Here is a 61,407-nt window from a genome sequence, read left to right on the forward strand (position 1 = left end):
TGCTAAATTAACATGGGTTAGATAGGCAGGGTGTGGTCCCCTTAAAGCAATTGGAATGGGGCGTGCCCAGAAAAACTTAGGCTCTGCATTGTCTTTCAATGTAACATGCACTACTAAGTTATTAGCTTTTTCCATTCCTTCTGAAAACAGTTCATGAAATTCTTTAAGCAAGCTATAATCCGTCTGTAAACTCAAGCGCATTTGGTGGCGGTAGTGGCACCCAAAATCAGTTGCCTGTTACCTGTTTAGCAGAGTAGATCGGCGTGCAGTGATGTACGCCCTTTATGTTCGTGGGATGTTAGTACCCAGTGTCAGTCAGTTAATTTTGTGTACTCACTGATGTACACATCAAAAAAAGTTTTCCATTACCCCAGTTCCCAGAACTCATGAAGATAGACGTTGACTGTGGATACCGTATCACAGATACAGTCCCTTTGTTCAGAGATATCACTAAACCCGCCCAGAGGCGTAAACAACCGTGCATGAGCAGCGCCTTTTAGACGGAGGGGATTCGAGAGCCGATCAGTTCCAGTCATTCCACCAGGAAGGAGGTACACGGCTCATGTTGTCTGTAGTTCAAACATGCCTAGACGGTCTATGCCGATGTTCGATTGCGTCCGCATTTTTACTTTGTGCGAGGAAGGGCTTTCAACAAGGGAAGTGTTCAGGCGTCTCGGAGTGAACCAAAGCGATGTTGTTCAGACATGGAGGGGTGATACAAAGAGACAGGAACTGTCGATGACATGCCTCGCTCAGGCTGCCCAAGGGCTATTCCTGCAATGGATGACCGCTCGTAGGAACCCTGACAGCAACGCCACCCTGTTGAATAATGCTTTTCGTGCAGCCACAGGACGTCGTGTTACGACTTAAACTGTGTGCAAAAGGCTGCATGATGCACAACTCCACTCCCGACGTCCATGGCGTGGTCCATCTTTGCAACCACGATACCATGCAGTGCGGTACAATGGGCCTAACAATATGTCGAATGGACCGCTCAGGATTGGCATCACGTTCTCTTCACCGATGAGTATCACATATGCCTTCAATCAGACAATCATCAGAGACGTGTTTTGTGGCAGCCTGGTCAGTTAACGCCTTATACACACTGTCCAGCCTGTGCAGCAAGGTGAAGGTTCCCTGCCGTTTTGGGGTGGCATTATGTGGGTCCGATGTACGCCGCTGGTGGTCATGGAAGGCGCCAGAACGGCTGTACGATATGTGAATGCCATCCTCCGACCGATAGTGCAACCATATTGGCAGCATATTGGCGATGCATTCGTCTTCATTGACGACAATTCGCGCCTCTATCGTGCACATCTTGCGACTGACTTCCTTCAGGATAACGACATTGCTTGACTAGAGTGGCCAGCACGTTCTCCAGACATGAACACTATCGAACATGCCTGGGATATATTGAAAAGGGCTGTTTATGGATGATGTGACGCACCAACCACTCTGAGGGATCTACGCCGAATCGTCGTTGAGGAGTAGGACAATCTGGACCAACAGTGCCTCGATGAACTTGTGGATAGTATGCCACGACGAATACAGGAATGCATCAATGCAAGAAGACGTGCTGCTGGGTATTAGAGGTAGCGGCGTGTACAGCAATCTGGACCACCACCTCTGACGGTCTCGCTGTATGGATGTACTACATGCAATGTTTGATATTCATGAGCAATAAAAAGGACGGAAATAATGTTTATGTTGATCTCTGTTCCAACTTTCTGTACAGGTTCCGGAACCTGTACAGAATAGAGATCAACATAAACATCATTTCCGTTTTTGATGTGTGTATCTTCTGATGAATAATCGCCCTGCACAGCAAGAATATGAGCAGAATACGAAGAACAGGAGGTATTTGCAGAGTAACAAGCGTTTGATCGTCTCTAATGTTATTAAGCGTGTGTTTAGGAGGCAACGCAAAAAGAACTGTTGACTAATGTTTCCAGTCCCAATGAAAGAGCTGCAGTTTATTCAAACTTCTGCTGTGCCACAACAGGATGCATAAGGAAGGAAGGAGAAAATAAGCATCATGGCTTACAAGAATCGCCACATAGGAAAACTAATAATTTTGGGAGGAAACCCATCGTTACAGACAGTTTCACAAAATGGAACATTCGACGAACGATGGAGGATTTTTACATAAGCCAAAAAATAGTGCTGACATTATGGAAATTACTTACTGCTGTGAAACAAAAAATACATTTTCCTTGGCAGAAAGAAGTTTTAAACAAGACACTGCGTGAAATGGGTTTTACGTGGGAGAGATCTATAAGTAAAAGAAAAATTCTGGTAGAGAGAACGGATATAATTGACTGACGATGTAAGTACCTGATCCAAGTGAGGTAATTAAGGGAGTTAGGCAGAAAATCTTTAATATTGATAAAACTTGGGTGGACAACAACATTACCTGCAGAAAATGTTGGCAGGGCCCTGATATTGATGGTGTTATGGACAATGTTAGCGGAAGCAATAGGATTATAGTGGTCAATACTGGTTCAAAAGATGGGTTCTTACCCAACACACAGGAAACTACCATGCGCAAATGAACCTGTGTTATTGTTATGGACAACGCTTCATATCACAAGGAGCATAACAAAGCTCCAACTAGGTCCTCATGTAAAAGGGAAATGATTGAATGGTTATTAAAAATTAAGGTGAAAGCTAATTTGTCAATGAGAAAAACAAAATTATTTGATTTAATTAAACAACATAAGCTGGAAGACAAAGTATTTGAAATTAATAAAATATTTGAAGCTCATGGACACACTGTGCTGCGACTTCCACCATACAACTGTGACTTAAATCCAATTGAAGTAGCGTGGGAAAAACTCAAATATTTCGTCAGAGGAAGAAATATTCTTGGAGATATTTGCACGACGAAGTTACTGTAGTTGGTGAAAGAAGGTATGTAGCCATTTTCTGAGCTACCATCTTTTATTCCAAACTAAATTTTGCAGTAACCGGAAAAAAGCATTTACAAACACTTGTCCCAATTGTTACAGGTTTTGAAACGATTACTCAAGATGACTAGAGAGCATACTGCCTCCATGTAGAGAAACTTGAAAGACAATACTGGGTTAAGGATGGGAGTATTGAATACAGACTAGACGCCATAGTTATTAATTTAGAAAATGACGACGATGACGATAATACTGTTGATGATGACTCCTAAAATATGATGTATGTAAACAGGTAATGCATAATTTCTTAAAAAATAATTTGTGTGTCCTTTCAACCCCGACTCTGCTCATACACGATAAAGTTTTTTCGGAAGAAATGTACTACATGGTAGTAAAAGTGTTAAACAGTTTTCCAAGATAAATGCAGTCAAATGTGGTCCAAAGCAATAAATACCTTTATCACAAGTTGTACAAAATCAATATTAATTTAAGAACTTCATGGTAAAATTAGTTAACTTATCGCTACTAGAATGTGATTCAATAACATAAAACCTTTGATGCTTATGGAACAGTAACATTTGAATGTATTCTATCACTAAATCTCTATCTCGATTACTATTCACCCAATTCTAAGACATTTCGCATAAAACATATGCCCAATAGGTGTTCTAAACATTGCTGAAATTTCCTTCGAAACATGTACACCAATTCTGGACTTCTATATAAAAAGCTTGATGTATGAGGTGTGTTCACAAATAAATTTTTAATTTTTTGGTAAGGACTTTATTTGTTAATTTACAGCAATGTTTTCCTCTTTAAAATATTCCCAATTACATACTATACACATATGCCAGTGCTTTTTCCAATTCCGAAAACAGTTTAGGAACTGTTTCCTCAAGATAGTTTATAGGTCTCTTAACTGTGCATTTTCAATCTCATTCATGCTTGTAAAACCGTTATCCTTTAAGGTCTGCTTTGAAATGTTTACACCACTTTATGCTCTAGGTTTACTCATAATAGACTCACTAAAGGTAATATTTATCGTTTCTAAAAATTTGATACACTATATTCAATTCTTATAACAAAATTAAATACAGATTCTCTAATCTATCTTTATAAAAAGCAAATAACACTAGTCAGCAAATTTAAACTTTTTTTGTGTGTGGTTTGTAAATGTGTGGATTTACTTAATTTTGGGGTGCTGAATACACTGGTAAAATCAGTTTTTCTCTATGATGTCACATTTCGTAGATACACAGCAGAATAAAAAATGGTAATAGCGAAAATTGACACAATTAAGTCAAACAAAAATACACATTTAGAACGTTTGAAATCAATACTAATTTGTATGTGTATATAAGCATGATTCCAATAAAAGGTCCAAATTAGTTCAGAAGATATTTTCACTTTTAATCGTCTTTAGTTTTTAAAAAACGCGACCGAGCCTTGGTACCAGCGTTCCATGATAAGAATGTCTTGGTGAAAGCGTTCACCATGCTCATCGCTTACAGCTCCCAAATTTTCCAGGAAGAAATCAAGGTGAGAATGTAAAAAGTGAATTTTAAGCGGCATTCTACACTCCATGTTCTTTTGGTTGTCCAACAGATCATTCACAATGGTAACATAGTTTTTGTCTTTTCTGTTACCCAAAAAGCCCTTCACAATTGCTTTAAAAGAAGACCAAGCAGCTTATTGAAAATCGCTGAGTTTGGTATCAAAGGTTGGATCTTTCAGCAATTTTCCTATTTGTGGTGCAGCAAATATTCCCTCTTTCAGCTTTGCCCAATTAATTTGGGAAACTTTTCTTTTAAGTGATTGAAAGTCTCACCTTCTTTATCCAGAGCTTTTAGAAAGTTCTTGATAAGGCCCAACTTGATATGAAGGGGAGGCAAAATGATTTTAGTGGGCTCAACCAATGGGGTATTGTTCACATTTATGTTTTCAGGAACTTATGACTTCCTTATAGGCCATTCTTTGACTGTATACTGGTTCTTGGTACCACGGATTTTCCAAAGGCACAAAAAGCAGCAGTATTTCGTGAATCAAGCCTGTAAACCTGTAAGGGGTGCAACAACTTTTAAATCACAGCAAAGCTGCCATTCATGATCCTTATATTTGATTGCCTCTAGCAGCAAAGTCAGGGTTTCGTAAGTTTCTTCCATGACTACTGCGTAAGCCAAAGGTACCGATGGAAATGCATTGCCATTACGCAGTAGTACTGCTTTCAAACTGGTTTTACTGGAGTCAATAAATAGCCGCTACTCCTGTGGATTATGTTGTACACCTAGCTGCATTATCAGACCATTGACATCTAGATACACACACTGAATTCTGCATATCGAAATATTGAGCGAAGGAAGCACCTCTTGATCTGAAACAGGAGATTTTTGTCCCTGGAACTAGAACGTTCCGTTGTTGCAGTCTCAACAGACCCCAAGAGTTCAGCTTTCTGCTTTGAAAGTTTTAAATCGCGAACCAAATTGTTCAGTTCCTTTTGATTAAAGAGGTGAGGTGAAGTGTCAAGATATTGGGGGCAGTACTCTTCTATATATTCAATACCTTCTGATTCACTTGACATGGTGTCTGGTAGCGTGGCTTTCAAGTTACAGACAGGAACAGGGAACCCCTCATCATGAGACTCAGGCAAATGCATTGAAGATACATTTGGATACTTTATTTTATGGCTAGTTTTGCTTGAATGTCCCGAAAAATTTGTAGGACAGAAGTAACAGTCTGAATAATGGTCTTTAGGCTCACACCACATCATCGGAACAGCGAATGAGATGGCTCGGCGTTTTCCTTTCAGCCACTCGGTTAAGGTTGTAGTACAGGTTGTGCAGGCATTATGAAGTGCAAAATTCTTATCTTGATCACCAACAGGACAATCAAAATACAATTTATATGCCTTGTTAACCAAACCAGTGATTGGTTTTCTTTGGGCTTTTGGAGTGAATTTCCCACACACATAACAAAAGTTGTCAGGATGGTTTGGACAGCAACGAGATTTACTAGCTGCAATTTTTCTTAGTGTAAATTTTAAACACAAAACTTTTGCGCTATCTTTCACAGGAAATCTCACTGACTATCTCTTTCACACCGCTGGAGTACCACACCAACCATTTACTGACGATTTGTAGATTTTCTAGCTCTCCTCTGCAAATCAAAAACAAACAATTTAACATCAAAACAGAAGAACAGCAAAAAAGCAAAATACTGAATACGATAAATAAAACCCTTTAAAAATTCAAATTTGGTACGTGCTAGAACATTTTGAAAGGTATATTCGGATTCTACACACCAAAATACATACTAGTTGATGCATCACATCCCAGATGCAAAATGGCTGTTGACTAGTGTAATCGTTGGTGCTACTGAAACACATGTAACCTTTTTGACAGCTGACAACAGAGTAAATACCCAGTATGCATAACGTTGTTGAAATACTTTTCAGGCATGTTTACGAAGACAGTGGCAAAAACGTAGTGCAAATCGGACTGATACAAAACACGAAATTAGAAATGTCTGGTTACTTTTTAAACAATCTTCGTGTCGCAAGAATTAGGTTTCAATGCAGCCCTTCAAAGAAAACTTCTACCTTTTAGTAGAAACACAGAGTAAGAACAAGCCTTGAATTCCACAAACTGATTGCAGTATATGTGGTTTGCCTTACAAATAGTAGTAGAGGAACACATATTCACATGAACGGGCATTCGGCTCTATGTTTGTAGTAGAATTCTGACTTCCGTTCTTTTGTTAATATTATTTACTCTATAATGCTGTGTTTCGGAAGACGCTACCGTCTTTTGTTCTCCTTATGGTCTTAACGCACTTGTCTAAAAATAAACGCGGCCGGGATACGTACACGGTGTCGAAACAGATTTAAAGCGCGCGCCGCGGCAGGGCCGGGACTACGTTGTGAAACAGCCTGTAGTAGCGCCTTGTGACGTAGGTAGAAGGGGACTCGCTCGCTCGCTCTTCAGTTTATCGACAGACTATAGCTACATTGTCTTTTGGGTCAAAAGATGCTAAGGCCAAACGAATCAAAGGGATCTAAACCGAATATGTTCTCACTGTCTCGTGATTTCATCACAGTAATGTTCACTGTCCTAGAGTGAGATTTGTAAGTGACAGGCATATTAAACTTTCCAAGCACTGAAATTACCTTTTCGCTATGAGCAGTGAAGTGAGGCGCTTGCTAGATTTAGAAAGGCATGGTGAGCCTAACTGTTCGTACGTGGCATGATTAAGTAAGGTTGCTGAGGCACCTGTGCCTAACTGGAAGTTCACACGACGGGCAGCAATTCGTAACGAGACAAATAGTTGGTTAGAACATCGTTGCATAGCACTAGGACGAGAAGGAGGCACAACCTAAAGCTTACTTTTGTCAGAACCTGTTCTAAGTTTTGAAAACACAGCGTTGACTGCATGTGCAAGAGCCTGGTTTTTTTTTTTCTGGGAGCAGGCAAAATTAGCGTATTTGTGACGTGGCAAACAAACTGTTAGGATATGGCCTTTTTTTCAACACGTGTAATGCGTTGTGTTACGTGATGGTCAATAATGTCTCCTATGGCGAGCAAAACATGTAGGTCAAGAAATCACTAAATTCATAGGTCTATTTACGTGTCTACATGGCTGTCCGCGCGACTGTATACTCGCTTGTTGTTGTGGCTGCTTGGGGCGGTCGCGTGCAAGATGCGACTCGACAGGACAAATCGGTTCCTGGTCAAACTTATCGGCCGCTATGGAATTCGGATCACATTATTCTAAGATTTACAATACATGGGGAAGTGATGGATCAAAGTACTTTAGTATCTATTCTCATATTCTGCTGCCTGGGACACTGAATGTTGTTGCATCCCATATCATGAAATCAATGTAATAGTTGCCACAACTATACATAAATTTACCCTTCCTAGTCATGCCCATTAGTTCTGTGTACCACTGATGGTACGTCTGTTCCAGCTTCTTCTGCAAACGAAAGAACTGATATCTAGCTGCAGCTACTTGTACGAGCTGGTCATAGTACTGAGTTAATGCTCCAATTACTTGATCATAGTTGAGATCGTCGGGAGACGCGGTTGCGAATAGTTTTTGTATTATCCTGAACACTGGGGACCCCGCAATCGGAAGAGAGTATTGTAGGTTAACAGTACCTTGAACACGACGAACTTGACAATGTGCTTGGAAATGAGTCAGGTATTCGAGCCATTCCTCTTCTGTGCCGGAACGGTGGTGTGCTGGTCGACGGCACTTGGGCTGGTTGGATAGTCTGTTGCGCGGCCGACACAACTTGTGCAGCCAGTAGCTATACCGTCGGCAGTAGGACAGCAATTTTTTTGCTCTGAAATTGAAAAACTTGTGTTAGATCCCTCACATAGACTATCTGCAGCTGAGGCGCAGGGGTGGAGGGGGCAGTGTAGCCATGGCTTACACAAATACCTTACATCAAGAAGCAAGCAAAGCTTCTGAAAAGAGAAATTTGATTAGGTCTGTTGCTCCCCTCCTGAAATACATTATTTGAGTATATCAGCATTAGGAAGTAACGACGATTTTCTTGTGACAAGTGTAACGACAAGAATTGCACTTGTGGAATAAATTTATGGTATCCCTTAGAGGAAGCTATGAACTTACTACTAGAAAATAGTCCTGTACATTTTCTGTAATAATTTCACTGTGCCAAATCGTAAACAGAACCACAACTGAGAGTGTTCACCTGTGAGAGGGACATCAACTTTGAAAACCGATAGGTGAGCTATTAGGATTCTGGCCTCATCTGCCTGACATTGTACATGCAAATCTCATGTGATCTGTTAGGCTTCTACAACCAGCTACACCCTCATGCCACAATTAAGTAAAGGTATTGCAATAAGCCAACATCAGTGTCTTTATAAAACAAAAAAGAAATAGAGAGGTACCAAGAATAGCAGCCCTTTCACCATGATAAATAGCAGAGACGAGAAAGAAAAACGAGCAACTGCAGGGGTAGCTTTAATAACTGATCGGAAATAGAAAAATGAAACAGACTATCACACACATATCAATGAGAGGATAATAATAGCTTATTTTAACACTGATAGGAGATCTCTGTCGGTGATAAGTGTTCATGCTACAGACAAGTGTAGAAATGATGGAATATCCTCTATGAAACTATACCACAAGTCACCAATCAGCACAATAAACAAGACATATTTAGAGACCTGAATGCAAGAGGTGGCAAAACAACAATGCAACAGGTAGTGGGACATACAAAGAAAAATGCATCAACAAAAATGGCCAAAAGCTTAGAGACATCCCCACGTTTAATTACTTGAATATATTCAGCACCTTCTTTTTCAAGAAATAAATTAATAAATACATTATGTACGACAGTGCAAGAGGGGCTAGATCCCAATTGACTGTGCAAATGCTAACCCCGGAATAGTACCACAACTGATTGACACACATACTTTTAGAGGATATGATGCTGACTCAACTGTATGGCAAACTCTGAACTCCAATTGTGGACAAGATAGAGAACATCGAAACAGTGAAATTGTCCTAAACATGTAGAAAAATGTGAGGCAGCCATCTGAAAATGGAATGTATTATACACTGAAGAGCCAAAGCTACTTATACACCTGCCCAATATCGCGTAGGGCCCCCACAGGCACGCAGAAGTGCCACAACACTATGTGGCTTGTACTCAGCTCATGTCTGAAGTAATGCTGGAAGGAACTAACACCATGAATCCTGTCCATAAATCCTTACGAGTATGAGGGGGTGGGATCTCTTCTGTACAGCACATCGCAAGGCACCCCAGATATGCTCAATAATGTTCATGTCTGTGAAGTTTCGTAGCCAGCGGAAGTGTTTAAACTCAGAATAGCGTTCCTTGAGCCACTCTGCGGCAATTCTGGACATGTACAGTGTCGCATTAGCCTGCTGGAATTGACAAGTCCGTCGGAATGCACAATGGACATGAATGGAAACAGGTGATCAGACAGGATGTTTACATATGTGTCACCTGAGTCGTATCTAGACATAACAAGGGTCTCATATCACTCCAACTGCATACACCTCACACCATTACAGAGTCTCCATCAGCTTGAACAGTCCCCTGCTGACATGCAAGGGGATCCTGAGCGACTCTGCATTGTTGCCAGATGTATCCAAGTGGTGACGAATACTTGGCAACAGCGCATGATGTCATCCAAGATGGGAGCCATTACATCATTCTAGATGGCTGATTTTGGTGGGAAGTTTGAATTTTGGTGGGAGGATAGATCAATTGGGCTACCTCCACTAACGTAACCCCCTCCTCCCAGAAAATGGCAGGAATTTCAAATTCCATCAGGATAATGCAACACATCTCTACTAACCTAAGAAAATGGCGGGAAAATAGATCACTTGTGGTACCTCCACTAACATAAGTCACCCGACCACCAACTCTTCATATGGATTGGTGGAGAGAGGACTCGACCTGTTGTAAGAGGGCTGCTTCTGTGTTGGCAGCGCTGTGTAGCGCTTTGCATTGGATCTCTGACTGTGCTTTCTTTGTAAGAGACTCTGTGGCTGGTTAGACTTGTTGTTGGAAGTTAATTGCCAGTAGTGTTGGGCAGTTGTAAGTTAGTCACCAGCAGTGATGCTAGTACTGTTGGGCAGTTGGAGGTGAACGGCCAGCAGTGATGGATGTTAGATGTGAGAAGTTAGTATTGATGGTGGGTAGAGTCTGAAATGTTGGTATAGGCTAATGATCTGTACATGTTCGACTTGGAAATTGAAAATTATTCATGTTTATATATCTGTCACATTATTAAGATAAAAAATACATCATTTGGTTTGCAAAAAAATCTTTCCTTTCCTAACCTTGTACCTATTAGTGCTTAGTGGCTTTAGTAGTTAGAATCTTTTATTTAGCTAACAGTACTGAAGCTCGTTGTATAGCAGTAGTTCACGTAATGAAGATTTTTGTGAGGTAAGTGCTTAATAAAATGTATAGGTTATTGTTAAGATTTCTTCTTAGTCAGGGCCTTTTGAATTAATTATTTGAAGTCAGGTTGTAATTTTTTTTGAGCAGTCAGATTGCGTTGTGCTAGAATATTGTGGGTCAGTGTTGACATGATAAGAAAAAGTAAAGAGAAAGTAGGGTCGCTTGCATTCAATTTTGCTCAGCAGTTTAAGTAAAATATTTAATAAAGAAGTTTCATCTTAATAACAAAGTTTCACTGTGCTGGACATAAGTATTTAATATTTTGCATGCTCTATTTATTTAAACAATTTGATTCAGTACAGCCATCCAGTGTTTTCTCCATGAGGTCCGGACTCCAACTGACCTACTATGCAGTACCACCACCAGAGGCTGCTGTCATCTGTTCCATGACGTAATCCCAGATGGCCGCTGTGAGGTCAGCTGATGATGCGAGTACCATTACCCAGATGGCAGAAAACAGTGTGTTCACCATGAGGTCTGGGCCTAGTACACAGTACTGCCACCAGGGGGCGCTGTCGTCCATTCTATTACGTAATCCAAGACGGAGGCCATGACGTCAGCTGATGACACAAGTACCGTTATCCAAGATGGTGGCAAACAGTGAGTTCGCCATGAGGTCCGGGTCTAGTACACAATATCACCACCAGAGCACACTGTCGTCCATTCTGTGACGTAATCCAAAATGGCCACAGTGACATCAGCTGATGATGTGAGTACTGTCACCCAAGATGGTGAGATACAGTGTTTTCACCACGAGGTCCGGGCCTAGTACACAGTACCACTGCCAGAAAGTACTGTCATCTACACTCCTGGAAATGGAAAAAAGAACACATTGACACCGGTGTGTCAGACCCACCATACTTGCTCCGGACACTGCGAGAGGGCTGTACAAGCAATGATCACAGTCACGGCACAGCGGACACACCAGGAACCGCGGTGCTGGCCGTCGAATGGCGCTAGCTGCGCAGCATTTGTGCACCGCCGCCGTCAGTGTCAGCCAGTTTGCCGTGGCATACGGAGCTCCATCGCAGACTTTAACACTGGTAGCATGCTGCGACAGCGTGGACGTGAACCGTATGTGCAGTTGACGGACTTTGAGCGAGGGCGTATAGTGGGCATGCGGGAGGCCGGGTGGACGTACCGCCGAATTGCTCAACACGTGGGGCGTGAGGTCTCCACAGTAAATCGATGTTGTCGCCAGTGGTCGGCGGAAGGTGCGCGTGCCCGTCGACCTGGGACCGGACCGCAGCAACGCACGGATGCACGCCAAGACCGTAGGATCCTACGCAGTGCCGTAGGGGACCACACCGCCACTTCCCAGCAAATTAGGGACACTGTTGCTCCTGGGGTATCGGCGAGGACCATTCGCAACCGTCTCCATGAAGCTGGGCTACGGTCCCGCACACCGTTAGGCCGTCTTCCGCTCACGCCCCAACATCGTGCAGCCCGCCTCCAGTGGTGTCGCGACAGGCGTGAATGGAGGGACGAATGGAGACGTGTCGTCTTCAGCGATGAGAGTCGCTTCTGCCTTGGTGCCAATGATGGTCGTATGCGTGTTTGGCGCCGTGCAGGTGAGCGCCACAATCAGGACTGCATACGACCGAGGCACACAGGGCCAACACACGGCATCATGGTGTGGGGAGCGATCTCCTACACTGGCCGTACACCACTGGTGATCGTCGAGGGGACACTGAATAGTGCACGGTACATCCAAACCGTCATCGAACCCATCGTTCTACCATTCTTAGACCGGCAAGGGAACTTGCTGTTCCAACAGGACAATGCACGTCCGCATGTATCCCGTGCCACCCAACGTGCTCTAGAAGGTGTAAGTCAACTACCCTGGCCAGTAAGATCTCCGGATCTGTCCCCCATTGAGCATGTTTGGGACTGGATGAAGCGTCGTCTCACGCGGTCTGCACGTCCAGCACGAACGCTGGTCCAACTGAGGCGCCAGGCGGAAATGGCATGGCAAGCCGTTCCACAGGACTACATCCAGCATCTCTACGATCGTCTCCATGGGAGAATAGCAGCCTGCATTGCTGCGAAAGGTGGATATACACTGTACTAGTGCCGAGATTGTGCATGCTCTGTTGCCTGTGTCTATGTGCCTGTGGTTCTGTCAGTGTGATCATGTGATGTATCTGACCCCAGGAATGTGTCAATAAAGTTTCCCCTTCCTGGGACAATGAATTCACGGTGTTCTTATTTCAATTTCCAGGAGTGTAGTATTCGATCGTGAGGTCACGAAGTGTACACTGTACTGCAATCTAAAGTCGGATTGTCTCCTCATGACGATAAAAGAGTCATTTGTGAGGATGGGGTGGAAACCCTCCCATACTCACACTATTTACTTGAAGCAAAAGTAGAGGTTGGGGACTCTGATTGAGAGATAGAGAGAGAATGAGTATGTGTAAGGAGTGGGGGGTTTATGTATCAAATAGTATGGCCCTTTTATCATAGTGTAATTATTGGTTGTGTGTGTGATGTGTGGTGTAAATGTGTGTGCATGTGTGTGAGTGTAAAAATATGTAGGAAGTGTGTGCATATGTGTGTGAGTATATTTATATATATATATATATATATATATATATATATATATATATATCACCATGTTCTAAAAATAAATTATTGCGATCTGAAACATCTTATTGGCTTCTTCTTCTTGTACTTAGAGTATAAAGCCGACACTGTTTCTTTTTCTGAAGCATTAGAATCTGGTTCATTCTTCACGTCCTGTAGAATCTTTACCTTAACACTATCCGCTGTAATGGATATTACCGAACTTTCCAAACCCATAATCATTGGCGAATATTTCTCAGGTAGTCCAGCTAACGATAAAGTTCCAATCCATTCATCCGCAATTTCAGAACCAATATTCCTCAGACAATTGGAGGCTGAAATTATTTTATTCACATATTCATCGACGCTTTTACACTTATTCAATCTTCTGGTTGTCAGCTCATGAAGTAATCCTACTTTTCTGGTTAAACCACCATCTTCAAATGCGTTTTTCAGTTTGTCCCATACCTCCTTTGCTAACGTAGCCTTTTCTATGTGAACATAATTCACTGGATCAATCAAAAGAATTAGTTTTGATTTCGCCTTCCGATCCTTAGTAGCAAAACTTGATTCAGTAGGTGCCAATTTACCGTTTACGACGTCCCGTAAGTCATCCAGGTGCAAATATGCCTCAACAGCAAATTTCCTGGTCGCGTAATTTTCGCGCCCTACAAGCCGCTCTATTTGCGGTATCTGTGTTGTACTCATTTTACAGTTATTTTCTTCTTTGTATAGCGTACACCATCCAAGTTTATACGAACTTCCGCGCACCTTTTGCGCAAATACACGTCACCTTAAAGCTTATTATTTCTTTAATCCAGTACCTGGGCCTATAACCTGTTGTAGTTTATGCAGGTTAACGCAGATAAATGACAGGTAACACGACTTAAGGGACAAAATAAACTTATGCTTTATTCGCACAACACATATTAATACATTTGACTACCAAATTATATTACGTTGCCCCAACAACAAACACGGAAAATGTATATTCCATAGAGTCTAATGCAATCTGCACATCATATCTTGTGCGACACTATGCACGCTGGAAAATGTTTGTTCACATATCCCCAACACTGACACGTTATTAAATGTTTTCTGTGCTTTTCTTAGTTTCCCATGTAATCTATTATATTTGCAAACTATTCTGTTTAATCCAAATATGTGGTGATGTGGTGATCTCGATCGAACCTGATAGTATAGCTAAAATTGCCGATAAAGAAACAGTATACATATACTCTATCTTTCTTAAATGGGTGTGATTTCTGAGAGTAACTTTGGGTAGGGACTTCAGAGCAGAAGTTAAATTACTGTGCCTGAAATGATTAGTAATTATAAATATTATGCTGTTTTTTACAATTATTTGGCTGTTTTTGCAAGTTTTTTCAGGGTAGGTTTAGCCAGGAATGTAAGTGCATTGCTAATATGCTCAAGACTGAAATAAGTTGTAATGCTATTGATAATTTTAGTTTTTTCGAATAATTTGCTTCCTTTTTCAAATGTGGCATCATCTAGGTCTTGTATTTATGAAATCGATTCTTCTGTTACAAGTCATGTTTTTAGTGGTCGGTTGCACTTGCAGTGGATGTGTATTTTTTTGTGATGTGTTTAGAAGTAATGATTTAATTGTGTGGGACTGAGTCCTTGGTTACTATTTTCCTTTGCCGTTACTGACTTGTTAATTACCGTTTGTATAGCGATTTCAATTTTTATATGTATTTTTGTTCTGTTTATTGTGGAGGAGCTTGTGTTTTCTAAGGTTAATTCATTGTTTTCTGGGGGTGTATGTGGTGTCCCTGTTTTAGTTTGAGTTATACACATCAAGGGACGAATACAATTGCAATTGTCTAATTTTTTCGATATACTTTAGAGGCATTTGTTTGTGCATTTTTTCCTTTGTGTGTTTATTTTGCAGTGAGGTACCTTTTATTGCTGTCATCCATCAAGATATATAGGTTTAGCATACATTATCGCCTATTTTGTATTTTCGTTTGCTTTTTTTGTAAGAAGTTGTGTGCATTATTTGACTTTTTCGTTATGTGTCTGTTATTCCTGTCTCCATTTGAGCTATATAACTCAAGAGAATTATTCGATTCCAATTTCGAATTTTATGTATATTTTCGCTTCATTTATTCCGGATGATTTCGCGCAATCTATTTTTCGAGGTCTTGGTAGTACTTGATTGATCTTATCTTTATTAACCTTTTTTAAGTTTGTCTGGACCCAAAATACCATTAATTTCATTTTATTTGCTGATTGAAACACTTTGCGTGTTTTTTTTATGGGTAACACCAAACACTTTCTACAAATGTTCTGTCATTTTGTCATCACAAAAAATATCGACTATCGATTTGGGAGGCACCATATTCATTTTGTCATATTCAGATGTTTCGTTTTACAATTTGCATTGTACCATTTCCAACCAATGGCACATTGAAAATTGTATTATTATTGAATATCACTTAATAACGCATCAGTGATATAATCCTTCAACACATACTATAATAATCAAGGCAGGAGACCAAAATATAGTGTCCAAGTGCTATTGCAATGGATAGTATGGTGGCTTATGGAGGTGAGATGGTATAGGTTTATTTCCCACTTAAATTTTAATATTTTTTACGTCTTAGCGTTGTTAACACATTTTGATACTTTCACATGAATGTAATATAAGTATGTTTTGCAATATTCCATGTTATTTATATTTCTGACTGATTGAAGAATGAAGGATGAAATAAATATTTGGCAATTTTGAGTGATTGGTTAGGCAGGAATATAAGAGGGCAGCTTAAATTACTCTGTCTGAAACAAGGAACAATAAAATTCAGAATCTTCTTTGTCGCAAATATTTCATTGTTCATTTCCGAATATGTGGAGGATTCTGAGTGCATTGTTAGGCAGGAACCTAAGAGAACAGCTTTATTAGCTGCAACTAAAATGAATAGCAATAAAATTCCTATTCTTCCTTTTCAAAAATATTTAGCTCTTTATTTCTGAATTGAATTATTATTTTGAAAATAGTTGAATGTAGTGAAATTAGAGAAAGGAGAACCAGCCACAGAACAGGATAACATCACTACTGAATCAAATGGAAAGGCTATAAATGATGAGTCACAAGTGGCAAATATATTTAATAATCATTTGTTCAGCATAGTAGAAATTACAGGAACAAACAGTTCAAGAGAAATATCACAGCAGTATGTTGAAAAAGTAGCTCTAATAGAACTCAGTGAAATAAATATATCACCAATTTCTCCTTTTGATATTAAGAAAATTATACATTTTCTCAAACACAAAAGCTCATCTGGTTTTGATGATGTTTTCAATAGAATGCTAAAAATTTGTTCCCATACGATACTCCCTGTCTTATCAGAAATATTTAATACATTACTAAAACAAGGAATTTTTCCAGAGAGACTCCATTGTCAAACCCCTCCATAAGATAGATGACTGGAGATATGTCAATAACTACCAACCAGTTTCACTGCTGACATCATTTTCCCAAATTTTTGAGGAGGTGATGTATTCTAGAGTAGTATCTCACCTGAGCAACAATAACATCCTCAGCAAATTATAGTTTTAATTTCAGAAGAGTTTCTTTACTGAGAATGCCTTTTACATGTTCACCAACCAAATTCTGCAAGCATTAAATAATAAAAACAGTGCCGGTAGCTATTTGCTGTGATCTGTCTAAGGGATTTGATGGTGTGAATCACAATACTGTCATAGATAAACTGAAGTTTTGTGGAATTGGTGGTATGCCCAAGAAGTGGATTATGTCACACCTAAGCAAAAGAATGTGGAAAGTTGTACTTAGTAATCCAATCAATGTAGTATAGGGGCAGTATTCTGACTGGGGAGAAATCACATATGAGGTTCCCGAAGGCTCAGTCTTAGGTTCACTCTTGTTCCTTGTATATGTAAACGGTCTTTCATCTAATATACAACAAGCACAGCTAGTTATTTTTGTAGATGACACTATTATTGTAATCAGCGCAAGTATATACACAGAAACAGAAGAAATGGTTTTTTGCGAAAGGTCTCACTGTCTGTTTTAAAAAGACACAACATATTCAGTTCTGCATATCTGGGGGTTCTACAGCAATGATAATCATACCACATGTTGAGGTAATAATAAATAGGATGGAAACTTCAAAATCTTTAACTGTTCATATTTAAGACAATTTAAATTGGAAAACACAAATTTTAGAAGTCTTAAAACATCTTAATACAGCCACAGTTGCTATTAGAACCGTTTCAAATCTTGGGAACAGTCAAATCAGTAAGTTGACATGTTTTGTGTATTTGTAGATGAAATTCATATTGTAATCAACGCAAGTATACACACAGAAGAAATGTTAAACAATGTTCTTAAAAGTATCGTTGATTGGCATTTTGTGAACGGTCTCACCCTCAATTTTAAAAAGTCACAACATATTCAATTCTGCATATGTGGAGGTTCTACAGTAATGATAATCGTAACACAAGGTGAGGAAATAATAAACAGTGTATAAACTTCAAATTACTTAAATGTTCATATGGACGAGAATTTAAACTGGAAAGGACACATTTTGGAACTCCTAAAACAACTTAATTCAACAATGTCATATGGAATAATGTTTTGAAATAACTCATCGTCAGGAAGGAAAGTCTTCATTTCTCAAAAAATTGCTGTAGGATTAAAATCTGATGCACATAAATGATCATCTTGTAGACATCTGCTTAAAGGGTGTGTAAAATGTCTGACAGAAACTGAAGGTGAATTTTAAAACAAACTAACAATCCCTTCTGTTTTGTAGAGGAATTTCTACTACTGTGATGTGTAAAAGGTGGTGGAGAGGAAATAATAACTCACATCTGAAGATATCAACAAAAAAATTAAACATTCAGGATGTACTAATACTTAAAAATTTAATTGTAATGTGTACGTGAAATTACTCGCTCCACACCATTACGAATTAGCGTGCAAATGGTCAATGGAACGTGAAACTAAATTAATAACTAACTCGCTATTTCCAAGGATATGGTTTGGCAGGACAGCTTAAATTGCTGTAAATGAAATGAGGAACAGTAACATTCAAATTCTTCCTTGTCCCAAAATCAATACCATTTCCTCCAGCTGTCGATACTGCATGTGACTTGCAGAAAGTCTTGTGAGGTAAATACTATCCGTTTTTAGGTTTAGTCATTAACTTAATCTTCTGTCTTGTTGTCGCTGTCTTAAAGAGTGTAATCAGCCTGTTATTAAAATCATTTATGATTTCCTTACCAACTAAGGCAAACGATCGCTTTTTGCGTATTATGACGTCATTGGTCAAGCAGACAGCTGGAATCGGACGTTAATTTATTCTCGACAAAGCTGTCCCACAAGGTGAGGCTGTATGCTCTTCTGCTGAAAGCACATAACGTACTGGCCGGTCCTAACCGCTGCCAAACACCGTGGGAGAAAAACCATGTCACAAATACAGTTCTCCTCTAATTCGTCAATGTGAGACTGTAAAATTCAGCCTTAATTACAGTCAATAAAGAATACAAGCTCCCTTCCATTCCACTTGTGGCATCCACTCATTTGATGAATCTTAAGTACACTCATTTTAAGTAAATATACTGCAGTAGTGAAGGCGGTATTAAGTGTTAAAATTTGCGACGTGCCTGTAGGTTACGCACAACAATAAGGCTACTTGCAACAGTGGCTTAAACATTGGAAAACTTACAATATGATGCGGTTTACAGCCCAGAAAAAATTTATGGAAATTGATTGTGGTCACCAAGCCTATTAACTTAAATAACTATGTTCGCTTTTCGTATTTGATCAGATTCATCCCCGGATTTAGCAACCGAAGTGCCGTGCCATCAGCACATTTTGCTTTCTTGTAAGTTATTAGGCTCATTACAATTTGACACTTGCTTCCTTTTTGCACTGCTTTATTTACCGAAGTATCGCTAAACTTCGAGCCTAAGCGTACATAGGATGTATTGTTCCGTGAATTAATTTTTATTTTGATTGGTAGCGTCACCAAAATTTTCTTTACTTACGTACAGGAGTGATCTTTCGCGCCACCCTCCAAAGACTGCACTAGCGCAAAGTAAACCAGTGATAAACATCATGGAATTAGACACCGAGAGCACGACAACTTCAATTGATGACAAAACAGAAGATTTCTGCGAAAATCCTACCCGCGATACTTTGGCTGAAGGATTGATGTGTTTATTGAAGCCAACGATTGATCAACTGGATGAAAGAGTTCGCGCAACTCGGTACTGTAATAGAGATGATGGTTAACTTATAAGTGTCATAATAGCCTATCCGAAACGAACCACTTGTTTCTTTTGCCAACAGAATAAGCCAAGTTGAGTTGAAACAACAGATTGAAGGCCTCGCGGAGGAATTAAGGAAAATTTCAGATTCCCAGCAGTGCCCCTTGGATTTGGACGCCTATGTGAAAAAACTTATGACAGCGAAACAAAAAGTAACTGTCGTTAGTAACATCCTGCAGACGGCACAAGTAAGAGAAGATCGGTTTATGAACCAATCATATGTCACAATAGCATCACAGGCGTTGCTTTACTGTAGGGTACTAGTTAGTATTTTGTGAAATATGAGAGTGAACGCTCAGTACAACAACAAATTACAGAGGAATGGATGAAAAAGAATTTAAATTAAGGTATTATTTTTTAGCAAACCAATTTTAAATGATTTCATATAATACAGAAACATTTTACACATCAACTGAAAGCCTAAACCGAGTAAATACGTTATAAGTAGAGCAGCCACTTTCCCCTTGGTGCATACAGATGTGGCAGAATGAGCCTAGTTATTTAACGAAGTGGCTACCAGTAGTATTTACTTTGAGCCACAAGTAACTGATTTGTAATATCCAGACACTGCCAGTTTGGTAGGCCTGTTTGTAAGTCATAATTTGTTGGCATTATTTAACCCTTGTGGTGATCATCAGGCCAGCAGTGTATTGTCTATCAGTGTTGCAGATTTTTTTTAAAATATCACTCCCCTTCGTGATGGCTGGTACAGCTCAAGGACAGTTTTAAGTGTATTGGGCAGTTTATATATTTTACTGCATTTTTACAAGAATCTTTGGGTCTAGTGTAGCAGGGGATACAACCCGTCGGCTTTGGACAATGACGTGACAAGTCGCCAGATAGCAGTTTACCATTTTCGCTTTTGCTGTTATGTTTCAGTTTCGTTTTTTTACTGATTGCTTAATAAAGTGGATCTGTTTATTCTATCTCGTGAGATTTTTTTTTAAAAAAGCCAAAAAACACTTATCAGCCACTGAAGGGAGCTACAACACTAAGAAGAATCGCTTCTCGATTGGCGACTTGTGACGTCAATGTCCAAAGCCGACGGGTTGTATCCCCTGCTACACTAGTCCCGAATCTTTTATCTGAAAGTTGGTCTCTTGCAGTTATTTATAAATGTACAATGTAATTCTAATTATGATGCTCATGCTTTAGTTAGTTCATTTATTAGACATTTTTCAATTATTACTTGCTCAAATTTATTTACAGTTGTTTGTTTGTAGTATTTTTGATTAAGCTTATGGTTTTACATGTATGATGTGAAATCATTCTTGATTTCTAACATGGCATTAACTTTGTGTACTGTGTCATGAGCCATGATGGTAGGCTGTTACTTGAGTGGTTGTTCCTGGAACTCAGTTGCGGGAATGGAAGTATTCTCTCTCTCTCTCTCTCTCTCTCTCTCTCTCTCTCTCTCTCTCTCTAACTTTAATTAAATTTAGTCAGCATGTCAATCAGTATTTATTAAAGAGTCCTTCTGATGATGTCTATGAGTGAGATGGCTCTGTCTTTGGTTTTCCTAGTATGGGAATCATTGTGTTGGTCAGTTTTAATGTCAAAGCTGTTGAGCCAGTCTTTATGCAGAAGTTGCCGAGTTGAGTTAGAAAAATGTTCTTTTGAGGGGTTTTGTGGAGATGGGGTCCTTTTATGTTGGTGTTGTCAGGTGTATTTTTCTGTTTCCACTTATTGTGTGCAGGGCACAATCTGATTATTTTTGTGATTAAGATCAGCTTTGTCTGCAAATATTTGAAGCATTTACTTCAACATCAATGATTTGTTGATATTTTTTGCTGGCAGGTGCTACATAGTGTTTGATAGCCCTGTTTGTTGGTTGGAGGACAGACGGGCAGGGAGAGGTTATTGTTGAAAAAGTAAGGGGAAGATGATTGGAGGTCTCCAATGTTTGTGTCACCTGAACTGTGAGTGATGTTAGGGCTATGGAACCTGTGGTTTGAGAGCAAGTGTTCTGTTGTCCAGTAAATAGTGGTGTGGAGAGAGAGAGAGAGAGAGAGAGAGAGAGAGAGAGAGAGAGAGAGAGAGGCTGTTTACATTTTTGGTTGTCAGGAATTTGAATAATGCTTCTTCATTAGGGTTCATATATGTGCCTTCCAGCGTGTCATGTTGATCATGAAAGTCTCCCATGAACATGGAACTCTGGTATTGCCATTGTATCCCTGATTGATTTGACTGGTAGGCTTTGATTGAGCAAATCATACATGCAAGCAATTATTAGTCTTCATTATGTGGGCCATATTGCTACTGCCATTAGTGTCTGTGTCATGATATTATGTGATTTGTGTGTGTGTGTGTGTGTGTGTGTGTGTGTGTGTGTGTGTGTGTGTGTGTGTCACTCTTGTATTTTTATATTGATTCCTAGCACTAATTACAAAGCAAATGTATAATACCAGCAAAGCATGAAATGGGAGCATGAAATGGGAGAAGCCCATGTGCTGCATAGAGCTTAATCCTCTGCTTCTCACACGTCCCTCAGTAACTGATCAAGGAATGTTTGCTGATTAGTATTTACATTATAGAAAGTTGTTCAGACTAATTTTTAGTCATGTTTCTGGCATAAATGGGCAAACAGTTTTACAACTGTTTGTGAATTTCATTGTTAGCAAATATTTTAAAAAAAATTAGCAAGCTGTGATACTTGATGGCAGATTAAAACTGTGTGTCAGACAGAGACTTCAGCTCAGAACCTTTGCCTATTGCGGACATGTGCTCTACTGACGGAGCTACCCAAGCATGACTCACAACCTATCCCTACAGGAGAGCTGCTCTGACCTTTGGAAGGTAGGAGATGAGCTGCTGGTGGAAATAAAGATGAGAGGATGGGCTGTGAGTTGTGCTTGGGAAGCTTAGTTGTTAGAGTAAGTGGCAAAGGTTAAGTGCTGGAGTCTTGGCCCAGCGCACAGTTTTAATCTACCGGGAAACACACTCCGCTGCAGAGTGAGTGAGTGAGTGTAATTACTAGCAGCCCTCAATGTGTTGCCTTATAGTAAATAAACAAACACTATTTTTTTCCCTTGTTTCATGAATTTTGCTATGGTTACTGCACAACTCGGGTAATAATCCCATTTTCAAGTACACAACTGACTCCAAAGATGATAAAACAAAGATAAACATGATGATAAGGTAAAGATAAACATATCAACTTCTTAACGTATCAATCCTTCGCTTAATGTGAAATTACTTCAGTAATGATTTTTTGACAAATTACCTATGGAATTACTGTATTCAACACTAACACTAACTGACTAAACATACCTAGGAATAAAGTTATGCATCAGCCTAAAACTTTTTATGCATTTGCAGATTGTGGCCCAAAGGTTTACTTCTGTCTAGTTGTGGTAGAATAATTGAATTGGGATTGCTCATTTAATAATAGGTGCGGGGATATACTTATCTGTCTTTCAATTTCTAACTGGCCAAGTTTTGCCCTGTTTTTCTCTGTGTGTGAGACTTCATCAGTTATGTATTTGGGGTTTTTGTTGAGGCAGTAAGCTTGAAGATAAAATACAGCAACCATAAATTTAAAAATTATTGTAAAGTCTCCTTCACTGACACATTCATCCCAGCTTCCTCCCAACATCCTAGAACCTGTAAACATGCAGCAACCCACCACATAATCCACTATATCCTTCTTACCCCCATGTTCCAAGAAGACTTTGACCAGGAACTTAATACAGTAAAAAAATAGCTACAAATAATGAATCATTGACAGAATTCTAAGTAAAAAGATGAAGAATTAAGCCAAGTCCATACTGTCCCCAATGAACAACAAAGGCAAACTGGAAAAGAACTGATGCAGATTACCTCTTATAGGATAAGTAACATTTTGAAGGCAGAGGGTTTCTGTGTGCTTTTTTATGTCCCTCAGACAATAGGTAGTTGCTTGTTCAATGCAAAAGTCAACCAGCTAGCCATCATAAAAAGTGGAGTTTATAAGATCATATTCCGGAAGTGTCAGTCTTGCTACGTGGAACAAATTGGGAGGCCAGTCTGCACTAGGCTTGAAGAAAATCATAGATGATGGAGACTGAGGAAGCCTGATTCAGCTTTTGTGGACACTGCCAATCATAGATGTTGGAGACTGAGGAAGCATGATTCAGCTTTTGTGGAACACTGCCTTAACAAAAACCACAAATACACTCCTGGAAATTGAAATAAGAACACCGTGAATTCATTGTCCCAGGAAGGGGAAACTTTATTGACACATTCCTGGGGTCAGATACATCACATGATCACACTGACAGAACCACAGGCACATAGACACAGGCAACAGAGCATGCACAATCTCGGCACTAGTACAGTGTATATCCACCTTTCGCAGCAATGCAGGCTGCTATTCTCCCATGGAGACGATCGTAGAGATGCTGGATGTAGTCCTGTGGAACGGCTTGCCATGCCATTTCCACCTGGCGCCTCAGTTGGACCAGCGTTCGTGCTGGACGTGCAGACCGCGTGAGACGACGCTTCATCCAGTCCCAAACATGCTCAATGGGGGACAGATCCGGAGATCTTGCTGGCCAGGGTAGTTGACTTACACCTTCTAGAGCACGTTGGGTGGCACGGGATACATGCGGACGTGCATTGTCCTGTTGGAACAGCAAGTTCCCTTGCCGGTCTAAGAATGGTAGAACAATGGGTTCGATGACGGTTTAGATGTACCGTGCACTATTCAGTGTCCCCTCGACGATCACCAGTGGTGTACGGCCAGTGTAGGAGATCGCTCCCCACACCATGATGCCGGGTGTTGGCCCTGTGTGCCTCGGTCGTATGCAGTCCTGATTGTGGTGCTCACCTGCACGGCGCCAAACACGCATACGACCATCATTGGCACCAAGGCAGAAGCGACTCTCATCGCTGAAGATGACACGTCTCCATTCGTCCCTCCATTCACGCCTGTCGCGACACCACTGGAGGCAGGCTGCACGATGTTGGGGCGTGAGCGGAAGACGGCCTAACGGTGTGCGGGACCGTAGCCCAGCTTCATGGAGACGGTTGCGAATGGTCCTCGCTGATACCCCAGGAGCAACAGTGTCCCTAATTTGCTGGGAAGTGGCGGTGCGGTCCCCTATGGCACTGCGTAGGATCCTACGGTCTTGGCGTGCATCCGTGCGTCGCTGCGGTCCGGTCCCAGGTCGACGGGCACGTGCACCTTCCGCCGACCACTGGCGACAACATCGATGTACTGTGGAGACCTCACGCCCCACGTGTTGAGCAATTCGGCGGTACGTCCACCCGGCCTCCCGCATGCCCACTATACGCCCTCGCTCAAAGTCCGTCAACTGCACATACGGTTCACGTCCACGCTGTCGCGGCATGCTACCAGGTTAAAGACTGCGATGGAGCTCCGTATGCCACGGCAAACTGGCTGCCACTGACGGCAGCGGTGCACAAATGCTGCGCAGCTAGCGCCATTCGACGGACAACACCGCGGTTCCCGTTGTGTCCGCTGTGCCGTGCGTGTGATCATTGCTTGTACAGCCCTCTCGCAGTGTCCGGAGCAAGTATGGTGGGTCTGACACACCGGTGTCAATGTGTTCTTTTTTCCATTTCCAGGAGTGTACATAATAGATGTCGGGTCAATGGAAGTGTCCAATTCCGTCTGCTTTGACCTGTGACGTAAGGGTGTTGTTGTGTGTGATGTCATTACGGGGCGGAGTTTGAGTTGGTTGTGCTTGTAGATGTTGTCTTATTGTGTTTGATGGTGCCCTCTGCTGTTTTGTGTGTATGTACTGGGTGTAATATGTTGAATTGGGTTCATTTGAGCCTTGGTTTTGGATGTGTGAAATCATTGGCAATGTTTGTAGTTAGGGACGTAAGGTCTGGAAGCTTTTTCAGTGAGTTTTTAATTTAATTTAATTATTTTTTTTTTTTCCTAACTGGTTTGCTGTTTGTGGTGCAGTAAGACGTTTAATGTATTGTGTAGCTTCTGTTGTTAAGTATGAATATGACATTTGAAATATGACAGTCCTATGGTGCGGTTGGAGATGGGGGAGGAAATGTTGTCTGTTATTAAATTCTTCCAGTTATTTGGACTGATTGGTGAGATTGCAAAGTGGAATATTTGTTGCGAGAACATGAGGTTGATCAGAGTTCAGTCATCTTGGACCAGGGACATGTCAGCATGCATGCACTCGTGTGTGTGTGTGTGTGTGTGTGTGTGTGTGTGTGTGTGTGTGTGTGTGTGTGTGTGTGTGTGTGTGTGTGTGTGTGTGTGTTGCCATCTTACTCAGAATATCAGAATTAGATCGAAATTATTGTTCAAAATTTTGTATTTCCTATGTGTGTATTTTCTTTGGTTCTGTTGGTAATGTGAAGTAAGTGAAAATAATCTATATGGTATATGCACCCCTCCAGAGGTGTCTAGGCTGCCAGAAGATATAAGCCTGTAAATTTAAAGTCCTCAGATACTCAAAAGCAAAATAAACAAGTGCCTTCTGAATCGTTTCTTCTGTAATTTAATGAGAACAATTGGACTCTTATGATGTAAATATCTGTTAATACTAGAGTTCACATTAAAGAGGCTTCCAGTTTCACTGGAACATAGACAGCTATAGTTTCTTTGAAACCATTAGAGTTAAATAAATGCTTAGTATGATGCAGTTGATAAAATCAGCAATTGAGAGAAGATACAGTGTTGGACTTTTTTTTAGCTATTGGCCAGAATCCTTTATCAGACTGAGAAACACATATATACGCCTGTGTGCATACTTTCGTGTGCATGCGTTTGTGTGTTTGTGCTTGTTTCTCAGCCTGATGATTATTTTGTCTGACTGCTAAAAAATCTCATAGTCTACTTTTAAAAGTGCCTTCTCTAAGTGGCCAGTAGTAATCTATCCTTATTCATATTGTTATTCCAGCCTGTATTTTCTGTTAAGTAATGCGTCTAGTCATCATTAATTAGGTTAGTACTAGTTACGCTTTGTTGTGAGTGTATTTACAGATGTACCCTACAGTGGCTGCTGCTGCTTATTAATTTATAACTTGACTCATTCCACAGCCCTGAAGGCTCTCATTCATAGTAGGATTTACAGAACATGGGGCGTGAATGAAATAATGAATGGTGGGATACAGGCTGCACCATGTGTGATACATTCCTGGGGGCTATAATGTATTAGTGTGTCTTGTGTTTCTGTCAGTTGTTTTGTGCTTCATGCTGCCTATTTATGTAGCTAAAACTGATGGGCAGAGGTAACATGTGTAGAGCTTTTAGATGTAATTGAGTTCGCCACTATTTGTGGAGCTGTGAAAACATCTGCCAGTTCAGGACCAAGATACTGAGAGATAAAGTAAGTGTGCAAATATTACTTAAAGCTCTAGGAAAATAATTGACATTTTATTATCTAGCTGTGGTATAGATAACATTAATTCCATCATGTCTTGCGTGCACATAGTCAATTTTGTTTGGCTGCCAGTTATTTGTTGAAGATAATCTTACAAGAAGAAAAGGTCACTATATTTCTTGCACTGGTGGGATGTGTTTACTCTGATAATGCCTTTGACTTGTGCCCCCAGTTTCTCAGTTGATTAGTGCTACCTTCATAAATGAGGTCTGTTCAAAAAATTCTGGAACTTTGCCCTCAAAATTTTTCCATGCTTACCTTTTACTTACTGTAAATGGTATCCTTCGAAACACTATCCTTCACAATTGTTATCCTGCTCCCAATGCCATTTCAACTTTTGGAATCGGTCTTGGTACACCTCTTGCTGGATTGTGCAAAGTGCTATATTGAATTTTCTTTTATATCATCTATCATTGCACATCTTCATCCTTTCAACAGGATTTCAACTCTGGAAATAAATAAAAGTCCACAGGGGCCAGATCTGGAGAGTGTGGAGGATGAGGCAGCACAGTGATTTAATTTTTTGTGCAATAGTCGCACATCAACAATGAGTTGGCTGAAACCAGATGTAAACAATAATGAAATTCTAAACTCAGATTGGAATGTATACCGCAGAGACAGGCTGGACAGCGAAGGGGGAGACGTGTTTATAGTGATAAAAAGTGCAATAGTATCGAAGGAAATTGACGGAGATCCGAAATGTGAAATAATTTGGGTGAAGGTCACGGTTAAAGCAGGCTCAAACATGGTAATTGGATGTCTCTGTAGGCCCCCTGGCTCAGCAGCTGTGGTGGCAGAGACCTGAAGGAAAATTTGGAAAATATTTTGAGCTGATTTCCCCACCATGTTATAGTTCTGGGTGGAGATTTTAATTTGCCAGATATACACTCCTGGAAATGGAAAAAAGAACACATTGACACCGGTGTGTCAGACCCACCATACTTGCTCCGGACACTGTGAGAGGGCTGTACAAGCAATGATCACACGCACGGCACAGCGGACACACCAGGAACCGCGGTGTTGGCCGTCTAATGGCGCTAGCTGCGCAGCATTTGTGCACTGCCGCCGTCAGTGTCAGCCAGTTTGCCGTGGCATACGGAGCTCCATCGCAGTCTTTAACACTGGTAGCATGCCGCGACAGCGTGGACGTGAACCGTATGTGCAGTTGACGGACTTTGAGCGAGGGCGTATAGTGGGCATGCGGGAGGCCAGGTGGACGTACCGCCGAATTGCTCAACACGTGGGGCATGAGGTCTCCACAGTACATCAATGTTGTCGCCAGTGGTCGGCGGAAGGTGCACGTGCCCGTCGACCTGGGACCGGACCGCAGCGACGCACGGATGCACGCCAAGATCGTAGGATCCTACGCAGTGCCGTAGGGGACCGCACCGCCACTTCCCAGCAAATTAGGGACACTGTTGCTCCTGGGGTATCGGCGAGGACCATTCGCAACCGTCTCCATGAAGCTGGGCTACGGTCCCGCACACCGTTAGGCCGTCTTCCGCTCACGCCCCAACATCGTGCAGCCCGCCTCCAGTGGTGTCGCGACAGGTGTGAATGGAGGGACGAATGGAGACGTGTCGTCTTCAGCGATGAGAGTCGCTTCTGCCTTGGTGCCAATGATGGTCGTATGCGTGTTTGGCGCCATGCAGGTGAGCGCCACAATCAGGACTGCATATGACCGAGGCACACAGGGCCAACACCCGGCATCATGGTGTGGGGAGCGATCTCCTACACTGGCCGTACACCACTGGTGATCGTCGAGGGGACACTGAATAGTGCACGATACATCCAAACCGTCATCGAACCCATCGTTCTACCATTCCTAGACCGGCAAGGGAACTTGCTGTTCCAACAGGACAATGCACGTCCGCATGTATCCCGTGCCACCCAACGTGCTCTAGAAGGTGTAAGTCAACTACCCTGGCCAGCAAGATCTCCGGATCTGTCCCCCATTGAGCATGTTTGGGACTGGATGAAGCGTCGTCTCACGCAGTCTGCACGTCCAACACGAACGCTGGTCCAACTGAGGCGCCAGGTGGAAATGGCATGGCAAGCCGTTCCACAGGACTACATCCAGCATCTCTACGATCGTCTCCATGGGAGAATAGCAGCCTGCATTGCTGCGAAAGGTGGATATACACTGTACTAGTGCCGACATTGTGCATGCTCTGTTGCCTGTGTCTATGTGCCTGTGGTTCTGTCAGTGTGATCATGTGATGTATCTGACCCCAGGAATGTGTCAATAAAGTTTCCCCTTCCTGGGACAATGAATTCACGGTGTTCTTATTTCAATTTCCGGGAGTGTAGACTGGGAGACTCAAACGTTTATAATGGGTGGCAGGGACAAAGAATCCAGTGAAATCTTTTTAAGTGCTTTATCTGAAAACTACCTTGAGCAGTTAAACAGAGAACCGACTCGCTGAAACAGTTAATGCAGAACAGGGAATCAGCGATCATAAAGTGGTTACTGCATCAATTATTTTGGCCGTAAATAGAAATATTAAAAAAGGTAGGAAGATTTTTCTGGTTAGCAGAAGTGACAAAAAGCAGATTTCAGAGTACTTGACGGCTCAACACAAAAGTTTTGTCTTAAGTACAGATAGTGTTGAGGATCAATGGACAAAGTTCAAAACCATTGTACAATATGCATTAGATGAGTATGTGCCGAGCAAGATCGTAAGAGATGGAAAAGAGCCACCGTGGTACAAAAACTGAGTTAGAAAACTGCTACGGAAGCAAAGGGAACTTCACAGCAAACATAAATATCGCCAAAGCCTTGCAGACAAACGAGAATTATGCGAAGCGAAATGTAGTGTGAGGAGGGCTTTGCGAGAGGCGTTCAATGAATTCAAAAGTAAAGTTCTATGTACTGACTTGGCAGAAAATCCTAAGAAATTTTGGTCTTCTGTCCAAGCAGTAGGTGGATCAAAACAAAATGTCCAGACACTCTGTGACCAAAATGGTACTGAAACCGAGGATGACAGACTAAAGGCCGAAATCCTAAATGTCTTCTTCCAAAGCTGTTTCACAGAGGAAGACTGCATTGTAGTTCCTTCTCTAGATTGTCGCTCAGATGAAAAAATGGTAGATATTGAAATAGACGACAGAGGGATAGAGAACAATTAAAATCGCTCAAAAGAGGAAAGGCTGCTGGACGTGATGGGATACCAGTTCGATTTTACACAGAGTACGCGAAGGAACTTGCCCCCCTTCTTGCAGCGGTGTACCGTAGATCTCTAGAAGAGCGTAGCATTCCAAAGGATTGGAAAAAGGCACAGGTCATCCCCATTTTCAAGAAGGGACGTCGAATAGATGTGCAGAACTATAGACCTATATCTCTAACGTCGATCAGTTGTAGAATTTTGGAACACATATTATGTTCGAGTATAATGGCTTTTCTGGAGACTAGAAATCTACTCTGTAGGAATCAGCATGGGTCTCGAAAAAGATGGTAGTGTGAAACCCAGCTCGCACTATTCGTCCACGAGACTCAGAGGGCCATAGACACGGGTTCCCAGGTAGCTGCCGTGTTTCTTGACTTCCGCAAGGCGTTCAGTACAGTTCCCCACAGTCATTTAATGAACAAAGTAAGAGCATATGGACTATCAGACCAATTGTGTGATTGGATTGAAGAGTTCCTAGATAACAGAACGCAGCATGTCATTTTCAATGGACACAAGTCTTCCGAAGTAAGAGTGATTTCAGGTGTGCCGCAGGGGAGTATCGTAGGACTGTTGCCATTCACAATATATATAAATGACCTTGTGGATAACATCGGAAGTTCACTGACGCTTTTTGCGGATGATGCTGTGGTATATCGAGAGGTTGAACAATGGAAAATTGTACTGAAATGCAGGAGGATCTGCAGCAAATTGACACATGGTGCAGAGAATGGCAATTGAATCTCAATGTAGACAAGTGTAATGTGCTGTGAATACATAGAAAGAAAAATCCCTTATCATTTAGCTACAATATAGCAGGTCAGCAACTGGAAGCAGTTAATTCCATAAATTATCTGGGAGTACTCATTAGGAGTGCTTTAAAATGGAATAATCATATAAAGTTGATCATCGGTAAAGCAGATGCCAGACTGAGATTCATTGGAAGAATCCTAAGGAAATGCAATCCGAAAACAAAGGAAGTAGGTTACAGTACACTTGTTCGCCCACTGTTTGAATACTGCTCACTAGTGTGGGATCCATACCAGGTAGGGTTGATAGAAGAGATAGAGAAGATCCAATGGAGAGCAGCTTGCTTCGTTATAGGATCATTTAGTAATCGCGAAAGTATTTCGGAGACAATAGATAAACTCCAGTGGAAGACTCTACAGGAGAGACACTCAGTAGCTCCGTATGGGCTTTTGTTGAAGTTTCGAGAACATACCTTCACTGAGGAGTCAAGCAGTACATTGCTCCCTCCTATGTCTATCTCACGAAGAGACCGTGAGGATAAAATCAGAGAGATTAGAGCCCACACAGAGGCATACCACCAATCCTTCTTTCCACAAACAATACAAGACTGGAATAGAAGGGAGAACTGATAAAGGTACCCTCCACCACACACAGTCAGGTGGCTTGCGGAGAATGGATGTAGATGTAGATAAATGTGCAGGTGCATTATTGTGCTGCAAGAGCCACGAATTGTGTCGCCACATTCAGGCCATTTCCTTCACATTTTCTTGCAGGCATCACAATAACTCTCATTAGTACACACACAGTGAGTTCCATAGGACCAAGCAAATCTCCAAGGTCACGGAATGTGTCAGTTCATAAATTGCAGCATAAAAGTAATAACAGATATAAAAGTCCATGAACCCAAAAAAAAGACAAGCCATAAGTTTATGTAAATGCAGTCAACAGTATAACACAGGAATTAGCTTAATTTTTCAGGGAACTTCTCAACAGAATAGGAGGAGTGACACATGAAGAAACTCTTCATGTAGATTTGAAAGTGCTTGGATTACTGCTAAGATTTTTGAATTCTTGTAGTAGCTTATTGAAAATGGAAGCAGCAGTATTCTTTTCTGCACAAGAGTCAAGGTAGTGTGATCCAAATGCAGATTGGATTTCTGCCTAGTATTAACTGAGTGAAAGCTGCTAATTCTTCGGAATAAGCTGATATTCCAAACACCTTGAAATTTGAACTGTTTAGTTTTACTAAGCATATGCCCATTCTGTGAAATTAAAACATTGGGTTTTGTTGAATTGTTTGTTAGAAACTGCAAAAATTGAGTCTTACTGTGATTCAGCATTAGATTACTTTCTACAGACCATGAACTTATGTCATGAACTGCACTATTTGAAATAGTGCCAACATTTCACCCAAAACCCTTTACTACCAAACTATTATCATCTGAAAACAGAAGTACTTTAGAATCATCTGTATTACTAAAGGGCATATCATTTATATAAATAAGGAACAGGAGTGGCCCCGACAGTGACCCCGGGGGCACCTCCGTGCCCCCATTTAACCATGCCCCACTCAGACCCCACATCATAGCCATTTTCAACACTGTGGATAATGACCTTCTGCTGTTGTTAAAGTAAGAGGTGAACCAATTGTGAGCTACCCATAGTAATCCAACTTCTGGAGCAATATTTTGTGATCAGCACGATCAAATACCATGGTTAAATAAAAAAAGAAACTTAGTGTTCTAAAATCTTTTGTTTAATCCATTTAGTACCTCACAGAGAAAAGAGAAATAGCATTTACAGTTGTTAAACCATTTCTAAAACTGAACTTTATATTTGATAGTAAATTATGTGAAATAGAATGATCAATTATCCTTATGTACACAGTTTTTCCAATAACTTTAGCAATCACTAATGGCATAGAAATAGGTCTAAAATTGTCTACATTATCCCTTTCTTCCTTTTTATAAAGAAACTTTACTACTGAGTGCTTTAATCGTTCAGGAAACGTGCCATTCTTAAAGGAAAAATTTCAAATGTAGCTAGGTACAGGGCAAACATGTGCAGCACACTACTTCAGTACTCTGTTAGGTATGCCGTCATATCCATGAGCCCCGTTGTAAGTATCACATACGATGATTTCAGACATTAGTCTCAGAAAAGTATTTCCCAAGAGAGTTATATGATTCCCTGTAGAAACTAAGATTTTATTTAATCCACAAGCAGTGCTCAGAAAGTGATTGTTAAATACTGTACATATATCTGACATGTCAGTAACAGAAATATTTTTACTATGAACAGACTTAATGTCGTTGACCTTGTGCGGCTGACCAGACACTTCCTGCATGACTGACCACATGGTTTTAATTTTATCCTGTGAATTAGCTGTTCTATCTGTGTAATTAGGTGTTCTATTTGTGTACCATGTACTCTTTGCCTTCCTAATAATATTTTTAAACATCCTAGAATACTGTTTGCAATGGTGTACTGTAGCTTGATTGCGACTATTTCTAACATTTTGATATAATTCCCATTTTGTTCTACATGATATCCTTATGCCACTAGTCAGCCACCTAGGCTTCCTTTTACTGCTATTACCCTTATTAGAACATTCTAATGGAAAGCAGCTTTCAAAGAGTGTGAGATCCCCCAGGGGGCTCACCACTCTGTGGTGGGTTCGTGCTTGGCTGCCACTGGGCCCCAGCCTTTGCAGCATCTTTTCCCTTCCGTGCTGCATGTCTATCCTCTTGCTATTCTTTTTCCCCTCCCTTGGGGAATACATCTGGGGTGTTATTGGAAATTTCCACATTGTCTGTCGCTGACATAAGAACAATCTCACCACTGTTTTCCTTTCTGTTTTCCTTTCTTTGTTTCCCTTCTCCTCTCATTTCTCCACTTTGACGTTTGAGGTTCCTCTTTTTCTTCTTCCTCCCTCTGTGCTCCTGAAGGACGGCCCACGCATCTGACGCGTAACAGGAGACTGGGTAACACGTAATTCCCGGCCTCAGGTCGACAGGTAGGGTTTGCACATACCGCTTGGTACAGGCCAGGGCCAGGGAGGGATGACTGCCTGAGCTGCTACCTTCCCAAATTGCCAATTGGTCCCTCTGTCAGGTGTTCAGGAGGTGTGACCTGAGGTGTGAACAATAACTGTGAAGGGGGCCCCCACTTGGAAGGAGCGCGCCATTGGAGATGCTGGCAATTGTGGGGGATTTTCTCTCAATGAGCAAATCATCTTCACAATCAACATATACGAAACATAAATGGAATGAGGCTAACAACTCAAAGACCCTTCCACTTCACCACTGTTCCTCGTGATCTTACTTACTGAAGACGGTCAATCCTTTGCCACAGTAAATCCGCTCATAATTCAGAAAGGTGTTGATGCAATTGTCTGCCCTGTTAAATCCTGCTCTCGTTTAGGGAATGGCACTTTGCTTTTGGTGACTACTTCTGACTCTCAAGCACAACATCTGCTTGCTGTCTCACTTCTCCATGACTAACCTATTCATGTCAAGGCCCATAGAACTCTGAATTCTTCCTGTGGTGTTTCTTACACTAGGCTGCTCGATGGTCTGACTGAGGCCAAAATCCAGTCTTACCTCTCTGATCAGGGTGTCATTGCCATCAATTGGCTGATGAAAACGGTAGATTCCTCCGTAATGCCCACCCGGACTCTTTTTCTCACCTTTGATAGTGTGGTGCTTCTGTCCAAGATCAAAGCCGGTTATGAAATTATCACAGTCTGACCATACATTCCAAACCCAATGTACTGCCACAATATCAACTGCAATGGCGGCCATGCCGCCGCCTTTCAGGATTGTCCTGTGTATCTTGATGAGCGAGCTGCCCAGGAGATACGGGTAAAGGAAAAAGTGCCTTACCCAATCACTCGCAAGTTATTGGATAGTCACGAACCCTGCATTTTCCCATCTATTACTATAGTTCTGTTCTTGTTACCCCTCGCTCCATTAAGGACATGACCACGCAGACATGCGACCTCAAATTCAGCTCTGAGGTTGTGAAAGCACCCAGTGTCAAGGCAGCATCGCCATCCCCCCCCCCCCCTCCTCCTTCCAGCTGTGCAACAAGCTATCTAACTCTTGTCTCGCCTCAAGGGGTGAAACCACCAGCTACACAACCAGCAGGCTGGGAAGGATAGAAGGCGTACTCCAATGAAGACTTCCTAAGTCCCTCCAGCCAAACAACACCCAAGTCTTTCTTTGCTAACTGGAAAGGCTCGAAGAAGTCCACCAAAGGCAAATGGTCTTCTTCTTTGCCGACTTGAAGATTGTCTTTGATGGTGTGCACCACCAACTGTTTATCTGCGTTGGACTCCACAGACCAACAGCACAAGCCAGCTGATGCTTCTGTGGACCTCATGGAGCAGGATCCTCCTGCTTCTGTGCCCTGTAGCAGCAACTCTAGTGTCTATGGTGTTGATTCCTCGCCCCCCTTCCTTCCTCGCTGTAGCCCACTCCATCTTGCTAAGTCACCAGCACATGTAGCTAGTCCATGTGGTGGGGCTGTTGTGCACCCATCTGGCTGAGACCCTGACAACACAGGGATCACACTACTGATACCAGAGCTGTTCCTTCTCCATGTATACCAAGGAGCGGTTGCTTCCTGGAGCATCAGAACTCCCGGCAACGGCTGCTGTGCCAGGTGGTCCCGTCCTCTGACTGGGTGGCACCCATGGGGAGAGCGTTGATCAGGGTGGGTGGTATCAGGGTGGATGCTTGGTGCATGAAGCATATCAAGCTGCAAAAATCTGCCTGTTCTCAAATTGCCATCTCTTAGAATGGTGAAGGATCATTGAATGCTGTTTTGTATGATCCGGCAGCCTTCCCTTCCTGGCTACACCATGGGAGGAGGGCCAGGCTTTACATCTTGGGATGAAACACTTTCGCCGCTACCCCATCTGTACGAGGACAGATGGGGACACATTCACCACCACAAAGTCATTGTTTTTTGTGGAGAATATCAAGGACAAGTTTGGTGAAGTAGAGTCCCTCAGTAAGAAGTGGTCAGGCTCCCTGTTGACCAAAGCTTTTTCTCCCACCTAGTCTACAGCTCTTCATGCTTGTGATCATCCTGGCAATGTCCCAGTGTCTATTACCCCTCACCAATCTGTGAATGTGGCCCAGGAAGTTATTTTTCACAGGGACCTCATCGTGCAAACTGATCAGGAACTCTGTGCTAATCTGGAGTGATGCTGTGTTCATTTTGTTTGGTATGCGCAAAAGAGTCACAAAGACAGCCACACAAATACCAGGGTCTTCATTCTAGATTTCGAGGGGGATACCCACCCAGAGAAGGTCAACGTTATGTGCTACAGATGAGACATGAAGCCGCACATCCCACCACCCACAAGGTGCTTTTGATGCTTGCATTTTGGACATATCTCTTCCTGCTGTACTGCAGACCCTCTGTGTGGTGATTGTAGACACCCACTCTATGAGAGAAGCCCCTGCATTCTGCCACCTTTGTGTGTCAATTTTCGTGAGCGCCACTCCCCTAGCTCGCTGGATTACCCAGCTAACAAGAGAGAAAAGAAGATCCAAGAGTACAAATCCCTGGATCCTTGTCTTATGCTGAGGCTCGCAAAAAATATGAAAGACTCCAACCAGTGTCACTTTCTTCAACTTGCGCCTCTGTTACAGTCTTTCCCACTCCTATCTCTTCCATACACCAGCCTGTCCCCCTCCCCTGTAGTTCTCACGACCTCCCATCCAGGAGCTGCTCCCCCTCCTTGGCCGAAGAAGTGCCCTTCCCCCTCCCCCCGTCTTCGGAACCTGCCGGCAGTGGGGCTACCCCCCACCCCCCTCCCACACCGCCCTCCCAGGTACCCCTCTCCCAAACATCTCTCAGGCCGGAAGCCTCCTACCACAACTCGGCCATGAAACACACCACCTATGTGCACCAAGGTTGCCCACTCTCTTTCCTGGAGGCGCCATCTGCCCCTCGCAACCCGTGGCTGACATCTTATTTATGGATGTCACCCCATCTTTGTCGGTGACAGCCACTGACTGTGTGACATGACCACCTCTTGGCTTCTTTATGTCCCTGGACTCTTGCCACATGATCATCCAGTGGAATTGCAACAGATACTATCTTCAAGTACTGGAAATAAAACATCTTGTTTCCTCCCATACTGCATTCTGTCTTGCTCTTCAAGAAACACACTTCTGTGATGACCACTCTCCAACATTTCATGGCTATCGGGAGTTCTGTCAGAACCATGCCAGCCCCAGGATAGCATCTGGTGGAGACTGCACTTTGATTCACTCCAATGTCATTAGTGACTGGATCCTCCTTCGTACCAACCTGGAAACAATAGTGAACAGAGAGCAAATGACTACGGCAATTACAGTTTGTAATGTCTACCTCCCTTCAGGTAGGCTACTTCCTTATGTTGAACTGTCTACCTTAATATAGTAACTTCTGCTTCCGTTTCTCCTCCTTGGGGACTTCAATGCATACCATCCCCTGTGGGGAAGTGCCTAATTCACCATCTTATCAGAGACTTTGATTTGCATCTCCTCAATGATGGTTCCTCTACCCACTTCAGTGCCGCTCATGGCACCTTTACTGCTGTTTATTTCATGATCTCCTCCCTTCTCTCGTGGCTTCCCTATATTGGTCATCCCATGATGATCTTTGTGACGGTGGCCACTTTCCACTTCAACACCTCCCTCTCGAATTGCATTGATGCAGTCATGCAAGGCATCTCTGCCACTATTCTCCATGCTGCTGTCACCGCTGTCCCCATATCCATGGGTCCCCCTCATTATCGACAGGTACTGTGGTGGACCAAAAATAGAAAGCTGACAGGTTGCCCCATATTTACCACTTAAAGACTACATGCATGCGGAAGCTTAATGGTCTCTGCCTCTGGCCCACACAATTTGGAGTGCAGACTGTATCAGTCTTTTCCATCTTTACCATGCTCTGGTCTTGTCCAGACTAGATTATGGTACTCAGGTTAGTGGCTCAGCAGCTTCTTCCACTGTGCAAATACTTGACATGCACCATTGTGGGGTGCGCCTGGCTAGTGGTGCCTTTCGCACTAGCCCTGTTGACAGTCTCTTCACAGAAATGGGGATTCCCCCTCTATAGATACAATGGAGCCAACTCCTGGTTTCTTATACAATCGCCATTCACCAATTCCCTGACCATCTTGTGTACCCTGTCCTCTTTGCAAACGAGGGATGTCTCCCTCATGACAACTGCCCACGAGTGAGATTGCCAGTTAGAATGCATATCACTTCTCTCTGCCAGGATCTCCATCTCCACTCACTGTACCCTCTTGGATGGTGCCTAGACCACAGATTAGGACTGAACTATTCCAGGGTCCTTAAGGTCTCTGTCACTCCTTTGGTTTTTTGGCTTCTTGTACATGCCATCCTTGCAGAATTCCAGGATGCCATCATCTTCTACACTGATGATTCTAAGACAATAGATAAGGTGGGATACACTTTCATGTCTCCTACGGGCTTAGAACACCATTTATTGCTAGGATCATGTAGTTGTTCACAGCAGAGTTTTTAGCCATCTACAGAAACTGTCATTTTGTTTCTCACGCATCATCCTCCTCAGCCTATCTAGTTCCTCCTTTGCATTTTGTAACTGCACCTGAAGGGCACAGATTTTACGCTCCCGCTCCTCTATCAACTTATTTCTACTACAAATTCTGCATTTCCAGGAGAGGATCACACTAGAATGCTTGCTGGCTTCCCCACTGCATTCCCCCCAGTGAAAATACTTTGAACAAATCTCACATCGTACTCTACTACTTACCAACCTACGACAAGGCCCCCACTTCTCACTCGTGGTAAAATGTTAACAGTTACTGAAAAAAACTAAATTTCTGTGTTATCTAAATTCAATTACAATAGTAGAACTGTTTAAAGAATTAATAACAGTGATCTCGAATTTCTCTCTCTACTAAAAAAGCAACTACTGTTATTAATTCTACTAAACCACAACTAATATGAATAGCACAAAAAATTCTCACAATTTCATATCTCAAAACAAAAATTCGAGTGACCACTGGAACACTCAATGAAATTAAACATGTTGAACAAAAGTTTTACTGAAATATTTGACTACAAACAATAAGAAACATCGACTGAAAACTACCATACTAAATTTAATAAATGACTTCAACGCACAAACAACTCTATAAAAAACAGTGGGCAAAAGTTTATTAAACCATTATTCCATCAGAAACAGCATGAGACACTGTTAAAAACTACTAAATTTAATAACTGAATAACAGTGCACAAACAACCTTGTCAGAACTTAAGAATCACTACATCTGCAACAGCATGCTGAGAAATGTAAACACACTGCTAATATTTGGATGAATGATTGGAAACTACTAAATTTAATATTCGAATACAGTGCATAAAAAACATTGTTATCACTTAGCTTTAGAACCACCACACCTGCAACCATATGCCACAAAATCTAAACACACTGCTCACCAGTTATGATTCTCTTAAGGAACATCTCATTCTCATATGTGCAATTCAAAAGCTCTTCACATATTGTGAGGCGAAGGTCTTTCTGGTCTTGACTCTTGAACCGTGGGACAAATTTGGTAGCAAGACAGCACATCCAAAGATGCTGTGTCAGGGTTTGAAGACATGATCCAACAAAAATGTTACATTCTTCTGCAATTTCTCAGATAGTCAGTCTTTGACTGACAAGCACAATTTTGTTGACATTCTTGGCATGAGCGTTGTCGGTAGATGTCAAAGGGCGTCCTAAGCAAGGGTCATCTTTAACTTCCATCTGCCCATTTTTAAACTGTGTGAACCATTTGTAACACCAAGTATGGCTCAAGCACTTATCACCATAGGCTTCCTGCATCGTTTAATGTGTCGGTGTAAATGTTTTCTTGAGTTTCATGCAAAATTTAATGCAGACATATTGCTCCTATAATATTACCATCTCGAAATTCGCACACTGTATGATTCAGCACTCTACTCAATACAGCACTGAACAATAACTAACAGACATACAACAGTGAAACTTCCGGCAGTTACACATTGAACACAAGCATGTGCAGGGATGCCAACTGCGTTTCGCTCCAATAAACCACTGGCGCTAAATTGCGAATGTTCCATAATTTCTTGAACAGACCTCTACAATAACAGGAAAAAGTATTCATACACTGTTGTTGATGAAGAATAACTTTGAAGATCAAAAACATAAATGTTTTTGGTAAACTAACAGTGTTGTGTTTCCTTCCTAATTTGCACATATGAAAGGATTGGCCTTACACTACTTGATACGTAAACATAGAAATGACTAACAAACCACTTGCAGCAAAGAATGCCTTCAGCAGCAAGCTGTGCCTCATGCATGTTGGTTCTGGTAAAGCGGTGAATGTCGTGCACAGCAAAATGGGCCACAAACAGATGGAAACAACTTTAGAGGAAGGGCAGATAGCTATCTCCCAATATGAAAAGGGAAGATCATTTTCAGAAATAGGTGATATTATTAGCAGAAGCCAGGCAACTATACAGTCCATAATATTGAGGAAGAAATTCTCTCATTAATAATGAGAGAAGAGAGTGACGATAGTAGCTAACACAAAGAGAATGAATATTCAAGAAAGGCAATAGGAGTAATCCATAAAATTACAGGCCCATATCATTAATGTCAATATGCAGGAGGTTTTTGGAACATATATAGTGTTTGAACATTATGAATTACCTTAACGAGAATGCTCTATTGACACACAGTCAACACAGTTTTAGAAAACATCAGTCTTTTGAAACACAAGTATCTCGTTACTCACATGAAATGTTGAGTGCTGTTGACAAGGGATTTCAAATTGATTCCGTATTTCAGGATTTCCACTAGGCTTTTGACACTGTAGCTCACAAGCAGCTTGTGATTTTGTCTCAGTTATCTGACTGGATTCATGATTTCCTGTCAGAGAGATCACAGTTTGTAATAAGTGATAAAAAGTCATCGAGTAAAACAGAAGTGATTTCTGATGTTCCCAGAGGTAGTGTTATAGGCCCTCTTCTGCTCCTCATCTGTATAAATGATATAGGAGACAATCTGAGCAGCCATCGTCAGTTGTTTGCAAATGATGCTGTCATTTGTCTTCTAGTATAGTCATCAGAAGGTCAAAACAAATCACAGAATGATTTAGAAAAAATATCTGCATGGTGCGAAAATTGGCACTTAACCTTAAGTAGTAAAAAGCGTGAGGTCATCCACGAGTTCTAAAACAAATTCCCTAAATTTTGCTTACACAATAAATCATTCAAATCTAAAGGCCTTAAATTCAACTAAATACTTAGGAATTACAATTACAAACAACTTAAATTGGAAATAACATATAGAAAATGTTGAGGGAAAGCTAACAAAAAACTGTGTTTTATTGGCAAAATACTTCAAAGATGCAACAGATATGCTAAAGAGACCGGCTACACAACACTTGTCCACCATCTTTTGTAGTACTGCTGTGTGGTGTTGGATCCTTATCAGATAGGATTAGTGGAGTACATCAAGAAAGTTCAAAGAAGAGCAGTACATTTTGTGTTACTGAGAAATAGGGGAGAGAGTGTCACAGACATGATACAGGATTTGGGGTAGGCATAATTAAAACAAGGGCATTTCTCATTGTAGCAGGATCTTCTCATGAAATTTCAATCACCAACTTTCACCTCCAAATACAAAAATATTTTGTTGACGCCAAACTACATAGCTAGAAATGATCATTATAATAAAATAAGGGAAATTAGAACTCACACGGAATGAAATAGGTGTTTTTTGCGCACTGTTCAAGAGTGAAATAACATAGATTTATTGTGAAGGGGTTCAGTGTTCTCCTGCCAGGCACTTAAATGTGATTTGCAGAGTGTCTGTATAGATGTAGATGTTAATAAGGATGGTCAAAAAGACCATACATTGTCAGCTTCTGCATTGTCTGCATGTGTTGATGATCTGTTCAGGAAGGAAGTCATATCAAGGGCTGTTAACTATATCTTAACTACTGCAGGTTATATATCTAGAGTATTTAGAAGAAAACCTCAGCAAGAACAATAAGAAATTGAAGCTTGAATTTGTTCGAGAGCATATAAGCGAGAACACAAATTTCTGGTACAAAGAACTGTTCGCAGACGAAAGTAAATTGTGGTCTTCAGTCCAGAGACCGGTTTGATGCAGCTCTCCGTGCTACCCTATCCTGTGCAAGCTTACTTCATCTCGAAGTAACTACTGCACCCTACATCCTTCTGAATCTGCTTAGTGCATGCATCTCTTGGTCTCTCTCTACAATTTTTACCCTCCACACTGGCCTCTGATATAAATTGGTGATTGCTTGATGCCTCAGAACATGTCCTACCAGCCAATCTCTCCTTCTAATCAAGTTGTGCCACAAATTCCTCTTCTCTCCAATTCTATTCAGTACCTCCTCATTAGTTATGTGATCTATCCATGTAATCTTCAGCATTCTTCTGTAGCACCACATTTCAAAAGCTTCTATTCTCTTCTTGTCCAAACTATTTATCGGCCATGTTTCACTTCCATACATGGCTACACTCCATACAAATACTTTCAGAAACGACTTCCTGACACTTAAATCGATACTTGATGTTAACAAATTTTTCTTTTTTAGAAACACTTTCCTTGCCATTGCCAGTCTACATTTTATATCCTCTCTACTTCGACCATCATCAGTTATTTTGCTCCTCAAATAGCAAAACTGCTTTACTACTTTAAGTGTCTCATTTCCTAATCTAATTCCCTCAGCATCACACGACTTAATTTGACTACATTCCATTATCCTCATTTTGCTTTTGTTGATGTTCATCTTTTATCCTCCTTTCAAGACACTGTCCATTCCATTCAACTGCTCTTCCAAGTCCTTTGCTGTCTGACAGAATTACAATGCCATCGGCAAACCTCAAAGTTTTTATTTCTTCTACATGGTTTTTAATTCGTACTCCAAATTTTTCTTTTCTTTCCTTTACTACTTGCTTAATATACAGATTGAATAACATTGAGGATAGGCTACAACCCTGTCTCACTCCCTTCCCAACCACTGCTTTCCTTTCATGCCCCTCTTATAACTGCCGTCTGGTTTCTGTACAAATTGTAAATAGCCTTTTGCTCCCTGTATTTGATCCCTGCCACCTTCAAAATTTGAAAGAGAGCACCCCAGTCAACATTGTCAAAAGTTTTCTCTAAATCTACAAATGCCAGAAATGTAGGTTTGTCTTTCCTTAATCTATCTTCTAAAATAAGTCGTAAGGTCAGTATTGCCTCACATGTTCCAACATTTCTACGGAATCCAAACTGATATTCCCCAAGGTCGGCTTCTACCAGTTTTTCCATTCACCTGTAAAGAATTCGTGTTAGTATTTTGCAGCTATGACTTATTAAACTGATAGTTTGGTAATTTTCACATGGTAATTTTCACACCTGTCAACACCTGCTTTCTTTGGGATTGGAATTATTATATTCTTCTTGAAGTCTGAGGGTATTTCGCCTGTCTCCTACATCTTGCTCACCAGATGGTTGAGTTTTGTCAGGTCTGTCTCTCCCAAGACTATCAGTAGTTCTAATGGAATGTTGTCTACTCCCAGGGCCTTGTTTTGACTCAGGTCTTTCAGTGCTCTGGCAACTCATCACGCAGTATCGTATCTCCCATTTCATCTTCATCTACATCCTCTTCCATTTCCATAATATTGCCCTCCTGTACATCACCATTGTATAGACCCTCTATGTACTCCTTCCACCTTTCTGCTTTCCCTTCTTTGCTTAGAACTGGTTTTCCATCTGAGCTCTTGATATTCATACAAGTGGTTCTCTTTTCCTGTAGGCAGTATCTATCTTACACCTAGTGACAGTAAATTAAATTAAATTGAGTGTATATGTAAATGATGGCAGAATTTTGGTGTAGAGATGACCAAATACTGAGCTGAATCACAATCACATTCAACCCATGGTGAAGCAAGGTGATATAAGAATGATGATATGGGGATGTATGGCTATATCTGGTAACATGGATAGATTTCAGTATTTAAATATCCTAAAGGAACATCTGCAAAAAAATGTTGATAGCATGGGTTTAGGCACAATTTACTACTTTCAACAAGACACTGGCATTAAGCATACTGTGGAAAGTGTTCATCTGTATTGTTGTACCAAACTCCCCATGTTCTCAAGTTTCTAATGCAGTCCTTAATCTGACTGAATGTCTCTTTGGAGTACGCTTGAAGGAACTGTCAGAAAACATGAATTACAAAGAAAGACTGGTCTGAAACAATGTCTACAACAAGAATGGCAAAGTATCACTTCAGAGGCTACTGAAAATCTGTTTCATTCTATGCCAAAGAGGTTAACAGAAGTGATCCACAGGGGAGGAATGCATACAGGGGTATTGTCATTATATTTATGTAAATTATAATTTTCTTTGCATTATAATTTTCTTTGTATGACTACTTTTCCCATACTGTTTGAAGCCACTTGGTACAGAATTTTTATTTACTTTTTGCAGAAGACTAATTTAGTTAATCCTTTTATAGGTACAGGTTATGGAGGATACCCCATACTGTTAGTTTGCCAAAGCACATCCTTGGCTGTGATTTTTAACTCTAGTAAATAAAGTTATTCTACATGAGTAATGGTATACGAATCCTTTTTCACCATGACAGTAGCTTGGCATAGTTTTCAACAGTTGTTTTGATACCTTTATGATACAGAACTTGTAAAACATATAAATAGTGTTGGTTTTGTTTGTTAATACAAACATATTCGTCTTGTTTACAGGATCGACTGAACAAAGTTCATTTGCTGATAGAGAAAGAGTCAGCACGGCGACGAGCTTTACTTGAGCCAACGCCAAGTACTTCACCACTGGAGGCAACAAACCCTTCAATACAGTGAAGGATATCTTATATCAGATGCAGATGCATATGCATCTTTTATTTGTTGTGATTATTTGATTGTGATAGGACTTTCTTGCTTTGTTAAAATATTTTGAATTGTCCAACTGGGCATTTCAGCATGGTGTAATTGTGGACATTTACCTTCTGCACATAGCATTTTTATTAGGAAACTGGGGAACTGATTTTCTGCTTGCTGTTCTAAAATGAGCAAGTATGAATTCAAAATTATCACACCATCACTTTCACATATGTCAAGTTGTGATTTTGAAGCTGTTTATGAACCAGCTGAGGATACATTTTTGCTTATTGATGCCTTGGAAGATGATCTACAGTTAATCAGTACACTCAAACCCTCAGTGTGCTTGGAAGTTGGAAGTGGTTCTGGGGCTATAATTACAGCTATATCTATGTTTCTTGGTAACAGCTGTCACTGCATGGCTACAGATATCAGTTTTGTGGCTTGTAAAGCAACACAGAAAACAAGTCTCTATAACAGCGCAAATGTTGATACAATAAATGCTGATTTGGCCAGTGCTGTAGTACTTCGGGGAGTAGTGGACATATTGATATTTAATCCTCCATATGTTGTAACTCCTTCAGAAGAGATAAGCTCATGTGGCAGAAGTGATGACATAACACGCTCTTGGGCTGGCGGATTGAAAGGAAGGGAGGTTAGTATCTATTTTATTATGCAAACTTTGTTCCCTTTTCTGTAAATACATAAAAGTTGTAAGGCAGATTTTTAGATTCAGTCACAATAAGAGTTTTTGAGACATTTGAAGCCATTGTCTATACTGATGATATCATTTTTTTTTCTACGGCTCAGTCACAACAGTGAGAATAGCCAACAAGAAAAAAAAATCTACTTAACTAGTTGCAGCCATAGTTAAAATATAATGCAATACTAAAATAACATATTTTATTTAGTTGATGTGATGTGGAATGTGTGAATTTATTTATGTAAATAATTCATTTTCTCAGTTAGTATATGGCACAATTTACTGTAGTGGCTTGGATTTATGTTTTCATGTTTCCAGTGAATGTAATCCTATTGCAGATTTATATTTATTGATATTTATTCAACAAAACACACTCATGAGTTGAGGGGGGGGGGCGCACGGTGAGCAGCAGGCATGCCCCCCCCCCTTCCCCAGCGAATCAAATTTATATCTCCACATTACCTGCATCATAAAATTAAAGATTGTGACATATCATTTGTAAGACTATACAGATGCTAACAAATTTATGTATGTAATTCAGGGTGTCCCTCATAAGTCATCAGGCACATTTTGTGTGATGTTTTGGAAGTACTTGCAATTTTGGTTTTGCAATGTGTAACTGGAGTCAGCCCAAACAAATACTGCTCACTGCATCTTTCATGCAATGCCCAGCATTGATTGAGAGTGTCAGTTTGTTCCCCATTACAAAGAAAATGATTTTTAAAAGCAGGATTTTACATGCCCATTTGACAGAGCAATTCAAAGTAGTCTAGCACGATTTTCATTTTACTAACATGTATCAACAGGACAGAAATATACGAGGAATAATGAGTTCTCCAGCAGTGACAGCACTGCCCTGTCGTGCACTGAATGCTACCACCATACAGAAGCATGCTGCTAAGTTGCTGTTGGAGTACCAATTATTCCTTGTGTCTTAGTATACCTGGTAATATGTATCAGTAAAATGAGTGTCAAATGAGCACATAAAATTTCAAATTAAAAATCATTTTGTTTGAAATGGGAAACAAACTAGTGCATTCCATTGACACTGGTTGTTGTGTGAAACATATGATCATCAGTACTTGTTTGGACTGACACCAGCTACACATTCGAAAAATGAAATTGAAAAATCTGCAAAACACCATGGAAAATACGTCTGACAACTCTTAGGAGAGACACAATATGTATGGTGTTAGCTTACATTAAGGGCCAGTAGGAGCGGGTGACTAAATTAGTGGATACATTCAGATTAGCTTGTGCAAAGTAACTTTGCATCTGTGCAGAAATACATTCTCATTCTCACTACTGGACAAGTTGACCCCTTTGTTCTGAAATGGAGTCCACTTTAATTTACTGTCACCAGGTTAGCTATGTGCTCCATCCATTAGAAAAGATTGTTGCAGTTGTTTACACTCCGATTTTCTTATTTGGTACTCTAATCAGAGATTGCTGACTTGTCAAAGTATTGGTCTTAATGACATAAACTGCTAATATGATTGTTTCCAGACTCACTGTAAGACTGCATGATGACAGTTGCTCTTCATGTTGAAAAATCTCATCGCATACTTTGTCCTCCCCATGAGTCAATTAATAAAGGAAACTTGTTCCCCCACATGTAAAGTTCAGTCACGTAAATATATTATATCGAGCATTACCTCAGTTTACTTGCATTATAAGTAACACAAAAATTGAAAATAAAAAAGAAAAAGCATGGGGGCTCAATCCTGTGACTATCGGGTTACTGTTACACTCACTTTCTGCTGTGCCAGTCATTACCTCGAGTCATGCCTTACCTGACTCACGCCAAATCTGCTGTTTCTTTTCCAAACTTTCAGCCATCTGGAGCTCCCACTGTTGTCATTTTCATTTCTGGCCAAATTTGGATGAAATCAGTGATAAGTAGGTGTCGTTCCCTTATAAGTGAGATATGTTGAGTATTCTTGAAAACACAGATGTTGAATCAGAGAGTGACTGATCAGATTCAGACAATGATTTTCTGTCAGATACAGCTTTATGACAAAAATAGTTTGGTTGAGGGGGAGCTATTGTCAGCAGAGATTGCTCTATCTCGATTCTCTCCACAATAGTCTCGGGAGTCAACTGCCACACAACAGTGGAGTTGGCTGCTAAAGATGAAATGGAATGGAAAATAACTAACAAGCCATTGCCAGGAAGAGGTGCTGCTTTGAATGTCCTGAAGAAAAGATAGCCCACTCCATATGTGTGCTACTGAGTGGACAGTTCCATCACCGATGCTTTCCGACTTAGTTAAGATATTCTATGCTGTGTATCTTAGAAAACATACTACACGTAATCAAATGCTCAGAAAGAAATGAAAACCACAGATTGGACTGTGTTGTTGCAGGAATCGAAGGCAGTGATTGCTGTAATGTGCTTCAGAGGTGTTCTTTGTGCCACAGATGTTTCCTTAGATGACCTTTAGTTGTATTTTTGGGAGCCTAAAAGACAGGGATTCCGCCAACTTGTCAGATTCGTTTTCTTCGAAAAGAAGCCATTGTGAGCTCAATGCATTCCTGCAAATAAGTTCTATCTATTTCTGAAAAGTGGAACAAGCTTATGGAAAACTGTTTCCGCAGTTACAATTCTGGTGAAAATATTGCAATTGATGAGCAGTTACAGATAAGTGCAGGTTTACCCAGTTTAATCCAAACTGACCTAATAATTATGGACTTAGCTGCAGGCATCAAAGTACATTTGCAGTGCATTCCTATAAGTCAGTAAGGAGGAAGGCCAAGCATACAACTATCCATTGGGAGAGTAGTCATTCTTTGCCTTGTGGGGCTATTTCTAAACCAGGGAAGGGATGTAACAACAGACAACTTTTTCACATCCTTTCATCTTGCAAAGAATCTTCAAAACAAGAAAGTGTCATTAGTGGAACAATGAACAAGATTTGCAATCCCCAGTTGCTCGATAAACAACTGTTCCGAATTATTCATCCATCTTGGGAAACACTGATAAAGCACAATGCACCCTGGCAGTATGCCAAGGGAAGAAGAGTAAGATGTTGAGTCACAGATAGGCATAATGAAAAGACTGTCAAACAAGCAAGCTTTTGGCCAAATGGCCCTCTTCCCAACTAGACAGTACACACTCACACATGCAAATGCAACTCTCATACACATGACCACTATCTCCAGCTGCAGAGGCTCATCAGCCAGAGAGTGTGGTCATGTGTGTGTGTGAGAGAGATGCACATTCGTGCGTGTGTGTGTGTGTGTGTGTGTGTGTGTGTGTGTGTGTGTGTGTGTGTGTCTTTGTTGTTGGTCCCCCCCCCCCCCCCCCCCCCTCCTAATTCCTAATTTGGAAGGAGGTCTTTTTTGTGTGCCTGTCTGACTCAACGTCTCCACTATATTGTGAGTAGCAATCTATCCTTTTTATCGTATTGTCATTATTCCATTCCAGATTTTCCTTTGTTTGCAGAAGAAGATTAATAATGCTATTATCATAACTGTACATCATGAAGTGTCAGGGAGTAAAGAAAGAAAGAAAGAAACAAGAAACTGTTTCCTTCTATAATACCATGGAATTTGATGTGGTTTCATTGATCAAATGATTCATAAACCCTCAACTGTGGTTGCTTGCAGGAGATACAATAACATAGACAAGGGGCACTAAATGTATGTATCATATGTATCATCCACAACCAAATGACGAAAACTAATCTGAAAAGGCAAGCATACATTCTTGAGCTTGTAGATGAATTCATGGGCAGTAAAGAACAAAGAGCAGGACAACAACAAGAAATTGAAGAAGTGACTGTATACGTGGTTTAATGTATCCTTTGTCTGGCAGCAAAGAGCAGATGACAAGGTTAAAGATAAATGAATCTGCTCAACAGTAATTATTTAGTTAGATATTCTATGAATCATTGTGCATTATAAATTGTAATGATATGGAACAAGTCATTTTACATTCACATTACAAATTAATTTGTTAATATGACTACATGCTGAACATTCATAGGGTACTTAAAAAAAACACAGATGTGAGTTACTAGTTCCTACCCACCAAATTTTAGAAATTACAATAACAGAAAATCTTCTGTGGTACAGAAGGAGTTGTCAAGGAGAAACTTTTTCAAGTTGTTTTAAAATTTTTCTTGTACTAAATACAATCTTAATGTGTAGTAATGAGTGTCATTCTTCCTTCTGTTATTGCAATTATATACATCGTTGTTCCTTTTGAACTGTAGTGGCTCATTTACAACAAACTTCATGAGGGAGTAAATATGCCGTGAAGTAGCGGTCTGAATGTTCAACTCCTTAAACAGATGTCTTCAAGATATCATGGGTGAGCACTACATATTATTGTTACAGTACGTTTTTGAGCAACAAAGACTTTCTTTTGTAAAGACGAGTTACTACAGAACATTATTCCATATGACATTATTTAATGAAAGTATGCAAAATATGTCAACTTACTGATTTTTTTCTCTCCCCAAGATTTACAATGATTCTAAGTGCAAAGTTTTTTTAGAAGTTCCAAAATGTGCTTTTTCTTGTTTAAATCCTGATCAGTATGGAAGCTTAAGAATTTTGAAGTTTCAACCCTATTTATTATTTCCTCGCGATGTGTTACATTTATCATTGGTGTAATATAGATGTGCAGCACTGGATGTCTTGTGTCTTTTTAAAATTGATGGCGAGACCAATCGTAGAAAAACAACAGTACACAGTGCGCAAGTAAAGGATTGCTGTCTTAACGACACATCACAAAAGTGATGATATGACATACTGAATTTAAATCCACATATCAAATATTTAATTACTCCTTTAATTACTGACTTCCTCCCCTGAAAAATAAAATAGCCACCGTTTGTCTGATTGATGAGTTTATCGGGCTGTGGGTATTGCTGTGCATACCATTCTTCGATAAACGAATTGACCTTGAAAAGTATTAATTTAGTTTCCACCTTAAGTAGTGGTAGTAACACTGATTCAGACTTCATTTTAAAAGATGCTGGACCTGTTTGAAGTGAAATGCTTAAAACAGCAAGACACAGTATATGATCGATCTGATAGCTTTTGAACAATGTATGGCACCCATCCTGAAACACCTTTTTCTATAACAGAAAATATATAATATAAAAACATGTGAGAAATCTGTAAGGTGCAACATTGATTGTACTCACAGTTGCAAATAATTAATTGTTGTTCAGAGTAAATCAGAAGGAACAAGCAAAATAGAAAAGTAAGCAGGAAATCCTTCTTGTGTTTTGACAACTGATAGTAGCTTTTTCTTATGTATTGATATAATTATCATAAATTGTTTTAATGATTTAGGTTATCATTGCTTTTACTTAGTTGTCAGAATGTAAACATTTTTATCTTCAATTTGTACAAATATATTTCATTATCATAGAAAGAATAAAATAAAAATATATATTTTGTATCATTTTACTTTGTATGCTTTACCGGACAAATCAAAAAGCAAAAGAAGTGTCATAGTGGAATACGCAAAGGTAATAAGACCAAAGACATCTGTGAGAAATGTGAAAAAGCTGTCGATCGAAGAGCGATATATATATATATATATATACACACACACACACACACACACACACACACACACACACACACACACACAGGGTGAGTCACCTAACATTACCGCTGGATATATTTCGTAAACCACATCAAATACTGACGAATTGATTCCACAGACCGAACGTGAGGAGAGGGGCTAGTGTAATTGGTTAATACAAACCATAAAAAAATGCACGGAAGTATGTTTTTTAACACAAACCTACGTTTTTTTTTAATGGAACCCCGTTAATTTTGTTAGCACATCTGAACATTAAACAAATACGTAATCAGTGCCGTTTGTTGCATTGTAAAATGTTAACTACATCCGGAGATATTGTAACCTAAAGTTGACGCTTGAGTACCACTCCTCCGCTGTTCGATCGTGTGTATCGGAGAGCACTGAATTACGTAGGGATCCAAAGGGAACGGTGATGGACCTTAGGTACAGAAGAGACTGGAACAGCACATTACGTCCACATGCTAACACCTTTTTATTGGTCTTTTTCACTGACACACATGTACATTACCATGAGGGGTGAGGTACACGTACACACGTGGTTTCCATTTTCAATTACGGAGTGGAATAGTGTGTGTCCCGACATGTCAGGCCAATAGATGTTCAATGTGGTGGCCATTATTTGCTACACACAATTGCAATCTCTGGCATAATGAATGTCGTGCACGCCGCAGTACATCTGGTGTAATGTCGCCGCAGGCTGCCACAGTATGTTGTTTCATACCTCTGGGGTTGTAGGCACATCACGGTACACATTCTCCTTTAATGTACTCCACAGAAAGAAGTCCAGAGGTGTAAGATGAGGAGAACGGGCTGACCAATTTATGCGTCCTCCACGTCCTATGAAATGCCCGTCGAACATCCTGTCAAGGTTCAGCCTAGTGTTAATTGTGGAATGTGCAGGTGCACCATTATGCTGATACCATATACGTCGACGCGTTTCCAGTGGGACATTTTCGAGCAATGTTGGCAGATCATTCTGTAGAAACGTGATGTATGTTGCAGCTGTTTGGGCCCCTGCAATGAAGTGAGGACCAATGAGGTGGTCGCCAATGATTCCGCACCATACATTTACAGTCCACGGTCGCTGTCGCTCTACCTGTCTGAGCCAGCGAGGACTGTCCATGGACCAGTAATGCATGTTCCGTAGATTCACTGCCCTGTGGTTTGTGAAACCCGCTTCATCGGTAAACAGGTAGAAATGCAACGCATTCTATGTTAATGCCTATTGACAGAATTGCACTCGATGATTAAAGTCATCACCATGTAATTGCTGATGTAGTGACACATGAAACGGGTGAAAGCGCTGACGATGCAGTACGCGCATGACACTACTTTGACTCTCCGGCTCTCGCAATGTCCCGTGTACTCGTGTGGGTTCGTGGCAACAGCAGCTAACACACCAACTGCACCCGCTTCTCCTGTGACGGGCCTGTTACGGACTCGTTTGCGTGCTACGACCATACCTGTTGCATACAGTTGGCGGTAGATGTTTTGCAATGTGCGGCACGTTGGATGCTCTCTGTCTGGGTACCGTTCTGCATACACCCTGCAGGCTTCAGCTGCATTTCGTCGACACTCGTCATAGATGAGTATTATCTCCGCCTTTTCAGAGTTCGAATACACCATGGTCACAGTTCCTACAACACTACACTATCACATACATCTGGTAACACTGTGTACTACAGTTGGTCTGTGTGTGGAGACGAATGCAGAATAACAATAGCAGCAAATGCCACATGCAGACACTGCGACAGCTAGACCAAACCACAACAGTGCACTACAGCCACACTCATAAACACGGTCGTCATCGTAAACATGTCCCTGCAGATGCTGCTCGCCGACCGTGGCCCGTGTTTGTTACAACACGCAACTGAACGTCGGAGGTTTCAAGCGTCAACTTTAGGTTACAATATCTCCGGATGTAATTAACATTTTACAATGCAACAAACGGCACTGATTACGTCTTTGTTTATATGTTCAGATGTGCTAACAAAACTAGTGTGGTTCCATTTAAATAAACCTAGGTTTGTGTTAAAAAAACATACTTCCGTGCATTTTGTATGGTTTGTATTACACAATTACACTAGCCCCTCTCCTCATGTTCGGTCTGTGGAATCGGTTTGTCAGTATTTGATGTGGTTTACGAAATATACCCAGCGGTAACGTTAGGTGACTCACCCTGTATATAAAGAGTACTGTACCAATAATCTGTTCAAAGTTAGACTTTGGTATTTAAAACAAATGTGAAATAAATTAAGAAATATTAGGAGCTTTAGAAATAGGTAACATTTCTGTTTATAAATTTTGATATTTTGAATCCAAAGCAGTAATCCACAAATTCTAGATCGTAAACTACATTCACACTCTGGAGACCACTACAAAGTGTGTGGCAGACGTATGTGCATGACATACTGAAGAATGGAAAAATGAGTCTCACTAACCATTTCATGGGCAAAATAGATAGGGAGGGGAACTGAATTATGTTGGATTTGAAATATTACAATTGATAGGTAATTACAATTTTGTGACATGTTTTAGTTTACAATCTACAGTTGACTAATACCAGCAAATGGGAAGTATTTTTCCCACTGGCACTTTTCATCATGAAGAAATATGATGACAATATCAATTTTTAAAATTATTTATTGATGTGTTCTCATAAAATATTAGGAAGAGTTGTAAATAACACACTACTGAGTAAAAACAAATTATTTCCCAAGAAACTAGCAAAAACATTAATCATACACAGTGGGACATTACTAGCTGTGGATGAAGGTATTTTGCTCCTATGTTTCATATTAGAATATCCAGCAATGAGCTGTCACACTAATTTTGCACAAAATGTTATCTGGTCCTGGTTTGGCGTAGAGCACTTTTGAATCTTCCACAACAAAAAGCTGTTCACTATAGTGAGATCAATCAAGAAATAAAGAATTCAATGCCACCAATTGACAGAATGTCTACCTAGAGCGTATCTTTCTCTGTTCCTCAAATCTGTCAACCCTACCCATGATTTTGTTATAATCAGCCATAACTAATTGGTAGCGTACATGTGACTGTGTCTCATATTTATTCTTGCAAGTGACTGTTGTTGTCTCTAATGGATCATGAAATGTAGACAGCAATGTGACAGCACAATTGTCCATTCACTTCGCAGCTGAGATGGTACCTTATATTTGAAACTGAAAGTCTCCACTTGATAACCTACTTTAGTAGGGACACCTTTGTGATTCAGTTTGGCAGTTCCACAGGAGTAAACACCTTTCTTCAGTAAGACGGACATCAGCCATGGTGATGTAAAAAAGTTGTCAAATGCCACATGTGCAGCTCTCTGATGCACACATTGTGTTAGTTTTAGGACTACTCTTACCCCTAGTGAGTAACCATCATTGTTTTCTTTTGATTTTCCACTATAGATATCGAAATTCAGTATGTATCCTGTCTCTGCGTCACATAAAGACCACACTTTATATCCCCTCTTGACAGGTTTCCTCAGCTTCATACTGGAGCAGCCTTTGAAAGCAGTCGTGCTCTTGTCAACAGACAGGAAAGAGGAGTGGTTGTAATTTGCTTTGAAATTCTCTAAAAGTTTTGTTGAGAGAGGTCACACTTTGTAAAGCTAGTAATGACCTGGGTGGCTTTGAAATTTCTGATCCTCGTTGTTGCAGTGGATGTTCTCAACATTTTTTTAAATGTCTTACTGCTCATTACTTCTGCTGCAGCATCAGCTCTTAGAATTGGATCTGAACTCCAAAAATTTGACAATGCTGGAAGTTCATGAATGAATGCCAATAATAATAATAATAATAATAAGGCATCCAATAAATGCCTGCATCTCCCTAATGTTTGTAGGACTCCATCCTTTTGTTTTACCAATGTTCCCCTGTTACAAAGCTCTATTTTGAGGAGCATACCTACTTTAATTCATTTATGATTATGCTGAAAATATCATTATTAAAAAGTTTTGAAAAATAGCATAGTTCTTGTCACTTTACTGAAAACATGTTTTGAAGCAGCACTTTTTACTGAATGACACCTGTCCCCTTCACTGATAAGAGGTGAACAGTCATCACCCCAGTCTTCAACACTATGTTGATCTGAGTCGTCTTGAGTCCCTCCTCCTTCAGCCAGGTCATCTACACATTCCTCATGCAATTAATCACATGGTATGTGCGACTGTACTGATGTGGCATGAAACGATTCATCCAAGCTGTTAATATGGCCACAGGCTCCAAAGTCACATTCTGTTTCAGAATCGCTGTCATGCTCTGGCAAAGAAAACAGAATATTCAGAATCTCTTCCACATGCTTTAGGTTACTGAAATCTAGTTTTTCAGACATGTGTAAAGGTAATGCTATGTTCAGATATAAGTAATTACAATATCGAAGTATATCATCGGAATTTGAAATAAATCAGTACAGCAATATGCTGTATTTGTGTAAACACATGTCGGTAAGTAATACTCACTGAAAACTTACTTTTCAGTGTGAATTTGCTCTTGAATTTAACCCGTGAAGACATTAGGTTACAGTTATTCCAAGGAAAAGATCTGACTGACAGTGTCATGGAAAAAGTCAGTGGGAAGCATGCTACACACCAAAAGATATTGTCATAACTTTTTGGAATAGCATCACAACTACACAGTAATCAGTTATGAACATCAAAGAAATATATTAAGATGTTTCTATAATGAATATATTGTTAAAACTTACCTTTAAGAAAAAAAATAATGAAAAAAAACAACCCTGACTTTTCTGACAAAACAGCACCACGGACAGTCACCATAACACAACAATCAGAAGTATTGGCGAGAAACGGAAAACGGTGGGTGGTAATAAGTTCATGAGTACTCCTACAGATGGCAGCATGTCATGATCCATGGAAATCTGCACTCCATAGAAGTTTTTTTGGTACTTTTAAGCTGGGAAGTATAATTCCCAATGTCTACGAAAGAGTTCAAATATTGTGTACTTTTAAGGGCTCAAAATGACCCCTTCCTACTGTTCTAGGGGTATCACAATTTTCACTGATCTAATTTTAAAGAATCGCTATGTCATAAAGAGTAACCCACAACAATAGCGAATTGGTGGTGAGATATGAAACAATAGTTAATACGTAATCCTGGTGATGTCTTCTGCAATTCAATTTTATCTATATCTGTACTCTACAAATTACTGTGAAGTGTGTGGTACCCATTGCACAAGTTAATAGGGCCTTTTACTCATTCCATTAAAATAAGCAGTGCAGGAAGAATGATTGCTTATATGGCTCAGTGCATGCTGTAATTAGTGTAAATTTGTCTTTGCAGTTCTTAGGAGTGATAGATATGAAGTTACAGTGTAGTCCTAGATTCATCACTTAAAGCTGGATCTTGAAATCTTGTAAGCAAGCTTCCTTGGTATAGTTTGTGTCCATCTTCAGCTGTCTGCCAGTTCAATTTCTTCAGCATCTCCACGACTCTCTCCCATGGACGAAACAAACCTTTAACTGTTTGTGGTGCCCTTGTTTGTATACATTTAATATTCCCTGTTAACTCAGAATGGAACTGTCTTAAAAAAAATGATAATTTTAGAATCAATAAATTGTTTAAATTTTACACAGTGGAGTTGTAAACATGAGCAGAAAATAATACATCGAAAATCTGCACTAGTATTAAATAAACTACTATTTATCAAAGAAGATGGCATACTTCTAATTAGTAGGATGCAATCATGTACTGCTACAATACTTCACCAATATTGTCAATGAATGAACATTTCTAAACAAGGCAACGTACAACAAATCCAGCTTCAGATGATTAACTAACAAGCTTTAGTTTTAGAACACGAAAATATTGAGACAGTGCTGGATAAACTACAGTATCTCAAATTGAGATAGCATATACGTCAGGTACGAATGTAGTGCTTCTACAAACAGCTGCATCATTGGTAGTGACCCTCGTGAAAAATATGTTGCCAAGAGTGTGTATCATATAATTCAAAAATATCTAATTTAAGTCTGCGGATTGGACATTTTTGCACAAATACGGACCATGGACACTCCCTAATGATGAACATGTCTAGTTTTGATAAGCTCATAATTCAGTCCAGTTATGCTTCATTGAAATTTGATAGATGATGAAATGCAGCTATGTTACCAAGAAGTCTGATATTTTCTAAGAAACAAGAATACTGACCTGACATGTTCAGAAAGCCTGTAAACCTACATCGGTCCTACACACAAGCAATATCCAAAGATGAGTTCCCAAGTGTTTTGTAAGCAATCTCCTTTGGAAACTGGTTGCTTTTTTTCTGTTAGCCTACCTATGAATTGAAGTTTGATATGTGCTTTAACTGTCATTGAGCCTTTGTGTCCTTCTATTTTATACCACAACAAGCTTGTCACACTAGGTACTTGTGAGTGGCCATGTGCAGTTCTGACTTATTAATATTGTAGTAAAATGACATGTTTTACATTTCATGAGTTACACATTACATTTCTGAACATTTAAAATGAGTAGCAAATCTTTGCACCATTTTAAAATCTGACTGAAGATTTGTGCAGCTCTTTTCAGACAGTACTTTATTATAGGTAGCCACATCATTTGTGAAAATCTGGGGTTAATGTTAATATTGTCTGCAAGGTCATTAATATACAACATGAACAGTAGTTATCCCAACACCCTTCCCTGGGGCATGCCTGAAAGTACATCTGTTGATAAATCGTCATCCGTGCTGCATCCACCTGAACAAGAAAAATATCCTCAATCCAGTCACAAATTTCAGTTGATACCCCATGTGACTGTACTTCCAATAAGTGTACGTGTGATACTGATAGTGAGTCAAATGGCTTTATACTTCATCTATCGGACTGCTTGATACAAGACTTTCACCATGTCAAGTCAGAAAAGCATGAGGTGCATCTCGCATGATTGATGTTTTCAAAACCCATCCTGACTGGAATGGATATTATTCTATTTGAGATACCTCATTACATTTGAGCTCAAACAGATCGGTGTCAGTGATATTTGACAGTAGTTTTGGGCATCACATTTTCTACCCTTCTTGAAGATGTGTGTGTCTGTGCTTTCTTCCAACTACATAATGCTGGGCATGGCACATGTCTGTCTACTTATTCACACTGTTCATTTCCTAGCTACTCAAAGAACCTAAATGGGCCATACTCAACATAGCCAATCGCTCTCAGGGATAACTGACTAACACCAACTTCAGACAAGCTAAGAGAGTTTGAGGCTGCAACCCTACTGACATTTCACTCAACATGCAGTGCTGCACTGTGTCAAAAAAATTCTGTTAAATCAAAAGAAAGGAATTGATCCCTTAGAAAACTGTTACCATTCTGTATTTATATGGTGCTAAAGAGCATTACAGGGAATGTAAAACACTTTAAGAAAACTTGTACTGGATCCTTTCTTGAAAATGGAATCTCTTTGGATCAGGGCATCAGTTATTTAATTAAACTGTTGCAGATATGCTAAAAATCACAGTAAATGTTTACATGGTTACAATTATGTCACATTGTTTTTCGTAGATTTACTCTGTACTTTTGTAATATTCTATTTAAACTGTTATTTATTTATTTTTTCACAGGTGATGGATCGTATTTTCTCACAAGTGCCATTACTGTTATCAGAGACAGGTGTCTTCTATCTTCTGGTTATTTCTGATAACTGTCCTTCTGAAATTGAAAAAATTATGAACAGTGTGGGATTTTCAATGAATATTCTGATGCAAAGAAAAATCAGAGGTGAACATCTTTTGGTTCTACGTTTCAGAAGGGCTGCAGCTTAGGGAGAGTGAAGTTGATATTTTTCAAAAAATATTTTGTATGTTTTCCAGTATGCTGTTCTTGGTTACAGGAATTACTTAATTTCTTGATTTTGTCAAAAGATTAGTAACTGATACATTCCTTCTGCAACCAAGCAGAAAACACAGAATTATATTTTATTCAGAAATGAGAAAAAATACTACCTGGCTGTCATGAAGTGTTTGTTAAAGTAATAAAGAATATGTAAGACAAAGTTGTTTCATTTCTAACCGTTTGCATTTATCTCTTTCTTTCATCCTCTTAACATGAATTGGGTGTCTGAACAAAAAGAAATCTTAATCCCAAAGAATGTAAAATGTTGTCTAAACTGCCTTTTGACAGATGATGTACCTGTTCTCTCTGTTACAGACATCTGGCACAGCTTTATGTAAATATTGTTACTTAGCTGATTATTATTTTATTCAGTTCATTCAACTCTGTTACAGTATTATACTGCTCACAGTTAAATTCTGATAATTTTAGTGGAGTGCAAATACGATAGCAGGTATGTACGTGTTCCGAATGGAGCGTACTTTGTGGTGTTCCTGGTAAGCAACACAATGGGCCAATGTTTCTGCTTTCTGTAGATAAGTATAAAAGCTAAGAAAACAATTGCTATCACTTCTTAAATAATACTTATCATGTTTGCTATGTGCTGTCCCATATGAATGCTACAAAGGCTGAGTATCTTTGTCGTACCTGTACCGACATGGTAATTAACACCAAATTACCTTCATGCACCCTGATTTGCATGCTTAAGGCAGAGGTAGCAAGATAATACTATTGGGTGAAGTATCACGTGGTACTCAATCCCTTTTCACTGCAAATCACTTCACTATCTGCCTTTTTACATGCACACTAATATAACTTTAAAATATCTAAAAGGTTTTCATGTGCATTGATTGATACTAAAGTATAACAAATGCATAAAGTCATTTTGTAAGATTTGTACACCAAATTTTGTTATGAAAATGATAACTTATAAAAAGTTTAATCTTGTTAACTAGAATAATGAACATCAGTTATGGAGAGAATGGGCTCACAGAGTGTATACGACTCGGGAGATCCGGGAAAAACCCGGGAATTGTTTAGAATTCTGGGAATTTTCCATTGTTTTAGTTTGCAGTTAAATTTTTGTGATTTTGACTGGTAAGAACCAATACTCTAACAAAGGATATTATATCCCGCTACTGCAGAATGATACTGCAGCAACAAAACATGAATGAGAGGAAAAAAACGAAAATAAAACTTAAGTTGCAAAGGAAATGCGCCGTATACAACAACAAAACGGTGCTCATACAAACGTCTGCCAACAGCAAAGTGTGTCAAAGGCTTTAGGAACACTATGCAATTCTTTATAACAACAAATTGCCTCCGATGAGCATGACGTGACAACTGTTTAAATTAGATTCGTTTGAGCAGTTGCGCGTGGGATCTTGCGCACGCGCAGTTGAGTCGCGTATGAGTAGTACCTCCTCCCGCTTCTGTTTACAGAAGTGTGGCTGGGCGCCACTACTTAGAACTACTTAAACCTAACTAACCTAAGGACATCACACACATTGATGCCCGAGGCAGGAGTCGAACCTGCGACCGCAGCGGTCGCGCGGTTCCAGACTGTAGCACCTAGAACCGCTCGGCCACTACGGCCGGCTGCACAGAGCAGAGTTGTTGTGAGGAGGTGGGTCGTCTCCACGTGAGCTGTGATTACGTTCAGTGATTTTGTTGTTTCCTCTTCGTTCATTGCTCTCACGTTAAATGATAACAAAACGGATTTTTGTGGCCAGGAGGTATCAAATGAATTAAAATACATTCGCATAATTACGGCAGGCTAAAATATGTTAATAGTTTGATTTTTTTTCCACCTTTCTGACAGTAAACCATTAATCACCTTATAGAACAATGAAGTTATTTTTGCCGGTTTGCTAAAGAGATTTGGCTTTTATTAATCCTTTCTACTGAGGCAGTCAATTTATATGAAACGAAGTGTTTAATTTCACTCTATTGACTAGTTTCAACTGTTCACTGCATTTCAAGTGCACGTATGGCATTATGCCATAATAAGGAACCGAACATGAGTACTGGTACTCCAAGAAAATTTACATACGGTTGTGCATTTTAAGCCGAATTATGCATTTTAGTATGGTTCGCGAAATCCCGATGCTCTTGAAGTATAGTCTCATGTCTTGTTTCTTTTATAGCATATGTAAGATCTTTTAATGTTTTACACGTACGAACACGTGGGCTTCCAGCGTCATCGTAGCTGCGCAAGCGCGGTGAGCCTGTTATCTGGCGCTTTCTTGCAACTGCTGAAACAAACCTATTTCTAACAGGTCACGGGAAAATATTGCGAATGGTGGTTTGAAAAGCGTTACA

General features: G+C 40.4%; 2 protein-coding genes across 2 annotated transcripts; both read left to right on the forward strand.

The window, feature by feature from the left end:
• The first annotated feature begins 19,529 nt into the window (after positions 1-19,529).
• LOC124802696 (SNAPIN protein homolog) lies at positions 19,530-44,955 on the forward strand. Its single transcript, XM_047263637.1, has 3 exons — positions 19,530-19,695; positions 19,778-19,943; positions 44,825-44,955. Exons 1-3 carry the CDS (start codon positions 19,544-19,546, stop codon positions 44,939-44,941), a joined length of 435 nt encoding a protein of 144 aa, XP_047119593.1. The 5' UTR covers positions 19,530-19,543; the 3' UTR covers positions 44,942-44,955.
• A 182-nt stretch (positions 44,956-45,137) lies between these two features.
• On the forward strand, positions 45,138-59,244 carry LOC124802695 (methyltransferase N6AMT1). Its single transcript, XM_047263636.1, has 2 exons — positions 45,138-45,614; positions 58,818-59,244. The coding sequence occupies exons 1-2, from the start codon at positions 45,147-45,149 to the stop codon at positions 59,016-59,018; spliced, it is 669 nt and encodes a 222-aa protein (XP_047119592.1). The 5' UTR covers positions 45,138-45,146; the 3' UTR covers positions 59,019-59,244.
• The last annotated feature ends 2,163 nt before the right edge of the window (positions 59,245-61,407 follow it).

Source organism: Schistocerca piceifrons, chromosome 6 (genome assembly GCF_021461385.2).
Source record: "Schistocerca piceifrons isolate TAMUIC-IGC-003096 chromosome 6, iqSchPice1.1, whole genome shotgun sequence".
NCBI lineage: Eukaryota > Metazoa > Arthropoda > Insecta > Orthoptera > Acrididae > Schistocerca > Schistocerca piceifrons.

What these genes read in the sequence shown, in the direction of transcription:
- LOC124802696 (XM_047263637.1), top strand. Translation starts at nt 19,544, where the DNA reads ATGGAATTAGACACCGAGAGCACGACAACTTCAATTGATGACAAAACA. An exon ending in GAAAGAGTTCGCGCAACTCG is followed by an intron (nt 19,696 to 19,777) that starts GTACTGTAATAG and finishes TTTTGCCAACAG; the next exon opens with AATAAGCCAAGTTGAGTTGA. An exon ending in ACATCCTGCAGACGGCACAA is followed by an intron (nt 19,944 to 44,824) that starts GTAAGAGAAGAT and finishes TCTTGTTTACAG; the next exon opens with GATCGACTGAACAAAGTTCA.
- LOC124802695 (XM_047263636.1), top strand. Translation starts at nt 45,147, where the DNA reads ATGAGCAAGTATGAATTCAAAATTATCACACCATCACTTTCACATATG. An exon ending in GCGGATTGAAAGGAAGGGAG is followed by an intron (nt 45,615 to 58,817) that starts GTTAGTATCTAT and finishes ATTTTTTCACAG; the next exon opens with GTGATGGATCGTATTTTCTC.